This window comes from Eretmochelys imbricata, chromosome 5 (assembly GCF_965152235.1).
Source record: "Eretmochelys imbricata isolate rEreImb1 chromosome 5, rEreImb1.hap1, whole genome shotgun sequence".
Taxonomy (NCBI): Eukaryota; Metazoa; Chordata; order Testudines; family Cheloniidae; genus Eretmochelys; species Eretmochelys imbricata.
In genome coordinates, this window is record NC_135576.1 from 27,342,126 (window position 1) to 27,414,214 (window position 72,089).

The following is a 72,089-nucleotide window of genomic DNA, read 5'->3' on the forward strand; positions in this document are numbered from 1 at the left end:
GTTTGCCTACCGCCATTACCCTCATCTAGACAGTTTGTAAATTGGTTTGGATTTAGTCATTCTGAATATTCATAATAAGAACCAGTTAACAACAGAAGCAGAACCCCTTTCAAAGTAACAAGTTGTATGAGATCATATTGATTTTGAAACACAACTTGAAAGCAGACAGAGTTCTTTGACTAGGATTCCGAGGAGATCCAGCCTCAAAACCCCAATATCTTCGTAGTGTAACAATTGAGTTTCTATAACTTTGGGTTTTTAGCCTGTATTAAAATGGAACATTAACACTTTAACTTAAATGTGGTAACATTCAGCTCATGAAAAAAAATGCTGCCGACTGTCTCCAAGGATAACCCATGCTGTTACGACAACACTAGGAACAAGAACTTCTTGAATGGCAGGTTCAGATGAAATGATGATTACCATGATTGCTAATCATTTGGTTTGTTCTGAAAAAAATTTGTAAAGGCCCACCCTGTGTTATTAGGGGTGGGAGAGTCTTCATAATCCTTTGGGGGGATCAAAAACTGTCGAGAATTAATGGAGCACGGACTTCCAAAAGATCCATTTTCATTGTTGCTTTGAATTGATATAGGAGAGTCTGGAGAGTCTAACTTCCAGACATTAGTGTTTGCTTGAGGTCTGTAGCCCGCAGTTTTATCTAAGTCCTCTTCTGTAGGTGAGTGACACTCCATTTTCGTAGAATTAATTGGCAGTTGCATTTGCGGTTTATAGCCTGCTGTAGTGACAAAGTTAATTTCTGGCTCTTCCTCTGGATTAATCTGAGGCTGATACATTGACTGAATGTCAATATAAATGAGCTGAGAAGATCCCACAGGTTCATCTATTAGTGGACTGGAGATCTCCTCCTCAATGATTGGTGGGCAGTATGACACTACCACGTGGCTTCCTGTTTCTGGGTCAGACCCATCTTCAGGAAGCTCACTATCCGCTACAGGGGATATAATTTCTGTGTCTTCTATCTTAAGGACTGTGGATCGCGTTTCCACCACTTCCACACTATTCGGGGTACAAGGGTTCATTTCCAAGGTTTTAAGAGCTGTGTTCCCCTAAAAATAAGCCACAAGAAAAGCAAGAAAGTGAGGATAATGCAAAAGAGTTTGATATTAAGAAAACTGAATACTATTTTAGTTTATATAGACAGTATATTGTACTGTGGTTTGCTTAGTTAAATTGAGAGAAGTGTCACCATCTGTACACTGCAGCAGAGCAATTGTTTACTGTTTAAAAAACTATTCAACTTATTCAACTATTCAACTCCCCAGCTTCCCCATATATCTATTTGTATATCTGATGTTCAGCTCATTTTAAAATATTTTAGCAAGTTCAAACTATTCCTAAATTTTGCCAAAAAATATTTCTAATATACAACCAACCACTATTTCCCTTTAATGCTGTCAGAGTAGATTACACAAGAAAGATAAGTTTGCCTTTCCATTTACTTCCAATTACAAAGTGTTAGTAGTGGGCATGGAAGGGAGCTGGCGAGAATGCCATACCCTCGCTTCGCACTGCTGCCAATGCAAGGAGGAAGGAAATTAACAGCTGGGGATAAGCCAGATCATATCATCACTTCTACTGACCCTTGGGACATATCTTCTTGATGCAACTGTACATTTTAGATCAGTGGTCCCCAAACTTTCCCTCTCGCACCCCTCCTTACCTGTAATAGAATGTGTTCTCACACCCCAACCCCCACTTCCACCCCCATCCCTCAGGCCGGGAGTGGAGTTACAGCCAGGGGCTGGTGGCTGGGCCAGAGAAGAGCTGGGTGGTGCTCCCTCCCCACCTCCGGGGGCTGGCCCAGGCGCCACAGTTTGGGGACCACTGTTTTAGATGCTTAAAAACTGAATTAAAATGAAGGTTACCTCACATATATTCTTCTGAAACTGCAATGCCTTACTGTTCTCAGGATTTGGAATGTCAGGGTAGAACGTTTCTTTAATCCTTTATAGAGAAAATTTAAGGAATTTTCAAAATTACCAACAAAGGTTCAGCATGTCAAAATAAGAATGCAAGAAAAACAGTCATGATGTTACTATCAGGTCATAATCCTCAACACAGGATTAATAAACTTTAACTGTTCAAATTTTTCACTTTACACAGTTGTGCTTTGGGCTGCATGTAAAAAAATGCACACACACTCTTCTGATGCTTCCACTGGAGTTTCAGGTTTCTGAAAGCTTGAAGATGGACTGCAAATTGATTGTGGGTGGATCACAAATTAAAAGTATGCCTAATTCTACACATTGTAATTAGGATTCTTCTTCATCTGACCTTGAATGCAGCCTCAGGTGGAGGGGAAGAGGCTCCTAAGAGATCTTCTACTGCTCCCTACACACAGGCTAATGGTTAAGACCATTGGACAATGAGCAGAAGATTTGGGTTCTTCTGGCTCTGTCACTGACTCACTGTGGGACCTTGTGGCCAAATCGCTACTTCTCTGGGCCTCCCTTCCTTCCTATCCTTCCCAACTATAAAATGGGAATAATACTTTTCCTCACTCAAAAGTCTTGCGTAAAGCCCACTGAAATCCTCAGGTGTTTTGGGAAGCATGACAGGGGGTACCAGGCCTTTTGAGGCCCCCTGCAGGAGCAGTGAAGGTGGGTCCTCCAGGCCTTCCTAGAATGGTTGCTTCCTTGCAACCTATCAGAGCCCAACAGGCTCAGTTAAAAGCAGCTGAAGGGGCTTAGCAGGTCAGTCAGTGGTTAGGACCAGAAGGGTGAGGAAGGCTGCAAAACTCTTCAGGGAAGGAGGCCTGGGAGAGACCCTGCTCAAGCAGAGATAAGGCAGAGAGAACCCAAGACTGTAACCCTAAGGTAATAGGTGAAGGCAATGAGACCGAGTGTGAAACAGCCCAGGGAATGCAGGAGCAACTATTAAGGAAAGCAGCACGTGGCTGCTGTCTGCAGGGTCCCTGGGTTGGGGCCCAGAGTAGCAGGTGGGCCTCGGCCCCCTCTCCCCCACCAGCCAGTGGAGAAGTGGCCTAAACCCTGAAGAGGGTAAAAGATTCTTTACTAAAAGCCCAAGAAAGGGGGCTAGATTTAAATGTGCCCAACAGGGACTGAAGAGAGAAGGCACCCTCAGGAAGAATGGGCTGAGTCCAGTTTGAGCCAGGGAACTGGAAGACTTGTTTATGTTTGTTTTTTACTTGAGTACCCCAGAAGAGGTTTGTCCATTTTAGATTGTGTGTGACTTGCCTGGAGTGCTGGGCCACTGAAAACCTGCCTTTAGCAAGGTCGGCAGCCTACAGGGGGTGCCAGGAGAAAATAAGATTGCAGCACCACCCCCAGCCAACCAGAGGCACTCAGGAGAGGTGAGGTCCACGTCCCGCCCCAGGAAGGCAATAAATTACTCAACAAAAACAGAATTTAACTGAAAATGAGCGTTTACCATTCCCTCTTTTGGTAGCAAAGGATGCTGGTCACCACTCCAAGCACAACAGCTACTGCCACTGGGATGAGAATGGCAATGATCAACCCCATGGCTAGGAAAAAATAAAGAAAAACAGTAAGAGATATTCAAAGTTATCAGCAAAGTTCGTGGCTCACAACCCTTTTGTAACATTCCCAGATATTATAGGCCACTTTATAGCTCAGTGGAGGCTCATCAAGCCCCATCTGCCTATAACGTGACCTATAGCACATCCTTCATTGCAAAAGACAAACCCTCCCAGTTGGTCAATTGTGAAATAGTGTGTAGAAAAGGAAGAAGTTTCTGTTTGATCCCCTATTGGTACTAAGCCTCAGATGCATGGTGATAGGCCTGATTGCAAAGTTTATCCCAGAGAGCATAACTTCTAGTGTTTATTGTATTTTAGATGGCTATTTAAAATTATCAAACTATTTGTCTATTCTGTGGCAGTGATTTCCACAGGTTAATTACATGTTGCATAAGTGCATTGCCTTTTACTTAGTTTAGTCTTTTAAGATCACTGAGCATCTCCTCCTCTTCTCCCCTAACAAAAGTTGCCTGTTTAGCCTTCTGGGAAGAGTTGTTTCATGCACTTCTTCTTTCCAAACTGCGTAACCCCCTTTCCTCCCTCCCCCCCCCAACCCCATCCTCAGGTGGATTTAGTCATTTTCAATCTTTTGAGCAGTTATGAGTTCAGACCCCATCCATATGTATGAGTAGATGAAGTTTTTAAACATTAAGCATTAATTACTATGAGCTTCATAGTAGCTGTAACAGTTAAACAGCTGTAAGGTTAATTTTTTCCCCCAATCTGCTATTTAAAAATATGGATAACAGGCCTGGGATAGCTCAGCAGGAAAAGATGTCAGATGAGTCCAAGATAAAGATCATGATGCTCTTTGACTTAAGCACTGCCATGCTACAAGTATTAGCGAACAGGAATGTTCAACTTACAATTCTCCTTTGTCACCACATACAGGTCTTTCGATGGGCCTATCCCACCAACGGTATAGGCTCGTAAGTCCAGTCGGTAACTTGTTTTGCCTTGAAGATCAAGTATTCTCAAAGACTTTTTTGTTAGGTCAGTAATATTCTTAACTGTTAGCTCAGGAGACCCTGTTTTGTTTTGTGTTTAAAAATATAGGGAATGTACACATTAGAATATGTTCACAAAACTCAAACTTTCATATTGAACTGGAAAACAATCTCTTTAATGGAGCAAAATCATGCATACAGAATTATGCTGCAGAAAATCCACTACTGTGTCGTGTAACAGGGTGTTAATTAAGCGGCACAAAGGGTATATCTTCAGTGCAGAAGTAACTCTCATTATGTACACTTGCGTTACTCCTCTTAAGTTAGCCCAGCTCGAGTGAGGGCAGCCCTGCTATGAAGTAATACTCAAGCTGCTGTGCAGAAGTGATGCTGCACTAAGACTTCTGATGACATATGTCTGGGTTCTTAGCACTGCAGTAAGCTGAGCCATTCTATGAATTCTTTCCTAATGAACTGTGGGAGAACTTGTTTGCCCTGTCTGGCACATGGGGAGGAACTGTGAGAAGCCCTTGGAAGACTTGCATCCGTACTACAGAGTCATTGTGTTAGCAGATGACTAGTTGTGTTAACTTAAGTTTTAGCCTCTACTTCCTGATGGGCCAGCCAGCTTGAGTTAAAAGCATCACCATACTGGAATTAAAGCCTACTCACAATCCTAACCTTGAGTTGGGAGCAGAACTCGAATTTTAACTCTTTAAGTTTTCAGTGCAGACAAGCCAAAGAGTGAAGAAAAAGGATCCTGGCAGACTAAACATTAATAAACTGCTAGCTGAAAATAAAGATGTCACGCACTGAACTCCATCATTTGCTACAGACTTCATATAATTACATTTCAGAACATCTCTCGTAAGTGCAATTACATTTTATAAGGTTATTTCCTCTATCATTTGCACACTACCACAATTATCAGTTTTGGAATGAACTGAATGAAAAGTATCACACTGACAGGGAAAGAAACTGGCCTTCTCTATCTACAGAACGGAGATTAGCTTGAGCAATGGCAACGGCAACACAACATTATCCCAACCACACTGCCGATGCTCTTAACCCAGTTCTGGAGGGTTCACCATTTTCACACTCTCTTCTCATTCAGTGTTTTCCTCAGAGACTGGATGTTCATTGTCATGGTGACTTGTGTGGTGTGGGTACCCTAGTCAAGTAGAAATTCCACTTAATTCATTTACTCTTGCCCACATGAGCTGTTAGTATTTTAAATGTCTTCACCAGTTCTTAAAGGCCAATTTTAGGTGCTGAACAATGCCAACTGAACTGTAATTAAACAATTGTTTCTAAAGGACGATTCATTAGCGAGTGTAAGGAGTTTACAGGAAAATTGAGGACCATATATTTTATTTACCTTCTTCCATAAAATTAGTCTTTGAAGTACCTTTCTCCCCTTTTGAAAAGTAAAGAATATATCCCTTTAAAAAGCCCTGGCAGTCTTCAACAGGAATGTCTTCCCATTTTACTAATATTGACTCTGAAGAGGTTTCTTCTACAGTAAAATTTGGTGCTACCTTTGGAGCTGTGGAAAGAATTGAAAAAAAAAAAAAGTTACACAACTATCCTTCCATTGTATGCTAAGAGTATGTTAGTATTACAGCATTATTATTAAGACTTACATGTTGATCACTACACTGAAAATGTTCTTAATAAAAAGAAAAGGAGGTGACATTAGCCAAATGTCACTACATCAGCCTCCCTGTTGGTATATTATCACCACTAATTGGTATTGCAAGGGCATCTACTAATCCCAGTCATGGACAAGGACTCTATTGTGCTAGGTGCTATACAAACAGAACAAAAAGATGCTCCTGCTTGCAGTATGAACACACGTTAAAAATAAATCCAACTAGTGCAAACATTTAGAAAGACGCAACTTAATAGAAATTGTCTCGTTTTCAAATGTCTGTAACTTTGCTTTATTTGAAGAAATTGTGTTTAGTAACAACAGAGCCTGCATTCTTCACTGAGAAAAATATTAACGCTGTTTAAAAGCACTGCTGCGTCCCAGCCGGAGTCACAAGTCTCCATTGCAATACATGGGATCTAGTGCAGGGATCATAGCCAGGCAAATTCACACAACAGGCCTTAGCTGGAGGTACAGATACCATCATGAGTGAAATTTTAGAAGCCAACTGTGTTCTTACAAAACAAGAAATTATATATCTATTATATCACAATTTCTGTTTTGAAAAATGACAAACTTAGTCCAAATGTTTTTTTGTTTTTTAAGAGAGGTGTAAATGGTTGAAAACAAGAGTTTAGAGTAAACATTTCATTTCATCTTCCATCATAGCATTAAGCAACAAGCAATGATCCCTACAAAGCATTACCTTGGCTCAGACTACGTGATCAGAGAAAGTTTCCAATAAAATTATTCCAAGCACCTGGCAGAAATGAAATGGGTCCTAGGGTTCCAAAATATGCATTTATCCTTCACTCTCCTAGCTATTAAGTATAAAGAGGAGTTCAGACTTCCAGGAACAGAGCAAAAGGGAGTGCAAGGGTTGTCCTTAAATGTCTAAGGCATTCCAAATCAATATCAGCATATATCAGATATAAATGCAAATAGCAGTAGCTATAGAAACTCTGGAATTTTAATTAATGAGACAATTTGTACATTCATATTTTAAAAATGCAATTTTACTCTAAAAACTGATTTAGATATAAAGAACATTGTAGGTTTCTTTATTCACTGTGTCTCACTGATTTCTATATTAAATATACTCAGACATATTTTTACGTGCAAAGTAACTGAGCCCCACACACTCACTTTGGCTTCAACAGTCAAGATTAGAGTTGTGTGAATGACTGATTTTTTAGTTCACTAGCCAAACAAAAAAAATTGTTTTGCATCGAACCAAAGACAATTTTTAAAAATGTTCTGGTGACTCAAAAAAGTAAAGAAAATGTAGGTTTCAGGTTGAAAAAAATATTTTTATTCAAAAACAAAAAAACCTTTCATTTGTTAAACAAGCAAAATTGCATCATTTGAACCAAAAATGTGTTTTGAATAAAAAGAATCTACGCTTTTTGTTTAGAAAAACATTGATGATGAGATGAAATGTTTTAATTTTTCCAGAATTTTGTTTTGTTTTCCAACCAAAACAATTTGGTGAATTCAACCTGAATTCACAAAATGTTTCAGTCAACCTGAAGCTAATTCTTTGGGGAAAAAAGTTTTGGCCAACATTTTTTGCCCAGCTCTCGTCAAGATGGACTCTTTTCACACCGCAGAAGGCTGGTAAAAATGGTTCCTTGAAGCCCAAATTATACCTCAGCTTTACCTGTACAACTACTATCTTCACCTGTACAACTGTCTTTACCTGTACAACCCCTGTGCAACCATACTGGCTGTAAATGGGACTGCACAGATGTCACACAGCATAGGTGCTGACTCCATGCATGCCCCAGGGCTGGAGCACCCACGAGGAAAAAGTGGTGGGTGCTGAGCAATCACTCACAGCCCCCCTGTTATTCTCCCTCCCCCCAGCGCCTTCCGCCCACCGGCGGGCCCCGTGGATCAGTACCTTCCCCTCCCGCCCCACACCTCCTGCGTGCCACGATCAGCTGCTTTGCAGTGTTCAGGAGGGTCGGGGGTGGGGGGGTGAGGGGAGGAGCGAGGATGCGGTGTGCTCGGGGGACAGGGGCCAAACTGGGCGGGAAGAGACGGGGCGGGGGTGAAGCTGGGGTGGGGCCTTGGGAAAAGGGGTGGAGTGGGTGCGGGGCCTGGTGCAGAGCCGGGGGTTGAGCACGCCCTGGCACTTTGGAAAGTCGGCGCCTGTGTCACACAGCATAATCTGAAGACAATGCAGTTACATGAGCACAACAAAGGGCATATTTGGATGCAGAGTGTGTTGTTGATGATGTGCAATATGGAAGCCAATCACCAGGCTGTCAAAACTCAGGATAACATTGTGGGGGTGACAATGGGAAAAACGTCTTTTGACTTGCAAACTGAGCACATTTGTCACAGAAGTGAGTAAGACGAGGAAGGTGGAATTCATATTGCCATTTATTCAAACATTTTAGGGCTGAATCCCCATTTTAATGTCCGTTTCCCCTCTCGCATTAAATATTACAATAATTTCAATCTGATTTTCAGACAACAGAATAAGAACCAGCTAGGATGCAGAGAGTGGAAGTTCACTGAATTAGTGAATAAGTGATACATTAAAAATCTTTATTAATGAACTCTCAAGGCTGGTGGCACTGAAAGAGAAAAAGGAAATATTCAGCAGTAAGGAGATTCTGCTTTCAGACTTTTTCTAATTTATCTAGCAAAAACTAGTACAGGTTAGTCATATTTATTTGATCTTGTATTTCTAAAGGATCTTAACAATAAAATGCACTTACGCAATTCTTTCATGTATCCCGTTATATTCTGTAATAACTGATATCCATTGTGTTTGCAGCCATATAGTGAAAAATTGTATCTCACACCAGGTTGAAATAGAGCTGCAGAAGAATATCATTGGTAAGCAAAATCTTTTTAGCAAGAATTATATTTTAAGCTTTTACATGCATATTTTCATACAAAAACATTTAAAGTAACACCACCAATAATTAGACCACCAATTCTAAACTGGGGGTTCGTGGCACGCTGGGGGCCACAAACAGGTTTCAGGGAGTCTGCCAAGCCCCGCCACACTGCAGGGGCTAAAGCCCCACTGCCCTGGAGTCCTGCTGCCTGGGGCTGAAGCTGAAGAACACTGAAGCCGCAGGAAACAACTGTTTTTCTGCATATAGAAGCCTGAGCAATTGAGCTTCCTGGGGCCCCAGGCAATTGCCCTGCTTATTACCAGCCCTGGCTTTTATATGCAGAAAAACAGTTGTTGGGACACAAGTGGGCCTGGGAAAGAAAAAGGCTGAGAACCCCTGAATTAGACCATACGGTATTTACAGATAAATATTTCCCCTATTTAATCCCTACTGTATTTATACACAAAAGGTGTGCCGTTACTCGCACAGTTCAGAGTCAGTAAATCATTTTGACCACTCAGAGCAACCTAGACAGTTGAACAAATATAAATTACGAAAACATTGGAAGCAGCACGAATTGTTGCTTTCCATTATGAAAGACACACTTGCAATGTTAACAGAGATGCTATTTTTCCTTCAAGGCTGTCCTGGTGCTTCTTTTCCCTCCCCAGATATAGTGGCTCATCAACTGATTTCTTCTTAGTTATTATAGCCATACCCATTACAGCACTGTTATTCAGGGTGACTATTCTCTTCAATAATGAGCTCCGGGCTTGAATCAAGTCTGTCTAAAACATACATTGTTTTTCCCTCCTGTTTAGAGAGAGAAGATCCCAGGGGAAGAAAGTCTAAGGGACAAAGGTGTTCAAGAGAGCTGGCAGCTTTGCAAGGAGGCAATATTAAAGGCACAACTGCAAACTACCCTAATACAATGGAAAGACAGGAAGAATAATAAAAGGCCTATATGACAGGTTTCAGAGTAACAGCCGTGTTAGTCTGTATTCGTAAAAAGAAAAGGAGTACTTGTGGCACCTTAGAGACTAACCAATTTATTTGCGCATGAGCTTTCGTGAGCTACAGCTCACTCCATCGGGAGCTCTTTATGACCTGAAAATCAAAAAGGTACCCTACAAAAAGTGGGAACATGGACAAAATGCTAACAAGTAGTACCAAAGAATAGCACAAGCATGTAAGAAAAAAACCAGAAAGGCTAAAGCACAAAATGAGTTACACCTGGCAAAGGACATAAAAGGTAATAATAAGAAGAGGTTCTTTAAATACATTAGGAGCAAGAGAAAGATGAAGGAAAGTGTAGGTCCTCTACTTAGCAGGGAAGGAGAGCTAATCACTGATGGCATCAAGAAAGCTGAGGTGTTTAATGCCTATGTTGTGTCAGTCTTCAGTGAAAAGACTCATGGTGACCAGATACTCAACACAATTAATATTAAACAACCCAGGGGAAGGAATGCCAGTCAAACTAGGGAAAGAACAGGTTAAAGAATATTTATATAAGATAAAATATGTCTAAGTGACAAGGCCTAATGAAATTAAGGAACTACCCTGAAATTGTCTCGGAACCATTTACAATTATCTTTGAGAATTCCTGGAGTACCAGTGCGGTCCCACAAGACTGGAGAAGGCAAACATAGCACCTATCTTTAAAAAGGGGAACAAAGAAGACCTGGGGAATTATAGATCAGTTATAGCCTAACTTTATACCTGGAACAAATTATTAAACAATTAATTTGTAAGCACCCGAAGGATAATGGGGGTAATAGACAGCCAGCATGAATTTGTCATGAACAAATCATGCTAAAACAACCTAATTTCCTTCTTTGACAGTGTTACTGGCCTAGTGGATGGGGGGTGAGGGGGAAGCAGTAGATGTGATATATTTTGATTTTTGTAAATCTTTTGAAACAGTCCCATATGACATTCTCATACACAAGGGAAATGTGTTCTAGATGACATTACTATAATGTGGATACAAAACTGGTAAAGAGACCATACTCAAAGACTAATCATCAGTGGTTTGCTCTCAAACTGGAAGGGCGTATCTAGTGGAGTCCGACAGGGGCCAGCCCTGGGTCTGGTACTATTCAATATTTTCATCAAATGTCTTGGATAATGGAGTGGAGAGTATGCTTATAAAATATGAAGGTGACATGAACCTGGGAGCGGTTTCAAGCACTTTGGAATACAAGATTGGAATTCAAAATAATCTTGACATATTGGAGAATTTGTCTGAATTCAACAAGATGAAATTCAATAAAGACAAGTGAAAAGTATCAAAGAAGGAAAAATCAAATGCACAGCTACAAAATGGGGAAGAACTGCCTAGGTGGTACTACTGCTGAAAAGGATCTGGTGTTGTAATGGATCACAAACCGAATATAGTCAAAAATGTGATGCAGCTGTGAAAAAAGGCTAACATCATTCTGGGGTGTATTAACAGGAGTGTCATATGCCAGACACAGGAGACAATTGTCCCGCTCTACTTGGCACTGGGGAAGCCTCAGTTGGAGTAATGTGTTCAATTTGTGGTACCACGTTTTAGGAAAGAAGCAGACAAAGTGGAGAGAGTCCGGAGGAGAACAACAATTTAATCAATGATAACGTATTTAGAAAACCTGACCTATGACGAAGGGTAAAAGAAGAAAACTGGGCATGTTTAATCTTCAGAAAAGATGACTGAATGGGGACCTGATAAGAATCTTCACAATATATTAAAGACTGTTATAAAGAGGATGAGGATCAATAATTCTCCATGTCTCCTGAAGGTAGAATACGACATAATGGCCTTAAGTTGCAGCAAAAGAGATTTAGGTGCGATATTAGGAAAAACTTTCTATCTATAAGGGGAGTTAATCTCTGGAATAGGCTTCTAATGGAGCTTGTGGAATCCCATCACTGGAGGGTTTTAAGAACAGGTTGGACAAACACCTGTCAGGAATGGTCAAGGTTACTTGGTCCTGTCACAGTGCAGGATGCTGGACTTGACTTCTCGAGGTCCCTTCCAGCCCTACATTTCTATTATTCCATCATTCTATAAGATGACAAAAGATTCAGCCCACCAAAGCGCTGCATGCCCTTGACACTCGGTGAAGTTGCAGGAGGTGCTCAGTAGTAGTCTTTGCGCAGTCAAATGCTCAGACCTTGAGCCAACAATCTGATGCATGTGGGTTGATCCCTATGAGTGTTGGGAGCCTCTGTGCTGCCAAATGGGCTCCGGGCAGGTGCAGGGGTCTGACTACAAGAATTTCATTGTAGGGTTGAGGCTCTAGGTGACTGAGTCTTAAATGTTGGCTCTAGTTGGGGCCTTTATATTTAATTTATTAAGTTCTAGTCTTTGTAATGCCCTCTTGGACAGCAGGAAATATGCCTCTTTTCCTGCTTATTTCTTTTCTCCCCACTTTTCTCCCCACTGTTCCCACCACACCTGCCTTTTGTTTATTTCTTAGCCTGTCCACCTGCATCTAGATACCTGGAATGTGCCTTGCTCCAGGAAAAGTCAATTGTCTACTTATTGCAAGCCAACAGAGGAAGCTCACACTTTCTCACACTCAAAAAACCAATGCATTCTTTTCCCCCACCTCTCCCCTTGGTGTCCAGACTGGTACATTTGGAATCTAGAAGATTTGCCTGGGATTTTAACAATTTTACAGAATGCTAAAGTTTGGGCTTCAGCTACATTTCTTTTAGTAACTTCAAAACATTATGGAAAGTGTAAAGAAAATAATAGTTGAATCAAGAACAAAGAGATGGAGACAGCTGAGGAGAGAGAGAAGTTAACAGAAATATTAGCACAAAGAAGGTATTTTAAAACAGTACCTTTTATCCTTCCCCCTGATAATTTTCGGCATTCACTTGCATACCATGCAAGCTTTGTATACCATGCAAGCTTTGAATTGGAAAGCCTAATTTAAACAATGATTTTCTCTTACCAGATTTTATCACAGCATCTGTTGCATTTGAAGGAAATGTTTCCCAGTCCACACTACAGGGTTCAGATCCAGATGAAATACACCATTTTAATGTGTAGCCACAGGTCACGTTGGGGTCAGAATGCCAAGAAATGTAAATTCCATTTCCCATTGCAATTGCCAGCTCTGTTTTGACATTGTCTACAATAAAGACAGTATATAAAAAACATTAGATCTCAGCCCTGTATCTCTAGCTCAAAGGGCTTTCTTGAAGCCTGAACTACAGTTCTTAGAAAACAGGTATCATGAGAACACACATACAATGTGTTCACACTTGGAAAGAGGATCACGCCACTGGTTCTGTGAAATTGTAGTAAATTATACTGTACTTTTTGAAGCACTATAAATCAAGCTTAGACGTCCATAGTGAAGTCTGCAAGAGTAGTGCAGAAAGGAGATAAAAATTTCAGCAAATCCTCAGGTTTGGATACAAATCACCTTCTGGGGATAAGTTTCTGTTGCAGGGGTTCTGGTTTAAGTCAAATTGACAGCAATTTGGTAGAAGACTCCAGCTACTAATTCCTTTCATTCATCCACCCCCCAAACACCAGGCTGTTAACTAGTTCCTACAGAACCTCACCTCCACCTATGGCCACTATTCAGGTGGGGCCCAGTAAGTCTTAAAGATCCCCTCCACGAGCAACCAAAATACTTGAACACCCCATCACATCTTCAGAACCTCCTCAACTTCCCTTGAGTTTCAATGTTCTTAGCCTTGATCCCTGTTTGCTTGGATCATCACATTTTATTAAAGCTGTCCAGTCTAGGCAAGACTGACTTTAAAGGGAAAGGCAAACCTCAGTAATTAAAAAAAAAAAAATGTTGCAAAGAGAAACACCTTAATTCCTCACTGAGGCGTTGTGAATATTAAAGGGCTCTGTAAATGCTGAGTGTTCTATGAGAACGTATGCCATGTGCTAGCAGTACAACTGTTTGGAAGAAAATATCATTGCTGAATTGCCACTTAAAGCCATGTCAATTACACCTCTTTTTGTATTCATTTCTCTCCATTTGATGGGACTATAAGGGTAAATGTATAGACAGGGCAAGTTCTTAAACTGTTAAAAAAACAACCCTGAAACACATAGTTTCTAAAAAGTTGAACATTCAAAGAAATCACAAGTTAGGGTGCTCGTTTTTTATGACACTTGCACAGTATTTTATTTCTAGAATTTTGTTAATATGAAATTAATTTACTGACAGCCGGCTCAATAGCATTCTCTCAGCAAAAAGCAACACTGGATATTGAAGTGCTGTACGTGCATCTCTTTGCTGCAGTCTAGACTAGCAGCACAAATACTGCCACGAAGGAGGCCAGATAAGCACCCACATAGTACATTTGCTTCTCCTCCACTGTATCTTTTTAATTATGTTGAAAGCTCACATTAAGTAGGATATGACATAGGGTTTGCTTCCCTTTCAATTCTTTCATGAAACCTGTCTCGAGCATCAGAAACGTTTCTCTCTTATTGATGTTATAAACATGTACAGGATGCAGCCAGAAGTGACTGTATAGCAGCGTAATCCAGGTCAGTGGTGAGTCATGTTTCAAATAATTCCTATGTCAACTCGGAAGACAATTCAGAATGAGTATATGTTGGGTAACATCAAAGGGAAATTCAGTCTTCCAAATGTTACCTTTCCAGTACTATGCTGTAATAATCACAGAGTTCCGGCTGTCACCCTCGGTCACAGGCTACAGAGCTGAATTATCTAGAGAGCCCTACATTCTGCAGAGTCAGCTGCATTTGTTGCTCATGATGTGGAGTTATTAAAGTGATGCCATTAATTTATCTATCCTGCCCAATTCCTTTTCTTTCACATATGCAGTGATAAATTAATAGGAAGTGTCGCTATACAGGAGCTGAAGGCTATTCAGCCTGAGGACAAAACTCATTCTGGATAATGGGGGATCATGGTTACTGACATCCCAACTATCAATCTCAAACAAAACACATTTCTGCCTCAAGAGATGTGATTTTATTTTCAGAACTTCAGACAGAAAGTGCACAACTGTGATGTCTGTTACATGCCCACATTGGGTGTATGGGTCACATTATGTGCCTTAAGACAGGTCACAGCTGAGGGGCTAGGAAGCACAGCTTCTGCAGAGCTGCTACTCCCCGCTCCAGCAGAGTTGGGCGAGAGCTAGCAGTGCCTTGACTCTGTCTTCCCAATGTGCCAGACGACCCAGATGAATGGGAGTGGATGGGGAAGTAATCTGCACCAGGTATAGAGCTGACAGAGATTACTTTCCCCCTGGAGCAAGAGGGAACTGGGACCATGTTGTGATGTACGTGGTCTGCTCCTATTCTCCCTTCATGTGATCAACTACAGATGCATTTAGTTGATGTTCGAATCCCACAGAGTGGAAAACTGTTAAACAACTATGCAGCATTGAGGAGGTTCCACTGAAGAAAAACCTATTTTGATCCTCTTACATTTAATCATATTCATTTGAGTCAAAAAGATGGCACAAAAATAAATAAAACCTCCTAAAAGTTGAAGATTTGTGCCAAAGATTTAGCCTCTCCCTTGTTATTCCTGGGAAGTGTCCAGAAAACTGCAACACAGCAACCTAGCTTGTAACTGCTGCCTTCCTTCTACACAACGAGCATAATTTACTGGTGAGACGCTGCACTTAAAAAAAAGCAGTGACTGTAGATTGAAAAAAGCACTCATTACTTGCGCAGATCAGCTAAATTTTCTGAAAAACAACCACCCAGCTGTTCCACAAGCTTCGAATGTTTTAAATCCTTGAATCATGTACTCACCACTTGGAAGATCCACACTAGTTATCCTAGAAGGGGGAGATAAGCCAGCACGATTTTTGGCTACAACACTAATTAAACAATCATTTCCCTCAAGTTTTATTTCAGTACTGTTCAAGGGTACAGGGACTTCAAGCATTGTCTCTCGCAGGTAACATGACACTTCATGGGACAGTATTATTCCATTGGCTTCAGAAAGAAGTAATGGCTATGCAACAAAAAAAGCACAAATCACATTAAAACCAAAACTTTTGTTAAAAATCAGGACACAGGATTACATGCATCTAATACTCAAGAGTTGGGATTACCAGGCAAAAAAAGTCAGTAAAGCAAGAATGTTTTTAGGAGTTAACACATGAGCACTGAAGACAACTCTCAAAAGGACAAATTTAAGGAAGTTATTCTGTTTGTGAAATCCTACTTAATTCCATATGCAGCTGTTTTTAGTAATATCTTTTTTTTTTAATCTTTTTTTTTTTTAAAAGCATAGTCCACATTTCTGGAACAATGATGTTTTCGTTTAGGACACTAATTTTCTGAGTAAAGGCACTATAAAATATTTAAGAACAACAATTAGATTTACTGGCTATAAACTTTGCAGACATTAAAAATATGTAAGAAAAGCAATGGACACACATACACACAGGTACATACCTTCCAAAAGACTGTTAGAGTTTCTCTGACAGGACTTCTCTCTCTCCAGATATCCGGTCCTCTTGCAGGAGCTAAGAAAGGAGATTTTACAAAATAAGGCAACTTTGTTAAGCATAATGACAGGTTTCAGAGTAGCAGCCGTGTTAGTCTGTATTCGCAAAAAGAAAAGGAGTACTTGTGGCACCTTAGAGACTAACCAATTTATTTGAGCATAAGCTTTCGTGAGCTACAGTTAGCTCACGAAAGCTTATGCTCAAATAAATTGGTTAGTCTCTAAGGTGCCACAAGTACTCCTTTTCTTTTTGTTAAGCATATGGCTTACAAGTTCAATATTTTGACATAAAAGACAGTTCAATAAACTTACGGGCTTCCAAAGTTGTGAGCTTTTTTGTCTCACTCCATTTACTCCATCTCCAGAAATGCTCAGAAGCTGAACAACGCACTCGGAACGTGTATGTGGCATACGGATGTAATGCGTCCACCCGAGCTCTGTAATTTGAGTTTTCTGCACCGGCCATTGAGACATTCCGCTGTTAAGAATTAATAGAATTCTATATGAAAACCTTTCCCCTGTCCCGTATCATGCTAGTACCATTACCTGGAAAATGTTTTTTAAAAGTCAACTACAGTATTAAAGTTGTACTATCAGGCATCTGTGTGATAATTTAAGAAGAATCTGTTATATAAAGTCTCGTGGGATGTAGTCTCTTTTAACGGGCAATGGGAATGTATGCTAAAAAGCTTCCAAACCAGAATATGTGGGGAAATAAATGTAAATGAAAGAAAATATATAGGGAAAATATTTTACATAAAATCACCGTTCACCAGTGAAAGTTTTTCAGGGGCCTATCATAAGAAGTTACACCTAGTATAGAAATTAAAATACCAATAACTACTTTAAAATGCATGTGGGTATATACTAAATTGTCAACATTAGATGCTGTATCCCATGTGATACTGGGAATTATCCTATACCATAAAGGAGAGTAATCACAATGCTAACAACACTCTCTCTGCTTTCCCAGCCCCCTACCATTTGATTCCCCAAAGTATTGCACTCTCTGAACCACCAGGAAGGACTGGTGGTCCACTGACCATAATTTGAATACCCCTTTCTTTTGAGCCGGTTCCATGAGGCTATATATGACAGCTATTATCACTGAACACTCTTTCTACATATGCATTAAATCCTGGCTCCACTGAAATCAATGGCAAAATCCCCACTGATTTCAATGGGACCAGGATTTTACCCAGGGCGCTCCTATGCTCAAGTGATGGGCATGGTATGAGAACCTGGACAGATAAATAACATTCTTCCTCTGTAAAATGGTGCCTGCACAAAGCACACCCAAGAAAAAACGCTTGACCAACATCCATATCATTCAAATAAAATATATACCAGTAACAGTATTCCTACTAAGTGCTCCTTTTTCCTTCGAAGGAAAGCAAACATAATCAGGTTTTAGTATAAACAGTCAATTGCATAGTATTGAGTTTAAAGCAGTTAAAACAGTGCATAATAGTGACACATATGCATACTACTATAAATGTGTACAGTGACTCAGTGCCAAGGCTGCTGTGAGAAATCCTGACCCTGGGAACATTTCTTACTGAATCTACTTATCAATACACATCTATCGTGGCTGCCAAGAACTGGTCTCCAAAGTGAATTTTAGTCTGAAATTAGTTATAATTTTTCTTCTAATCCAAATGACAAATAGAAAATGTCAAAAAGCCAGCAATTGAGCATATGAGTGGAAAAGCTTCTGCCACCGTCACCAAAACATCTTGCAGTATCGATAACAATTTCACATCTATTCCTTGATTACACTGTACCCTGTTCACTTATATTCTAGCACAGTGTTTCTCAAATGCGGCCACGCATACAGCCACCAGGGGCTTTTCGTGCGGCCACAGCCTCCTGGGTAGTGATGGGGGCAAAGCAGCAGCTCCTCCCGTGGGCCGACCAGCAGCGGTTCATCCCTGCCCCCTTCTGGAGCTATAAACACTTTAGGAGCAGGAGATCAGTGGGAGTTCACTGCCTTCCTGGGCCTTCATCCATGTGGAGCTGGGCTCCTTCCCCCAGCCACAGAGTTTCATGCTCTGGCCCCAGGCTCACCCCCCACCATCGCCCTTGCCTCTGCTGCCTCCTCCAGCCCTCCAATTGCCACTGCACCTCCGCCCCCATCTCCCCACCCAGGGCTTAATTTGTCCCCCATCTTGCCGGGGCTGAGTAAGTCTGCTCTGAAAAGTAATATTAACAAATATACAAATATCGCTTTTCACAGTAGCAGACTTACTAACTAGCAAGTCTTAAAAAAAAACAAAACAAAAAGGCAAAACATGCAAAGCACCTTATTTGTGTTTCTATTCTGTTTAGGTCCAGTAAAGAATAGAGACAACTGTCAATAATTTTGTCTGGAAAAAAAAACTCTACATAAATACATTACAATGATTTGGACATGTATATATCCATTTTTATTTGTTTTTTCCTAAAGTTAATTAAGTATTTTAGGGAAAAAACTGTCAGAACGGCCACCAGCAAGAGTTGGTGGCCACACGCTGAGGCCACCAAAACATGTCTTGTGAGAACCCCTGCTCTAGCGTCTGGAGAACAAGGTAACAAAGCTACATCTTTTGTAAAGTTTTGGCCTGTGTTTCAATAGCAGCCGCCTAGGTCTAAACTTACTCATGTCTAAATGTCATTTCTTTCTGCTCTCCACTCAAACCCTCAAGCAACCTGTATGGTTTTTACTTATGGTACTTAACCTACTAGTACTTTTTAGCACATTTTATAATTTTAATACAAAAGACTCAAAATCTCTCAAACCACAGAATACAAATCAAGATTTTGGAGTGCACAGCTTAGAAAGACCAGGTCAACACAGCTTTGAAACACTAGTCCATGAAGCTATATTTAAACCCAGAGACTTCCCCAGTGTAGTTCATTTAAAAAACAAAAACACAGACATTGCCAAAAAAAATATTTTCTACTGACTACAGCAGGCTTTGGACCAGGCTCCAGGATATGGTAAAAGCTCTTTATCCCTAATACTTTCTGAGTTCTCAGGTGTTACACACTTACAGTAGATTTTTTTTGTAACAGTAGCTTTAAGAGATGAAGGGGGGTAATCTACAACCTTAAAAAGGGGCCAATTAATAAAATGTCTGGTGCTGCCAGCACAATAGAGCAGCTTTGCAAGGGACCTTACGAGTTTTTCTTGAGATTCTAAAATGTTAAATTAGGCTATGCCTGTACGTGGAGCAAAGGGGGTGTGTGATTCTCAGCTAGCGTAGAGATGCTAAATACACTAAAAATAGCAGTGTCGGGGCTAACATGGGTGGCGGCTCAGGCTAGTTTCCAGGGAGTCCAAGCAGGAATGTTCTCAGGACAGCCAGCCTGAGCCATCACATGTGCTATTTTTAGCAGGCTAGCTTGAGCAGGGCTAGTACAGGTATGTATATGTGAGCTCAGAATCGCACCCCCACCTCTAGTGTGGATCTAGCCTGAGAGGGACCTTTTATGATGGCTGCATGGGGGCGGAAAAAAAGTGACAGAACTCATAGTAACTGTACTGTGTGCATGGCCACTGAATCCCAATCAGCATCAAGTTCCAGGAAGTGTACCTCGCCTCTTCAACTTTGACTGAAATTTTGAGAACATCTGACAGGTGCTTTTAGTTTTCTCTAAATGACAGATATAGAGGACTTCAGTCGGGATATCCTACTGACACACGCGGCTCATCTCGCTCAACAGGAAAATTCTTCCCCTCTCATTCTTTATATCATCCACAGATTGCAGTAACGAATTGCTGAAATAGCTGACAAACACGTACACAGCATTTACTGAGATGCCACTTACACCAACTGTAAAAGTGACTTGGAAACTGCAAGACTGGAATCTTAAAACAACTTCAAAGAAAATTTTTCAGAGTACAAGAGTAGTGATAATGTGTGCATGAGTGCTACCTACCTCCCAAAGACACAACCACTATAGTCTATCGCCTAAAAGTGGCAATTTAATAAAGAGACATCTTCAGAAAAGCAATTTTGCAAACTTATGATAGAACTCAAATATTATGGCTAATTTTAATGCTTTGCAACGTCTCAAAACACTACTTAGTTTTAGCCTGTTATGACCTACCACTGCACTGTGAAAAGAACTGGAAGTAAACGTGACTAGAGCTTCTCTGTAAGCTTAGGTTTCAGAGTAGCAGCCATGTTAGTCTGTATTCACAAAAAGAAAAGGAGTACTTGTAGCACCTCAGAGACTAACAAATATATTTTTTATTTGTTAGTCCCTAAGGTGCCACAAGTACTCCTTTTCTTTCTGTAAGCTTAGGAACTAGACTTTTGACATTTAACACAGTTACCTATTGGTATAACCTATCAGTTTCTCTTTTACTGGTACAAAATTGTAAAGAAATGCATTTCAATAAAACCAACATTTCAGCAGAGCAAAATTACATTAAAAATAATACTTACCAGTTGTCGTTCTGAATTACTGTTACTAATTTCAATTTGACACAAAAGTCTGATTTGAATAAAGTTGCCAGGTATATACCAAGACAGATGGGCATTTGTTGAACTATTAGCGCTCACAGTGAATTTATCAGGAGTTTCCAGATTAACTGAAAATTAAATTTATAAAGAAAATCAACTAGGATTTTTTAAAGGTGATAAATAATAGCTTTATTATTATTTTTAATTCTGTAAGAAAAATCTTACTTTTAAAGTAGTCAAAAATAATCAACAGAACAGAACATTCATCAGATTGATAATTATTGTGACAGCTGAGTGTTGTTTTAAAAATCAAACAATATATATTAGTCTCTTGCTATGAAGGCACGCCAGCAAGCAGTTTTTGTCCATACTGAAAATTTGGCTGACACTCGTGGGAATAGTTTTATTTTAGTCAGAAGCAGTAATTGGCATAATGGCCCAAGGAGTTAAAAGTAAAATTACAGCATAACATTATTCCTGTTAACTGCTACTGATTTTACTATAAAATAGCTACACTTTCGAAGATCACAGTGGCTGTTTCACAAGATCATATCAGTATTTGATCAAACAGGAAATTAACCAAAAACATCCATAATTAATAATTGGAAAGTGGGGCAAAAATATAAAACTCATATCCTACCAAACATAGCAGGGCAATGTTACATAACACACCATTTCCCACCCAGCTCTTTTCATTTCTTCACCTCTTTTGTCCTCCTTCGATCTTAGGGTATGTCTATACTACCTGCCGGATCGGTGGGCAGCAATCGATCCAGCGGTGGTCGATTTATCGCGTCTAGTCTAGACTCAATAAATCGACCTCCGAGCACTCTCCCGTCGACTCCTGTACTCCACCGCCATGAGAGGCGCAGGCAGAGTTGATGGGGGAGCAGCAGCAGTCGACGCACCGCAGTGAAGACACCACGGAGAGTAGATCTAAGTACGTTGACTTCAGCTAAGTTATTCACAAAACTGAAGTTGCATAACGTAGATCGATCCCTGCCCCCTAGTGTAGACCAGGGCTTTGAATACTGGCCACAGATCCTCTATGCCTCCTGTTGAGAAGATTCTCAGCCACTGGACTCGATGTTTTTGGGAAATAAGCACACAATGCATATGCAAACCCTGCACTTTGGTCACCTGACAGATACAGGGATGTGTGAACTCTCTGTTTGAGAACTATCTGCACAGTAATAGTACCAATGAAGGATAAAAAGACTGCATGCAGAAGGAAGAGAACTGAAATGGCAGAGGGGAAATGGCAAAGAACAGCATCTGTACAACAACCCTACATTCTAAGTAGTTGAGACAATTCTATTTCAACATTACATGATATTTTGCAACTGCATTGCCAATTCAAATAATAAAGCTGCTGTACATGGAAAAATGTATTAAAAATGCAAGCTCTATAATAAACATTTAAATGCAATTTTCTATTTATTATTTGCCATTAAAGTTTTCAGGAGGAAAATATGAACACTGAAGTTGTTAGGACACAAAATGCATGCATGTGTTATGGAGGCACAGAAGGTAAGTTCCACATTTTATTGCTACTTTGTAAAGACATGATCCTGTTAAGACATATGCATGTGTTTAATAACATCATGTACCATGAGCAGATACATGGAAGCCACAGTGTCACTCTCAGTGCAGAAAGTTAAGGCCACCACGGCCACGCATAAGACTTTGCAGGATTGGGTCCTAATAATGTTGCAAATTTAGTTATTAGAATTGACTGGAATATTATGTGCCACATAAATTACAGATATTTAGCTAGTTACTAGTGCATGCATAAGATTCCTCTCCTAACATGGGGCTAAGCTATATGGTTTCTGTGCAGATCTGTCATCTCACCACATCCTTACCCGCTTGTCGGCACACACAGTAGGGGAAAAAAGGACCTTTAATCCCAAATATTGAGAATCTAAACCAGTGAAGAAAATAAACCAAAACCAATTACAATTGCAACATTCCATATTAGTGCCCAATGAGTTATTATCTATTGCACTAACCCTCTATTTGATAACCCTTTTTGGTTTTGCACACTTGTTAAATGCTCACCTCTTTGATTTACATCAATTAAGAGCGATGATTCTGCTTGACCAAGAGGATTGGAAGCTCCTAGTGTGAAACTGTAGATTTTTTGATTAGCATGCACTGGAAAGTCACAGTGATGTTTCTTATTCAATTCATCTACTTTGCATGTAACATTTTCTCTAGATATTCTGTGAATTGAAAAAAAGATTATTTTTAATTTCTGAGCAACCCATTTAACAGCACTGAATTGAAGTTTCTTAGTACAGACTTCACTGGATGTAGATGCTAAAAGGAATGAATGGCAAGTCACTATGCCATTATTTAGTTAATGCAGTGTCATTATTTGCCTACTCCATTATGCATTGTATAGTACATACAATTTAATGACACAATGTAGCTTGGATTGGCATTAGTCACAAAATCCATGGCTCCCAGCCCAAAGAGAATCCCTTTCCTTCTCCCTAGCACAACCTAATTCATCCTCACTTTAATTTTTACTTCCACCCTACTTCCTCAGAAGCCTGGGAAAATAGATATATTCGGTAGTGAGCCCTGAGGTCAAAACTAGGCTTTAGAGTCCTGATTCAGGAAAATATCCATATTCAGGACAGCACTTAAGCACATGCCTATCGTTAATGGGATTTAAGTATTTGCTTAAGTGCTTTCCAGAATCAGGAACTAGTTGACTCAGCAGAAGGAGTAGGTTCTAGTGTTAAGGTCTTTGCACTGAAGATGACCAATCACCAGCCCCTCCCCATCTAAATCAGAGTCAGGCACTTTGTGTACCTCAGCTGATCTCGGGTATCTCTGGGCCACACAAGGAGAGAAGTTGTCCGTCCCGTAGCCAAGACCCACATTATTTAGGTTTTTATATAATAAAGCCAAAATCTTGAATTGCATCTGAAAACAAACTGAAAGCCAGTGCCGAACAGAGAGCATAAGTGTAATATGATCTCTGTAAGCAACCAGCCATCCTCATCTATACTAGCAGAAATCTGAGTGGTTTTTAGGGGTAGCTCCATGTATTTGGGGCTGCAATAGCCCACTGTGCATTCAGAACAAGGATGAGAAAGCTTGGCTCGAGAGCCCTCAACAAATGTTAGGCAGCCGTGATCACTGGTTTTTGTGTTGACCAGTCCAATCTCATTGTTTTCTTCTGCACCCGCACCTGTTGGTCTTATCCACCTGTTGTCCACAGTCTTACACTTAAGTTGTAAGCTCTTCAGGATAAGGATCTTCTTTTTGTCATGTTTGTACAGTGCCTACCCCAATGGAGCCCTGAACTCAAGGTTCTACCATAATATAAGTAATAAATAATATAACTATCATCATCAAATGTCTTATAAAGAAATGTGCCCCCCAACCTGACTATACTATCACCATACTACTGCAGCACTATATTGCAATCATGTGATTCTGTCTTCAAGTAATTTAAAAATTAGTTCCAACTTCCTGCGTATTTTTATATTTATTTTAAGCTCTAAGCAGCGAAGAGTTTAAATGACTTGAGTGGGCATGCAGCAGTCATTCAGTATCCTGGGAAGCCCATAGTGGACCAATTTGTATTCTAACTTTTTAATCCTTCCTTGCTAAATGGCTTTACCTTTCAAATAAAATATACTTTGTTTGCCGTTGCCTGTACAGTCCCGTGGGTCTGCCTGGGTTCCAGCTACACGTTATAGTAATAAAGGTGCGTGTTTCACAGTTCAGGTTTTGTGGCGTATCAGGGGCATCTGTAGCACAGAAGTAAGACAAAACAATTAGCCTGCATGTTCACAGAATACGTCCTAACATAGAAGGTCAGACAATTGCTTGGAAATCTGTAAGCAATATTTTGTTTCCAGAACATGTAGCATAAATAAACAGTGACAAAAATTATGCCCCAAACCTGCAAACAGTCATGTGTGTGCTTAATTTTAAGCACATTAACAGTGCCCATTGAAGTCAAGCATTAGACAATGGGATTACTCCTGTATTTAAAGTTAACCACATATATAAGTTTTTGCAGGATCAGGGCACTGAACTATAAGCATTACACAATTTTACAAAACATGTTTCAAGATCCCAAACTGCACAATTTTGCCTCCAAGCAATTTAGGAAGGTTATTAGGTTGTGTGCCATGTTTTGGCAAGTGCAGGCCTCACTGTTGCTTAGAATCCATTTAAACAAATTATTCAAACAAGTGAACCCACATGCACTCTATGAAACATGAAATACTTAGTACATGCGCACACTGTATTTTATTTTAAAAGTTTCTGATTTTTTTAAGAAGACCACACATGTCATCCTCCTCCAAGAGGCTTTACAAGTCTCCATCCCCCACTTTCATTTAAGCTTGTCCCTCAATTCTAGACCCCAGGACTGCAATGATCATAATCCCTGGCATAGGATTGATGGCAGCTCTCTCCGTAGAAGAGTCACTGCAGAATGACATGCCATACTCCCCCTAGAAACCAGAAAAGGTAGAGCTGAGTAGCTGTGATGGGGATGAGCCTCTAGGGAGCTCCTTTCTCCAGCTGCTTGTGGGCATCTTTCCTCCCAGAAGCCAGGAAACCAGTTTCTTTCTGGCACCCCGGACGGGACGGGCTTCACACTGTGTTCGTTTGGCGTGAGTGGTAAGGATGTCTCAGTTAGGATTATGAGAGACCAATATTCCCTCTGATATTTGACTGTCCATGTGCGCAAAAAATTTCTTCTGTGCAAATTTTTGACAGGCCGCGTGCGCAAAAAATTTCTTCTGTGCAAATTGTTGTGTTTCTGTTCAAATTGTTGTGTGTGCAGTGTTTCGCCGTGTGCACAGGGTTTAGGATCTGTGTGTGCACGCACACGCGCACAGCTGAGAGGCAACAGTGTGAGTGATGTAAGCGTACACAATGAATACAGGTCTAATGTGCTAGGGGAAGAGCACTTAGCTCACCAGAGCCACAGGTACTCAAACTGACATCTCTGAAGCACATATAAACACCCCGAGATAGAGATGGTGCACTGTCCCTTTCCCCTTTCTATCTGGCTTATTATCTTTTCCCTTTCCCCTGCATCCCATTGTCTTGCTGGATTGGTGCCTCCAAACAAGATGTCTCCGCTCCCCTCATGGAGTAGGCGGCAGAGAGACAGGAGTTTGTAAAACGCTAGGAAGGAAGTGGCTTGAACACACTAGACCTTCAAGGATGGACACATCTGCAACCCCTTTGTGGGCTGCACTGTCACTGACCTACAGCCAATATTTTGTGCATCCCTGACTTATATTTACATGTAGAGTTATCCATTTTAAAAATTCCATACGACTGGATGGTATATTAGAGGGATGTCCCCCCCGAAAAAAGGGTTCTTTTGTTTTTGTTTTTTTTAAATGACCTGTTTAAGATTCAAAATCAGTAACAGAATGTGCAGACTGAAGTACTAAACACACACCTTTAAAAACAGGTTTCAGAGTAACAGCTGTGTTAGTCTGTATTCGCAAAAAGAAAAGGAGTACTTGTGGCACCTTAGAGACTAACCAATTTATTTGAGCATGAGCTTTCGTGAGCTACAGCTCACTTCATCGGGTGCATACCGTGGAAACTGCAGCAGATATTATATACACACAGAGATCATGAAACAATACCTCCTCCCACCCCACTGTCCTGCTGGTAATAGCTTATCTAAAGAGATCATCAAGTTACACTTACGCCTGTTCCTTTTGCAAAGCCCTAGAATTTCTTTATTTGAGTCTGAAAGGGCAAATAGTGGGGCAAGAAAGCTAAGATGTTAAACCTTATGTTACCAGCATTTCCAGCTGAATCTCATTTAGTGTTAAACTACCAAAAATACACATTGTGGTGTTCAAAGTGGCAGGTTGAATGTTGAACTTCCCTATCCGGTGCAGTAGCTTTTGGGTGTCTTTTAATGGTAAAGAATCAAGTTCTAAAATTATTAGTTTCTCATGAAAAATATCTTTTGAATGGAAAAACTTTAATCTGTTTTAGATACCAAATCATTAGCTGCTTGTGTAGGGTCATAAGCCTCAAAAACCTCCTACAAACATAATGACACCTTAAAACAAAATACTGCAAATGTTTAGTTCCTCTTTCCCATAACAGGCAATTTCGGAGTTCTGTGCTTTTCCTGCAGTGGCAGAGGGCACCACTAACACCTTCAACAACACAGTGCAGCTCCTTGCCAGTTTTAGGTGTATATTGTTTGAACAACGGATTGCTTCTCTGCTTACTTGCTAGTCTCCAAGTTTAAGGTGGTGTTTATTTCCCCATTGCCTTTGATGTAATATACACCTAAAACTGGCAAGGAGCTGCACTGTGTTGTTGAAGGTGTTAGTGCCACTGCAGGAAAAGCACAGAACTCCGAAATTGCCTGTTATGGGAAAGAGGAACTAAACATTTGCAGTATTTTGTTTTAAGGTGTCATTATGTTTGTAGGAGGTTTTTGAGGCTTATGACCCTACACAAGCAGCTAATGATTTGGTATCTAAAACAGATTAAAGTTTTTCCATTCAAAGATATTTTCCATGAGAAACTAATAATTTTAGAACTTGATTCTTTACCATTACAAGACACCCAAAAGCTACTGCACCGGATAGGGAAGTTCAACATTCAACCTGCCACTTTGAACACCACAATGTGTATTTTTGGTAGTTTAACACTAAATGAGATTCAGCTGGAAATGCTGGTAACATAAGGTTTAACATCTTAGCTTTCTTGCCCCACTATTTGCCCTTTCAGACTCAATAAAGAAATTCTAGGGCTTTGCAAAAGGAACAGGCGTAAGTGTAACTGGTTAAACAATGGCTCATCTTCAAGCAAAGTGTTCTTGGCCATACAAACGGTGACTCTGGAAATGCAACAGGCAGAAGAAAGAGCTTCTGACAGTCACAAAAACATTCTGCTAGGTGTCAGAGTTTTCGCTGCTAACATTTCACATTTAGGCAGGGTACTGTACATATATGATGGGCAGAAGCCAATAAAATAAGCGTGGGAATGACTTATGTGTGCATGAACAGTCACCACTTCTTGACAGACCAAAAATCAGGAGAGGGTCCTCTTCTATAACATGCCTGCCCCTCTTCAGTGATCAGAGATAATCAAAATGGATATAAAATTGATATTTTGATTTACAAACTTGGCTAGTGGGAAGTTGAGGATGGAGACACTTATCCCCCACCCTGGACACTGGGGGGCTTTCTATACTCCACTCTCAGGTGGGTAAGGATGCTCTCAGCAGCTCTTTACCTCTCCTCCTTGTCTCTCCCCCATCCCACATACGCTCATCACAACTTTGATGGATCTGGGGCATCTCCTGTTGCTCTCCCCCATGATCATGAATAGCAGGGACATGATGGCTTTGAGCTGCCAGGTTATACTGGAGATTACCTATTTCTATTATGTTTACACTACATCTTTATCACTATGGCATCTGAGCACTGGGGGAGTTAACTGGGTCATTACAATAAAACCAAACATCCCCCCCCACCCAACCCCCCAAATGTAACCTATCCTTGGAAACCAGGTAGGCCAAACTAAACCACTGTTTTAAAAGCAAGAGGGCTGGAGTCATAAAACCTTTTAGTTTCCTACTTATATTTTGATTTTATCAAGGTGAATAAACCATAGTGAACCTCATTTCAGTAACAGTATGGTATACTTACATCCTACAAATAATACTGTTCCTGCCGCATTATCTGGCAGCAGCGAGCACCATACATTTGTCCCACTAGAAATTGAAGCACTGACATTCTGCACTTTGATTGCACTGCTCCACTTGCTGAGGTGAAAGAGTGAATAACTTTTTGATCCGTATTTCATGTATTTTATACTTTCCCCTTCGTTGTATAAACAGCAAAATGTGACATTTGAGCCCACTAGTACCACTTTGTCTTGAGGAAAAACCACAGCACTACTGAGCTTAGTATCTTTTCCTAGGAGGAAGAAAAATAATACATGATCAAATGATTTTTATAGCTCAGTAAAGTAATATTACTTTCTTATATATTCAGCTGGTCAGTGCTAATAAAAAGTAGGAGCACTCAGGCTATTCCGTTTTGCATAAAAACTCTCTTGTAAAATGTACAGAAATCTATTTTTAACAAGTTTCACCCACTCAAAACATTTGTTACTGCACTTTACACATCTTTACATATTTAACTGAAACAGTCCCACAAGATCTACAATTGTCTATCAACTTTCAGAATTAAAAGGGAATATTATTCATTTAAAGTTTATTTTTTAATTCAGCACAATTTTAAAAGTAGCTAAATTCTGTGCAACATGCAAGAAAGTAAACGTACCAGGAACTGTTTTAATTGGGCTCCATTCACTCCATTCCGTCCTACCACTAAAATATGGATCATTAATATAACATCTAATTTTCACATGGTGTGAAGTACACTCCAAAGGTATGTCAGATGTCCAATTCCAAGAAAGAATAGAGTCTTTGCCAGTCAATTTTGAATCATAATTCATCTAAAAAGAAAAACAAATAAAGCTTTTTCAAAGATAGACATTACAGGCATTACAACCTAAGTTAGTACTACTTAGAAAATGGGGTTTCCCCCCATGAAAATTTTGACCCCAAAACCCCCTATAATAATGAAAAAAAAACATATATGCTGAAGTTTTCCAAGGAAATTTCAAATTTTTGGCAAAAGTTTCAACTGAAAAATGTCAAATAGGAAATGCTGGCATAGTCCCTCATGCCCCATTCTCCTCTATGTGCCGGGCTCCCTACCTGGACCAATATCCCATGTACCACAGACTCCCCTTGTGCTAAGCCGCCACAGTGCCTCATGGAAGGTGTCATCCAGCTAGGGAACCCAACCCATAGAGGATAATAGTGTCAAGAGACATTTCTGCATACAAAGTTTTCAGGTTTTGGCCAAAGCCAAAGCCAAAACCAAAACCACTTTGGTTTTCAAGTGTTTGTTTAATGAAAAGTTGAAGTCTTTCATAGGAAGCAGACACTTTATGAAACACTTTACTTAGCCCCAACTCCTCCCCAATTTTCCATTAAAAAGCAGTTTTAACAGAAAATTTTCCAACCACTCCTATTAGTTAATCACCAAAGATTTGTAGCGAGAACTAACTGGTAAGCAGGGATACTCTTTCAGTGCTGTTTATTATATTGTAAAGTTGTATTCCAATGCTGGCCACAATTTTGGCCAGTCTGCATTGATCAGCCAACTCTACTAGAAACTGTTTTCAACTGGTTGTTTTTTTTTAAAGCATGAGTAGAAAGCAGTCATCCCAGCCTGGCCTCTTTACCAAGGCCCTACCCTACCTCAAGACTGGAAAACATGCTGGCATCACAGGAAACATATTAAACCTGGATCTTGATAGAATGGTGCTAAGTCAATAGCTAATTACAGAACTAAACTAAATTCTTCTCATTTGGGCTTCTAAATACTGACAAACTACTCAATTGTGCTGAAAACATAATTACATTTTACATATAATAATATCTCTGAACAACATATGGACATTTTAAAAGTTCATTAATTATGGCATAGGATTTAGTCTGAAGCTGCAAAATGAATGCATTTTAAAACAGACAGTTTACTACTAGAGAATAACTTAAATTTACTGTTCCTAGTCCAGTTCTAGCTTAGGAAATTCATTCAACCCCCCATCTACATCCAACTCTGTAAGATATCCTTTATTTCCTGACCTAAATTGTTCGGTGGTTTTGCTGTGCACAATTAACAACTGCTATGTTCCACCCAAGCAGTGACTACATTTCAATGTTGGGTGAACACACAAACACACACACACACACACAGCAAGGTGCTCTGTAAACGTTAAAAAAACTGTTTCCTAGAGTATTCAGATATAAAAAGCTTCATCACAAACATTTTAGCCCTGTACGTTTTTTAGATATTCATTCTAGAATGAAATGTTTCTGTTTTGTGGGTGTCTACTCTGCCTTCAGAGAGCCTTTAGCACATATCACAAAGTGGACACAAAAGTAATACAGGAAGTGTTGTTATTCAGCAGTGTTTTCTTTTAGAGGGAATTGGCACTGTTTAAAATTCGCAATATTGCATTAAGTTTGCTGTGGTGTTTCTACTTCAACAAACTGACTTAAGTTTTTCTAACTTTATACAACTTCATTGACAGATGAAATGTAAATCTGTGATCACTATATCAGAACTTAAATTACCTTTCTTAAAGCCTTGAATTAGCTGTAATTCCTCCACCCGCACAGTACCCCCAGCTCACTTGTATTCTAATACTGAAACAAAGACTCATTTGCAATCACTGATAGTGAAGAGTCCTTGTATGAAAAACTACAAGAAAGTTAATCTTTATTTGTTAGAATAAAATACCTGCCTTACTGTCTCACAGACTTTAAGGCCAGAAGGGACCACTGTGATAATCTAGTCTGACCTTTTGTACATCGCAAGTCACAGAACCTTACCCACCTACTTCTGTAACAGACGCATAACCTATGGCTGAGTTACTGAAGTCCTCAAATCATGATTTAAAGACTTCATGTCTTCCCTGACCAAATAAAAAAAATTATACCGATGTCATCCCCTTATCATCCCCAGCCCTCTCCCTTTAGTTTTGTCACTCCCTTCACTGCATAATATTTGGAATTAGGTTGTGAGCTCTCTGGGTGAAATCCTGTTCCAACTGAAGGCAATGGCAAAACTCCCATTGACTTCAATAGCAGCCAGGATTTCACTCCATGTCATCTTATCTGTGATGTGAAGCACCAACTATACTTCTGGATTATCTGAAAATAATAATATAAAAAGAAATTTAAAATCAGATCACTATGTGAATTAAATTGGTTTGGTTATTTTAAAAGAGCAATTCATGATCTGAGTAAGTCCATGCTTGCAATCTACACTGACACACAAGAGGAGAATACAGGCAAGCATTTCACTCCTATTAATCACATCTAAGGAATCAAAATACAGGACAAGATACTGCAAATACTTACTACTCATGCATTCAGCACTGTTAACAGCAATGGGACTCCCTGTAGGAGGACTACTCATGTGAGCAAGAGTTTGCTGCAGGAGGCCCTTACGCATTAGCCCAAACTAAATATTGTACCAATGTTTTAACAGTTACAGCATCTAGATAGGAAGTCCAGGGAGGTACCTGACAGGGGATGGACCTGGTGATGTAATATGCCTTTTCTTATCTGTAATTGCAACGATCATCTACATACCCTAGTGCACATATTTTCTCAATTATTAAACTTACAGAACAAAGTCATGTGTTGACAAAAATCTGAAGAACTACCATCCTCCAAATGTTTGTTTAGTTTATGACATTACACAATACCTTTATAATACGCACTATATTTACAGAGTACTGCATTAGTTGCCAATGAAAGTAATCAGCCATTTGAAAAACAGAAATCTTTCACAGAATACAATACAATATACTTAATACAGTTTTGAGGAACCTAGGAAACAGCACTGATGAAGAAAGCTTTTTATTACTCTGAAAGGAAAGTACAGGGGCTTTCACTAGATCTGGAATCTCCTTTTTGGAGACTACAAAAGGAGCATTAAAACTTGACTATTTAATAGCACTCTTAAGGCAGTCACCAATCAGGAACAGAAAACAATGAAAGACCAATTTCATAAGGAAAATGTACCTCCACAGCAAAGACCCACAAAAAGTAAGATCTACTGGGAAAATAACATCCACTGGGAGATTATATTTTTCTTTTTTAAAGTAACTCTTTCCCATAATGATGATGAACTAATTTCTTATGGGCACTTTCTAAAAATTCAAAGACTGCAATGGTCATTGTTATGATCCTACCACATTTTATATAAAATATTTTTAAAATGTAAAATTGAACTAAGCAGAATTAACGTTTATGAGATGAAAACTTTACAGCACGTCATGTAAAGTATTTCGATTTGGCTTGTTTATAGAAAATTTTACATTTATCATTTAAAATAGAACTGGCAAGCCATGCCCTGGGTTGTGGAGTAATGTAGGTCATCCTAAAGAAGCTGTTAGGAAGATAAGATTAATCCTTTAAATCAACAGTATGACTGGAAAAGTGGTTTGGGATGGAATCTGAATTGCCTGCTTTTGAGCCTGCTGCGTTGAACCCAAAATCTGGAGTTCAGGCTCAGTGGCTATTCTGATAAAAAGAGTGACTAACCTAGAAAAATCTCCCCTCCCAGTCGTCATCTCCAGTGACAAGAACGTTGGACTCATTCTACTTGCTACCCATCCCACCAGCACTGAGCAACCACAACCTATTGAGTTACTTAAACAGCACTTTTCACCATGCTATCTCACTGGTACAGACCTGGCAGGCTGACACATTCAAAGTTATGCACCTTGGATTTAACTGGCACACCATCCCTGGGCCTAGAGTGAGGGAGGGCTTGTCCATGCAGCCTTGGCTCCAGGAGGTGGTTGGCTTTGCAGTGCTGCAGAACCAGACAAGCAGGGGAGGGGGCAGGTGGAGCCATTAATGGGCATAAGATACCTGCACAACTCTTACAATAACAGGGAAGGGAAACAGTAAAATTCACTTGGTTCTAAATGGCACTGGCACTGCACAACTGAACAAAAACTGCTGAAGCTGCCAGTGCCGTGTGGAGTAAGTGCAATAGCCATGGCATGCCTTTCTCCCTATCACTTTCAGTTGTTTTAGTGCTAGGAGGTTCTCAAACACTAATAAAAATAAATGAACAACACCTATGTATAGCATGAGTCCGTAAGGTCTGTGTCCATGTTTTCCTGAACTCTCCTGCTTGTGTGACCCCTCCAAAATGTATGGGGGGGGAGTGGGGGTAGAGAGGGGAAATGCATTTTCATAAAAAAAGCGAAAAAGAGGACTTACTAGTGTCACTGTCTCCATTGTTTCCTTACGCAGAATCTGAATCTGCCAGCTGGCATCTAATTCATGTTGGAAGACTGAGCCACTATCGTTCCATTTCATATATAATGTGTAAGTTGAAAAGTCGGCATTCAGATTAAGAATTTGGGGGGTGAGTGGAATAAGTGCTTGAAAAGAAACAAGGGAAAAAGCATACATTCAAAATAATTACCAGCAACAGCGCTTACAGGTGTTTAATAGCTGCAGCTCTGAACTGGCCTGCTGCCATACCAATGTGAGGTTTGTTCTCATTAATTAAACTGGGTTGGGATTTGCCATTCCTCATGTAGGAAGCTTCCCAAGAAAGCACAGAAACATCCTCTGAAGTTTTGTTGGTGACTCCGCAGGCAGCATTTCTCCTGCTACATTAGGGGTGCCAAGTGCGATCTCCTCCAAGCTGCTCTAACACGTCTTTCCCACTGCTTTCTGTCAATGATTGGCTGAGAAAATCTTTTCTTCATCCTAGCCCCTCTACCTATTGTATCTATACAAATGAGACTAAGAGTCTCAGGATCGGCACTTGTCTAAATCATAAATTGTTGTGAATGCAAAGTAATGATCCTTCCATGTTTGTTAGGAAGTAGTGTGCTCTTGGAGGGGCTGTTCTTCACTTGAGATAAAATAGAGGCCCTTTTGTCACTAAGGTCTCATGGTGCTTTTTGTGAAGTGTACCTATTCTGCACAATTCCAAGTTGGGAAAAATATATTTTAGTTCCTTCTTCCCTCTGCTTTAACTAGAGCAGAGGTTCTCAAACTTCAATGCATCGTGACCCCCTTTCGACAATTACATGCCCCCATGAGGGGGAACCAAAGCCTGAGCCAGCCCAAGCCCCAGGTGGGGGCGGGGGATGAGGAGAGAGACAAAGCCTTCAGTTCCAGTCAGAGGCCTGTAATCTGAGTCCCAATGCCCAGGACTAAAGCCCTCAGGCTTCAGCCCCAGGCCCCAGCAGTCTAAGTCAGCCCAGGCAACCCCATTAACATCGGGTCGCAGCCTACTTTGGGGTCCCGACCCACAGTTTGAGAACCGCTGAACTAGAAGGTTTTTTCCCATTTCCTCTTCTAAAAATGGTTGTTTATAATACTCATTCCAGAGTGACAGTTCCAACATGGGTACATTTCTAGGGGAGATGACAAGATTATATCTACGTTCTGTACACTGCTATGAAACCCATTAAGGAGGGAGGCAGCCCTGAAGCCAGCGCTGTGCAAGAGAAACAGCATGTCATTCCAGGGTCCCACGTCAGGAAGTTAGCTTCAGTCCTGGGGCTCTGCTCTCCAGCCACACACCAACTCAGCTATTCTCTCCACAGCCAACCCTAATTGTTGTGCTTCCTCCCTTATTAAGTTCTACACCCAGCACAGGTGCAGCAAGGCCGAGCTAATTAAACAAGGCCTTTTAGGGCAGGCCACCCTATTACAGATTGTTTTATTGTGCTTTTTTGGTCCTAGCAGCTGTGAGAGAGACAAAGGAAGATATCATTTCCCCTAAAATGTTGTGAAAAAATGGGCATAAATGGTGCTCAAGCAGTGATGGTTCAAGGAAATATCTTGGAGGTGAGAATTACCACTGATGGTTTTGTTTTTTTTTTAATGTAATTCTCCTACCTCATCCCCAAACAAATTAGCCTGAGGGAATAAGTTGTTTTCTATCATGGCATCAAATACCATACTTGGCTACCAAAATATGCATTTAGCAGAAGTGCCTGTGCATGGTGGAGCACGGGGGTGTTCTGCATCTCAACAAGAGAAGCTCTTTATACAGGGAAATGCTGCCAAAAACAACTATTAAATCATCGTATCCATTTCCAGAATGTTATAGTTAAGTGTTCATATAAAGCCATTATACATAAACTTGATACTTACAAACATTTTCCTCAGGCAATACAAATGTTTCAGTAGCTAAAGGAGTTCCAGAAGCATTTAGTGTGGTTATCTGTATGTTAGTGGAGCCCATTGCCACTGGAATATCTGCCCTTTTCTCCCCAGTTTCAATACACACTGGAGAGAATGGCTCACTGAAACAATAATAAAGAAGAATTAGAAAAGTTCTCCATGTATTAGGAAGTTAGAGAGCTCCCTACTAAATTTAACATTGCAAACCTTTAAAGGTCCAATTTATTCTCAGAACAAAACTGTGAGAGATCAGAGTCAAATTTCAGAAGTAGTAAGACTTGGATAAGCTTTGGCAAAAGAAAGAAAGTTAAAAATTGTGATATTTTATTCAGAACACTATTCCAACCCCTTACTCACTCCAGATAGTATTTTTATCAAATGCCACAAAATAGCTTTGCGTTCTGGCCTTTTTTGCTTTTCTCATAACTTTTTGTGGTGAGGATGTGGGTGCAGAAAGGATGTTCATTCCCATCAGGGGACAGAGCTGGTGCTTCCTTTTGGGCTTTAGCCTACAGGGGAATAATGGGGTTAATAAGAACATAAGCGGTTTGGCGCAGGGGACGGCCTTTTTTGGGGTGGGAGGGCGGTATATGTAGAATGCTTGGCACAATGAGGTCCTGGTCTGTGACTCCTCAGCAATGCACATAATTAAGGCTACGGAGGAGACAGCAGTCACGGATTCTGTGACTTTACCAGACTTCCATGACTTCCAAGGCTTCAGGAGTTGGAGGTGGGACTGTGCGCCTCTGCCCTGCAACTGGAGCTGGCTGGAACCAGGACCCTGAAGCCCCAACCCTGCAGCTTCCATTGGGAGCTGCAGCCAGGGCCATGCACCCCATCCCCGCGGCGTCCTGGGCTTGGCGGGCCCCGCAGCCAGGGCCGTGCGCCCCATCCCTGCGGCGTCCCGGGCTTGGTGGGGGCTGCAGCCAGGGCCACACACCCCAACCCTGCAGCATCCTGGGCTTGGCAGGGGCTGCAGCTGAGGCAGTGCACCCCAACCCCGTGGCTTTCGCCAGGGGCTGCAACTGAGGCTGCGCGCCCATGCCTGGCGGCTGCAGCTGAAACCATGTGCCTCACTCGTGGCTTCCCAGGGCCATATGCCCCCACCCTGGCTGCAGCCAGGGCTTTGTGGGGGCGGGGACACTGCAGCTATGACCAGTGTACCCCTGTGCTGCAGCTGCAGCCAGCTGTGGAGCACAGGCTGTGTGCCCCCCATGGCTGCATCTCCCGCTGCGGCTGCTGACGCTGAGGCTGTGTCCCCCACCATGGCAGGGGGCTCAGCCTGTCAGCCGCCCACTCCCACCCTATGGGACTCCATTCTTCCCCCCCCGCTCCGGCCTAGCCCTGCCCCCTGGTTATTTTTAGTAAAGTCACGGAGAGGTCATGGGCTCCGTGAATTTTTGTGTTTTGTCCCTGACTTTTACTAAAAAATAACTGTGATAAAATCTCAGCCTAACACATAATTAATGATAGATTCGATGGATAGATAGGATGTGGCTTGAGTCCTCACTCTCCTTAACATTTCATATGTAACTGGAGAGGAAAAAGAGATTGGAAAGTGCCCAGATCTTCCTCTCAGGGCTGGGGGGGAAAGGAAAAAGTCATAACAATGCCCAACTTCCTGCTAATTAACTATTACTCACTTAAATGGGACCCTGGAGCTTTCCTCTTTTGAAGTGGTTTAAATAAGAGGACTTGGGGAGGTTTTTGGACTTACCCCCGCAGTCCCTGACTGATAAGGCTAATACACCCTGTTGAGTCTCAAGTGCTGAAGAGGACTAACCCTCCCCCAGTGCAGAGACATTTCCAAAGGGATCTTGGCCACAGAGTATGTGGAGAGCATCAGGTGAAGGTCTGGTGGACAGGATTAGCTGTGGCTGAGCTCCCTTTCTGTGGCTCCCAAGAATGTCTCCTCACCTTATTGCTTTCTGTGCCACCTGCCTACTCCACCATGCTAAGGGAAAGGGAATAAACAGAGGCAGCAGCTCACTGGGTGATCTTGTTCAGGATGCAGTTGCTCCTTCAAACAAGATGGTGGTGAGGGGATTCATTCAGTTCACTACTGACACACACACACACACACACACACACTCTTTGCAAACTGGGATGGCAACTGAAAATTCAGACACACTAAAGTGCCACTCTCTCTGCACCACTGGAGGCAGAGAACCTGGTGTGTGAGGTGGGGAAGGAGTGCAGCCAAGCCCTGGAGCTGCATGAACAAGTCTGAGCTGTCTTCACTATTCACAGGAAGAGAGGCATAGCACAAATATCAGAACCGAGGAAGAAGTCAGGATCCAGAAAAGACTTCAAACCTCATGCCTAGTGCATGACAGAAAATTGGCAGATTTTCATTCTGGTGAGTTACACATGGAATGCACAAAAGTTCTACAGATGTGTCTGAAAATATTACACTTTTTTAGCGTACCTTAAAAATCTAAACTATACTCCATTTCAAATAGGCTATTTCAATTTTGTTTTCTACTCCAAAAGCATTTATCTTCAAAAGGGATTTAATATTTAAATTGGTAAAAAAAAATACAGCCATTAAGGGATTTTACTTAGATGTAATCTAAGTTTCCTAAAGGCATTTTCATGACTGAATCTTAATGCTTAAGGTCCCTGGTATTTCAGCACAGAACATATTTCAGGCATTTCCTTTTGGACTGAACCAAACTATGAAGATAACCTTTTGAGAACTGAAAACAAGGGCCATATGGACACTTTGAGAATTCAGAAGTAGGAGTGTGAGCGCTCCCTACCCAATGTGAGGGGGTAGCAAGGTGTTCTGGCAAGAGAATCTTTGGCATACAGAGGTCCTTTGCTGGGAAGCTTACAATTGCCCAATTTAGAACTGAAAACATTCAGAGCAGAAGACACCATTCTAGATGTAACTGACTGGTGGACAGACATGCTCTGAGAAACACAGGATATTACAAATTTTATGAATATGGATTGAAGAACAATAATACATACATAATTTGATAAGAAGAAACAATTACCTGTTTGTATAACAGATCTTGTAAGTCAGTCCAAGGTTTGCACTGGAGGTGGCATCCCAGGAACAGATCATTCTGTTTAAGTCATGTGTGATACATTTCAAACTCCAGGGTGCTTCTGGAAAACCTGAAATTGCAACATCTACATAGTTACAATGTAACAATTTAATGCTCTCAGACTGATGCTCCATCAGATATACACATTTTACAGATTACCTCACACTCATTTACAATACTTTTAAACTTCCATTACATAGTTGCAGGCCAAGATTTTCAAACATGACCAATAATTTTGGGTACACAACCGGAAACACCTTAAAAAGTACTCATCTTTGGAGGGTGGGTTTTCAACAGTTTCTGAAAAATGAGGCTCCTCTAAGGCTGTCTCAAGTTGGGCGCCCAAAAACTGAGGTGACTTTGGGTTTTGAAAATCTTGGCCCTTGACTGGTTCTGTATATTAGAGTCAATGGTATTACACTAAAGCAATAAGAGTAGCAGAATCTGGCTCCATGTTACGAGCAGACTCCCTCTGGTTGGGTCCGCACCATGGCCTCCATGAAGGGAGTACACAGAAGATTCCTGCACTCAGACACATAAACCTGTTAGTCAATTCTCCCCTTCCACTCCTTTTCACACACAGAGGTGAGGAGTTTGTGCCGTTTTTGTTTAGTTTAATGCCTGGGTCAATTAAATTCCTATTGAACCACAAAAGGACCCAATCCTGAGAGGTGCTGAGTAATGTCAATTCCCCTCCATGCCTGAGGGGTGTCAATGAGAGCGGAGACTGCTCAGCATCTTGCAGGATCAGGTCCTAAGTGGTTCACCCTCAGCATTTTGATTTGACAAGTGAATTCTGCTTGGGAAACCCTACAAAAGTTGTGTATATCCGATACACTTGCTTTGAAATAAAGTTTTAAAATCCCAACTTTCTTTTAATTGTTTGTAGTTATTGATTTTGTTGAGTGCTCAAAGGAAGTTGTCAGGAAAAAAGTAAAAGCTCTAGTTCATAGCTGGCCACATCACTATTGCTTAAAAAAATAAAATAAAATAAAAAAATCCAAGCTACTACTGTGCCTCACTGCAAATTAAACAGCTTTCTACCACTGGGTGTGATATGTGCAGTGCAACTTATCCAGCTTTGACCTGGACAATTCAGCTGCTGTAATTCTGGTGAACTGAACTTGTTTGGCTTCTTGAGTTTTCAGTAATTCGAATACTTCAGACATACCTACACAACTTGAGAGGAACAAGGCACAACAGAATCCCCTTTACTACATTAAAGCTGAATGTAGAATACTTAAACAGCTGGGCCAGGGATTCTGTTACAGCCTCTGGGTGTAGCTGTGGCCTTCTACAATGGATCCCTCCATTATGTGCAGGGTTTGGGCCAGTGAAGTTGCATCTTGCATATATCCTGTGTCCAAACCCCCAAACTCCACTGGTCAACTTACAATACTCTCCTCTACAGTCCAGCCTAGACAGCATTGCTCTACGGTGCGTGGAGCTGTGGAACCTCCGTGTGCAGGCTCTATGCACAGCAGAACTGCAGTGGGCCTGAGTGTCTGTTGCCCTGCACACTGTGGAGTCATTTACACCAGTGAATGTAAATTGCCGCCATTGTGAGGTAGAAGCACCCAGCTTTGCACTGGTGTTAGAGGCTACACAAGATGCAGGAAATTGGAGCATTAGATCCAGCATTTCTACTCTTAAGATCTTTCATTCCTAGAGAGGCAACATTCTTTGACCCTGAGTACATAATAAATGCAGCACATTTATAGAGTAGGCACATATCCTAAGAGCAAGCAATCTAGCAAACAGTATCAAACTACACTTACCTGTCTCCTGACTATATATTAAGCTCAGCAAATGTAAGAAAGCTATTGCTAGGAGACATCGGAGACTTGGATTATCCCACATTCTTTTACCATTTACTATTTAGGATGACAACCTTAAGCAGGAATAAACTTCATCTTCCACACAAATTTGCCAGTTCTGAAACCAAAAACAAAACAAACAGTCTCTTTAAAATCACTGACACCCCCTGCTATGCAGCAAATAATACAAGTTTTCTATAGATGTATGTTTGTACAAGACTGAAATGCTGGACATATTACTTGTACAGATGCAGCAGTTACTTTAAAAGACCCTGACAAAAAGTTAATAAAGAACATAAAATCACTCCAAAAAGAAACCCGGACCTGTAAGTGGACATTCCAAATGGGAAATCACAAAAGTAGAGCTGGTCAGAAAATGTGACTTTTTCTAACCCCATGAAAAAAATTTCAACACAAATGAAAAAAAAATATTTTTTTTTGAAGAGCCAGCTTTTTATTTTAAAAAGTTGAAGTTTTCTGTGGAAAATATACACATTCCATGGAAAATTTAGTTTTGCTGAAAATCCTATTTTCCACTGAAAAGCAGTTTTGGTTAAAAAAATTTAAATTGCACTACACAGAAGTCTTTTGCACAGAAAAAGAACCACCACAAGAGAGAGACCTGACATATCAAGTCATTGACAACTTCCACTATATCTATTTAGAGTATCCTAAAATTGTTGTAGGAAGGAATCTTTCTAATAAAACAGCAAATTCTTACATAGATACCATGAATATTTCTTGAATTGAACCAGACAAGCACTGCTGCAGAACATGCTCACAGAAATCCCAACTCTATCCTGATAAGCAAGCGCAGCCCACATTGAATCATTTAAATACTAGGCCACCAAATTCTTAAATTCTTACCACCAAAAGCACTAATGGTTAGGGTGGGGGGTTGCCTTTTTTTTTTTTTAACCTGAGAGAAGTATGTAACTGGTGAGTTACAAGAAAGCCAATGACAAAATGTGGTTCTCCAATCCATACGCACAAGGTAACAATTCACTTATTTTCTTCATATACCTCCACTTACTTAAATCTTTTTCATCAAGATTCAAGCTCCTCACTCGCTCATGTTAACATCTCTTGCTCAGTATCTCTGCCTAGTATAGCTTTCTCTCTCTCTGCCTATAAACTTCTCCCAAGTCTCTTGCCTAACCACATCTTTTATTTTCTCCACTTGTCTTCCTCAGTACTGCCCTCAGGCCTTTCTTTGCTTGTCAAGCAACCTCCCTCACCTTGCTCATACTCCTTCTTAGTACATATTTCTTTTACAAGGACTTTCAAAGATAATTTCAAGTACTGTGTGCATGTCTAAAATTCAATTCCATGTATACTTGTCCTTCAGTGGATGTTTTATGCTGGAATAGGTTTGTATGCAGATTATGTTAGGACTGTCCTGTGCAATTTAGACTAAGCTGCTGGGAGAGGCAGAAAACATTCCGCTCCATCCACGCCTTTTAAAAAAAACATCCCTATGCATGCTGGCACTCAAATGGTCTCAATTCGCTGGCAGAAGTAAATAAACAGTTGTCATTTCTTAACCAGTGTTTCTTTGCAACTGTATGTCAACCTCCTAACGGTCAAAACTATCTACATTTTGGCTGTATCAGTGGACACAATGTTATTTTAGGACGTGTGAATTGAGGGTTTTACAAAGCGACCTTTTCAGTGTTTTGCAGTTTCTCTGGAACAAACTTTGTTTAACCCGTATTCATGTTTAATAATTAGCTTCTGTGTCAATTTTTGCTCCTAGGGAGGAAGATGGGAAAAGTTTACCCCCCAACACCTACCCCGTCCCTGTGGCACAGACACATTTGTTTTCTCCTTAATGCTGGAAAACTTTGAAAACAGAAGACTGAACACATCTATGAACATCATGGTTGCAGTACAGGATGTGGCCTTATTATACTGAAGAACCATAAAAATTAGATGAGAAAGACCTAACAAGCATATAATCCAACCAGTCCATTTCCCTGCAAATCCAGAATAGTTCCCTATAATCCATTTACTAGTATTTTGTCCAGAATACTTTTAAAAGTCCCTAATGACAGAATTTCAATTCTCATCTTAGGACAGTATTTCCCAAACTATGGGTCCCAGGAAGGTTCTAAATGGGTTGTGGACCCAGGATGGAGGGGAGACCTGGGAAGGTGTGGGGTTGAGGGTGGAGAGTAAGCGCACCCCCCATTCATCCCACAGCAGTGGCTCCTGTCCCCACCGGTATGGGACAGATCCCTGCTCCGGGAATTACAACCGGGCACACAAGATCTCATAGCACAAGTGGACAGGCCAAACCAGAGTAGCACTGGGACACCATGTGCCAGGTTGCAATACCTCTCACTCAAATTTGGCCCAGCCATCCCTCTCTCATGACAGTGGCCAGGCCAAACCTGAGTGGTGTGGTGACTCCATGTGCCAGATCACAATGCCCGGAGCAGAGAGCTAGGCACAACCCCTTGGGACAGGAGCTACCACTGAGGGGTAGGTGGGATCACTCTCCAAATATCCCTTCCCTCCACACCAGGTCAGGATTAGGTTGTGGTGCCAAGGCAGAGGTGCTGCTGCAGGTGGTCAGTGCCTTGTAAGTGGCGAAAGGAGCTGGCAGAGAATGACACTGGCCTATGATTCCTCCCCCCAAGTTTGGACATTGTGTGGGTTTAAAAACATAATGCAGTTGGTGGGTCACCTTTGTAAAAAGTTGGGGAACGCCTCCTTATGATTCTATTCCACAGCCAAGCACAGGTCACCATCAGGGAGGTTTTCAAGACTTTTATTTTTTTCTAATTTCATGTTATTAGATCTAGTAATATCTCTGTACACCAACCAATCTTCTGCTCCACTGGGCATTTACACCATTTGACTATGTATAGCTACGTGTCCCGCTCAACCCTGAAATTTAACCAAGCTATATTTAAGCTCTTTTAAAAACAGACTCACCCTCACAACTCAATCCCATTAGACCCCCAATCAATGTAGTTGTTCTTTTCCTAACACCCTCCAATTTATCAATATCTTTCTTGTAGTGCAGAGACCAGAACTAAATGAAATACAGTACACGCCTGTTTATCCAAACAGCCTCTGGGACATCCAAAACTTTTGGATAACCAGGTGTTCAGATAAACAGAAGTGCTATTAACTAACATAGGGCTATATGGGGGACACACTGGATTCAGATAACTGGGAGTTTTAGATTACTGGAAGAGTGCTGTATAGAAAAGGAATATCAGCTCCTTTCCTAATTTTACAATGCCAAGGCTTAGGGGAAAATATCCAGTGGGGAAAGGAACTAGGGGGATTCCAATGGGGAGATTTTGAGGAGGAAGAGAGAAAGATGTCATCTAAGGATGTTACAATGACACAAAATTAAGCCTCTCCAAACCCACAGGAGGTACATAAACACCACACCCTTTTTATACAATGGTGAACTGTGGTACAGAAACAGTGACATGTCCAAGGTCAGGCAAGTCACTGTTGGTCAGAAACGTAACTGAGTGTCAGAAAGGAGAGGAAGGGAATTGAATGTTTAGGGCATTGAATTCTCTTTCTGTGTGTGGCCTTAGTTAAGTCATTTAGCCTCTCTGTGCCTCAGCTCTCCATCTGTAAAATGGGGATAATAGCACTGCTCTACCTCACAGAGTTGTGAGGATAAATAAAGATTGTGAGGTGCCTGGATACTATGGTGACAGGTCATTAGCTGTAAGGATGAGATAGCTCATATTCATTTACCAGGGTTCATTTTTGGTATAATCAGGCCAAACTAATTTGGGATCACACCCATGTGTGCTCACCTCTAATATTACCATCCGATGAAGTGAGCTGTAGCTCACGAAAGCTTATGCTCAAATAAATTGGTTAGTCTCTAAGGTGCCACAAGTTCTCCTTTTCTATTAGCCTAAGGGTTGCTCTAACACTAGGAACTTACATCAGCATAGCTATGTTTCTCAGGGGTCTGAAAAATCCACACCAAAGACATAGCAGCTGTACCAGCCTAACCCCGATGTAGACAGTACTACATTGATAGAAGAATTCTTCTGTTGTCATAGCTACCGCCTCTCAGGGAGGTGGATTACCCTACACCAATGGGCATCAGTAGTGTCCACACTGAAGCGCTAGAGCAACGCTGCAGCTGTGCTGCTGTAGTGTTTCAAGTGTAGAAAAGCCCTTAGGTAGGCATGCCCAATGCTGAAAACCTGTGTTCAGACAATGACAGCACTTTCCAGTCTACTATAGGCCCAGAACTTCAGCTTCAAAGATCTCGAAGACAAATGGAAAATTTAAGTGGTTCTAGGAGGTCAATGCTGCAACACAGGATTTCATGTTTATTGTCTCTCAGTGCCTTCAGACCAGATTTGTTCATATTATTTTTTAAGTAGAAATATATTTTAACTATTTCTGTGCAAACTCAAGACCGATATTAGCACACAAGACCAATATTTTTTCAAGTATGCATGAAAAAACTGCACATGCACTTTAGGAACAAAATGCCTGATCTGTATTGATATGCATACCCAACTCACAGCTGTGCATATATAAACACTTGAATTATCTGATCATTGGGCGTTTGTTTATTTTGTAAAAAATAAAAAATGCAAAAATAAAAAAAATGCAAACACTTAAGTTTGGCCTTCAAACCAGTTGACAGTTTCCCTTCAGCTAGCACAGTGGTTCTCAATTTTTTTTTTTTTTTTTTTTTTTTTTTTACTGGTGACCCCTTTCACATAGCAAGCCTCTGAGTGCAATATCCCCTCTCTCTCTCCACCCCCAATCAATTAAAAATGCTTTTTTATATATTTAACACCATTATTAATGCTGGAGGCAAAGTGGGGCTTGGGGTGGAGGCTGACAGTTCACAACCCCCCATGCAAGAACCTTGCAACCCCCTGAGAGATACCGACCCCCAGTTTGAGAACCCCCTAAGTTAGCAGCACTGAAGCAGTAAGAAACACAGTATGGCCATATCCAGACCTCACCAGAACGAGTAGGGGTTTTGCCACCAAAGTCAATGGGATCAAGATTTGTTCTTTTATACACCTATATAATATGAACCTATCTGTTTCACTATGGCAATGGCTGGAGTTCTGACATAGCTCAGTACTATGACAACTGCGTGTTTATGCCTTGGAGGAAACAGTCTTGTCCCTTATGTATTGTTGCTACAAGCAGGTGTAACTCATTTACTGAACTGCCCTGCTGTGCAAAGTTACAAACAACATTTTAGCAGAGGCATACTAAAAGTTCAAATAAAACAAGACAATCCTAAATCATTTCTCAAAACAGTTTGCTTCCAAGTCAGTGAGACACTAAAACAATGAACAAAAGAAACATATGCACATATGTGCAGAGTATTAAAAGCATTAAATATAATCTGTTACACAAAAGGAGTAGACTCATTGGCTCTTGCCTATTCTTCGGTGAACTATAAAATGTACTGCTAGAAGAGTCACATACTGTAATTAAATGTTATTAGTCAGGAAAAAATCCCATTTTATAGGTTTCTTTTTCAGCTATAAAGTTACAAAATACATGAAGTAATTTTGAAACAGAAAGTTCTTTTGTCTTTTGATAAAAGCTGCCTCCAGTCTCCTAAAGCAAATTCACATGAGAGTTAAAAGGTCCTTCATTATCAGAGTGGAATACAGTTGTTTTAAATGAACCATGCAGCAACTGTATTCTTAAATCTCAATAGGACAATGCAAGCTTTAGCTTATCAGTTATATGATATACATTCACTAGATCTCAGTATCTTATTAGTTTGTTAAATTAAAGCAAATTTTTGCCTGAGGCTTCTCTGAATGTGTCAGGAGTGACACTGGCTTTAAGTAGAAGTGATATTTACTGGCATACAGTAGACTCATTTTCAAGAGTTTTCAGAAACAGATCTTCTACTTTGAATTAAAAACAAACAAACATGAAAAAAGGCTCTTAAACAACAGTGTAAGTGTGTATACCCAAAGGCATATTCCTGCACTCTCTAAAATGATGCCACTTCTAGGGTAGAAATGTAGCAGCCATTCTTACAGTATACAAATGTCCAAGTTGTGAAAAGAGCTAAGATCTTCTATATTAATGGCTTTTATTCCACCTACCTAGACAGACTCTTACTGTAGCCTTCCCAAAAGCTACATTAATGAAGATATCCTAAAGTTCAGAGATTTTACATGTAGAAGGTTCAGGTATTTGCCTGCATACCATAATTGATAGAAAAGGTAGACTAATTCTGATAAGCAGCATGGGTGACATTACACCTGGATTAGGATCTGATCCTGAACCACTTAAGTCAATGGGAGCTGGTCCATACTAAACAGGAACAATCTTCAAAAGAGCCATTAATAGTTTAACAAACAGTTGACTAGCGAGGACTAACTTGTACAGATGATTTTGATGCATTCAACACAGTCATCTGTAGGGAGTGCTAGGTAATATGTCAGAGAAACAAAGGAGTTGAATACAGTACACCTGGTAAAACATTTATGAGAAATTTATATTACACTTTGTGACTGTGTATCCTGCTATGAGGGAACAGGTTTTTGAATTTCATTTTCTCAGCTCGTCACAAGACCTTTAAACACATGCACTGATTACTTGTCAATGTGACACAAACACACACATCTCGTTCCACTAAAAAGTAACTTTCACATAAAATATTTTGGTTGACTTCTATTCCCCCTACCTTTCTGCTATGTTTTAATATTTGAACTTGTTGACTAATTCCTGCATGTCCCAATGACTCAGCATGTGTACCTAATGATTCACTTTCTGAAACAAAAATATTTATTTGCTTAGGTAATTGAGGCATAAAACTCAAGTTTTGTTCAAATGTAGCAGTTCAATGATGCTCCATTAAGGAGAAGAAAAAAGATCAAATGTAGAGTTCCAAATCTCTCTCTATGACAATTTACTTCAGAGTAAGTGTTTGGAAAAGACTTGGAAAACAAAGGAAACTATATGCAACTCTCTGGCATATGTTCTGCTGGAGGTCAGGCTAGATCAGGGGTCATCAACTTATGGCACGCGTGCCAAAGATGGCACGCGAGCCAATTTTTAATGGCACGCTGCTGCCTGCTGGGTCCCAGCCGCCGGCCCTGCTCAGCCTGCTGTCAAACCCAGGCCGGGACCCCGGCAGGCAGCAGCATGCCATTTAAAATCCTGCCCGCCCTTCTCCGTCTCCTCCCTCCCCCCCTCCCCGGCCCCCCACAGGGGCAGGGTGAAGAAGTTTGGTCCTGCCGGAGGCTGCCACACAGCAGGCAAGGTCCTCCCCTCCCCCGCCTTTTCCCCCAGCGCGCTGGGTGCCTGCCCCTCCTCCGCTCCCTCCCTGCCACCGATCAGCTGATGGCCCTTGTGAGGGAGGGGGAGAAGCGGAGCCACAGCACACTCCCTGATGCGGGGAGGAAGCGGAGTAGAGGTGGGGACGGGGCCTTGGGGAAGCGAGGTGGAATCAGGGCATATTCCTCTCCAGCCCCCTGCTGTGAGTCGCTCAGGGCTGGGAACACCTCCCATGACCCCAGCCCACACCCCCAGCCTCCTGCCCTGACCCCTGCACCCCCCTCTACACCCCTTGCCCTGACTCCTGCACCCCCTCACATGCCCCCAGCCCCCCCACCCCCCCCACCCCATGTCCTGACTCTTGCACCCCCCCACATTCCCACTCCCACCCTGAGCACCAAACAGCAGCTCCTGCACGCCCCCACACACGTTCCCACCTGCACCCCTCGCACCAAATGGGAGCTGCCCAGGTAAGCACTCCATACCCAAACCTCCTGCCCCAACCCTGAGCCCCCTCCCTCATTCTAGCTCCTGGCCAGACCCTACATCCCAACCGCCAGCCTGCTCCTTCACCCCCAGCCCTCTGCTCAGTGCAGAGAGAGAGGAAGAGAATGGGCTAGAACCAGGGAGAAGGTAGGTACCTACTCTATGTGGGCAGGGCCAGGATCCCAGATTGGCAGAGGATAGAGCAGGGCCGGCAGCTGGGACCCTGGCTGGCAGGAGCCGGCAGACGGAACCCCAGACCGGCAGCGGGCTGAGCCACTCAGCCGACTGCCGGTCTGGGGTTCCGGCCGCCAGCCCCGCTCAGCCCGCTGCCGGTCTGGGGTTCTGGCTACCGGCCCCTTGCCAGCCGGGGTCCCAGCCGCTTGCCCCGCTCAGCCTGCTGCTGGCCTAGGTGAACGGAACCCCAGGCTGGCAGCGGGCTGAGAAGGCCGGCAGCATAAGATCAGCATTTTAATTTAATTTTAAATGAAGCTTCTTAAACATTTTGAAAACCTTGTTTACTTTACATACGACAATAGTTTAGTTATATAATATATAGATTTATAGTGAGAGACCTTCTAAAAATGTTAAAATGCATTACCAGCACGCGAAACCTTAAATTAAAGTGAATAAATGAAGACTCGGCTCACCACTTCTGAAAGGTTGCCAAACCTTTGGGCTAGATGATCCTAATGGTCCCCTCTGGCCTTGAAATCTCTAAGTTAGGGTACAAAGCTTATATTTTTTAAAATGTTTAGTTATCTGAACTAACTAAAATTGTGTCTGCCATAAACAGATAATGAGGAACAGTGAAAATATATACAGAAACCTTGGGGACAGCTTTTTCTGATTACAGGAAGATGCTGTGAGGCCGTGAAACTAGTGAAGGATAAGTATCAAATGCTGTATGGGAAATCTGCTCTACAGTGACTTATGAAACCTGTAAAAGTTATTGGAGATTTTCTTTCCCCTAAGGTTTTGGTGTCACCACCAAGACAGCCACCTGAAGGTAGAAAAGATTGTTGGGGGAAGTGATTACATAGGGTGGTAGTGAAAAATCTAAAGGACAATAAATAATTCATATAGTGTTTGAGCCTGAGCAGTACTGAGCAACCATAATTCCCAATTCAGCCAAAGAGAATCGCAGGCACTTTGTAGGGTCAGGCCCTTGATGCCAGTAAAGATAGATTTGAGACCTGGTGATGAGCAGGAGGGAATGAAACAAATGTTCTCTTTTTTATTTAAGTGGAGTTGCATGTTTCTGAAAATAAAGGAATTAATTAGCAGCCAAAGGAAGAGAACACCCGTGGCTCTAGAGAAAAGATGTACATATCATAATACACATCCTAGTATTGCAGGATGCACAGACAAAAGTTCCCCCTAATTACAAATTCATTCCAGAAGTACACATTTCTGGGAAACAAAAACACATTGCCAATACTGCTGACACTAAAGATAATAGGAATAGAAACAGAAGATTAACTTGCTTCCTTTAAGAATAGGCTTTGCTGTGACCTTCCAACATTCTGTCCTTGGCTTTCAAACTAATTGATGTGATACAGAATGAAACTACAATTGAGTGGTCATGCCAACATTTTTCTTGGCTTTTCTTCAATGGACTAAATTCTTTTCCAAAGAAATTCCCAAACTTAAGGCACAAATCTCCCTTTAGTCATCTAAAATGTAGGCTTTCCTTCTGTGTTTCGTATTATGGCAGTATTCCAGAGTACAAAAAAAAAAAAAAGTGGGACAGTTTGTGAAGAAAAATGAATCCCCACTGGGGAATTTGGTTTCCACCAAGTTCCATGGAATCAATTCAGGGACTGGACTGTTAATTTTTTTCTGAAGGCAAACAGAATCAAAGAATGAAACAATTAATGATTGTAACTTATGCATGCACATGTGCCTTAGTAATCTGCAAACGTGGAAAAGGATTTCCTTGTAAAGACAGCAAAGAGTATAGGACAGTTTACTCAAATATTGTACTCAAGTAAGTAGGAGAGTGCTCAGGCAGCTCTTTGAACACTTTGCAGCGAACGCTTCTTGTACGTGCACATGCCAAGCACAAGGAGCTTGGAAGGGATGAGCGAGGTTCCACAGCAGTTTCCTCCAGCTGCGGAGTTGCAGTACAGAGTCTTTCAGTAGTTGGAACTGCAGCATATGTTTTGCTCCTGTGACCAGTGATCTGAGAATGGAGCAGAATTAACTTATGTGAAGGACTGAGACTTTCATAAAACCATTTTGCAAGTGATTTGTCATGAATACTATTTACTGAGGGACACATTTCAAATGAATGACAATATAGTCTTGCCTGTAGAACCATTGTGCAGTAGGGATGCCCTTTATTTTGAGAAGTACATTCTGCCAGGACAAGAATTCTATGACAATTTCACAAGTGTTCATGGTTGGCTTCCATTAAAGTCAACATTTGAACCATTATACACACAGGAAAACTGAAGCCCTGAGGGTGACTTACCCTAAGTCACAAAGTTTGTGAGAGCAAGGAACAGAACTCCAATCTCTAATGATCAAAGTGGAAGCTCCGTGTGTTTTTTCAGTCATGACGTGTTTGATATTTTAGGCCAGTGGTCCCCAAACTGTGGGGCACGCCCCCCCTAGGGGGAGTGGAGGAACATTTGGGGTGTGTGCAGCAGGGCCCGTGCCAGCCCCCATGGGGGGTGGGGAGGGAGTGCCACCCAGCCCAGCTCCACTCTGGCCCCTGCTCAGCTCTTCCCTAAATCCCTCTCTGCCCTCAAGCCAGTGCTGCCTCTAGCCCCAACACCTCCCCCATCCCCAGCTGCACCTTCAGCCCAAGCTCCTTTGCTGAGCCAACTGTACAGCAATGGATGGGGGAGCACAGACAGATTCCATTACTGGTAACGGCGGTGAGGGGGGCGACATGACGTGAGAAGAAAAGTTTGGGCACCACCGTTTCAGACTATATATTCCTCTATTTCCAATTTCCCTTTCCTTCATGCTATTTCCTATGTATTTGGATCAATTAAAACTAAACTGTCAGCTGATTAATATGGGAGATAGTTCTTAAGGGCAATTCTTTTCTTTGTTGTCTGCAGTATTGTTGTAGTTGTGTTGGCGCCAGGATACAAGAGAGAAGGTGGGTGAGGTAATCGGTTTTACTGGACCAACTTCTGTTGGTGAGAGAGAAAAACTCTTGAGCCCCACAGAGCTCTTCTTCAGGTCAAGTCTGACTATCTGGAAAAGGTAATTAAGAGTGTCATAGTTCAATACAAGGTGAAATAGATAGTTAAGCATAAGAAGTTAACAAGTTGTAAGAAACCATTCAAAATGAACTGTGCAATTAATACCTCTTCAGTCATAGGACAAAGGAGAGTTAGTGGGTTACAGATTGTCTCTACTGAGTCCAGGATTTTTAGTGTCTAGCAGAGTTATGACTAAGCTATCTTTTAAAGGTGTTGTGCTGGTTTCCTTTGAGGACGAGGACTGAGAGGTCACACATGGAACAATGCTTTTGTGAAAAGTGTTCACCCATGGGTGATAGGGTGATTGTGTTTATCACTTTTCTTTGAGAGTTCATTCAAGAATGAATAGCACAAAGTGTTTCACATAGGTGAGAGGGTTTTGGGGTCTTGTTGATTCATATAGAAAATCCCTTTTCTTGTTTCCCCTTCCATGCTCTCTACCCATCCATCTGTCCTTAAGGTGCAACCTTCACAAAGCAGGGGAAAGCATTTAATACACTGTGGTCAATAGAGCAAAACAAACGTGGACTAAGACACTTCTATTGTGCCTATTTTTCTCAGAAATAATTCCTGTATGCAGGAAACAGGAACCAAAAGAGCTTAATCAAATTGTTGAATATAGTCCTGAAGGCATTTGGGATGAAAATAATGAGACGATGGCATGAGATTCCCCTAATCCATGTGTGTGCAACAACAGGACAGGAAACTTAGGCCCTGTCTACACCGGCAATTTTCTGCAAGTAAAGCAGCTTTCTGCGCTGAAACTCCCGATGTGTACACACTGCCACGCCCCTTAGTGCGCAGAACCTGCAGTTGTAGCACTGTAAAAAAACCACCTCAGCGAGAGGCGTACAGCTTTCTGCGCTGGGGCTACAGCGCTGCAATGCCAGTGTAGACACTGTGGCTCATTACAGCACTGAGATTGGCCTCCGGGAGTTGGCCCACAATGCCTGTTCTTGCCTCTCTACTCATTGGTTTGAACTCTACTGCCCTGCCCTCAGGTGACCAACTGTCATCCCCATCCCGTAAATTCCTTCGGTATTTTGAAAGTCCCAGACCTGTTTGCTCGGTGATGCATGCAGTGGTCTCAGTGCATCTTTCCAGGTGGCCACGCCTGCTCCACGCATAAGGCAATCCCCCGCTTGGAGGAATGCCAAACTGCTGGTCCTCATCAGCATTTGGGGAGAGGAGGCTGTCCAGTCCCAGCTGCGTTCCAGCCATAGGAATTATGATACCTACAGACAGATTTCACGATGCATGACAGAAAGAGGCCAGGATCGGAACACGCTGCGATGTAGGGTCGAAGTGAAGGAGCTGCGAAATGCCTACCACAAGGCACGGGAGGCAAACTGCTGCTCCTGCGCTGCGCCCACGAGCTGCCAGTTCTACAAAGAGCTGGATGCGATACTCGGTGGCAACCCCACCGCCACGGCAAAGGCCCCCGAGGATACTTCGGTGGCTCACGTGCCAGTTGAGAGTGGACCAAGACAGGAGGAGGAAATCTTGGATGAGGATGTGGAGGGGGAGGGAACCCAGAGGCAGAGGATGATTCGGAGGTCAGAGATGCATGCAGCCAGGAGCTCTTTTCTAACCCGGAGGAGGCTAGCCAGTCACAGCTGTCGGATGTTGACGAAGTGCAAACAGGAGAGGAGGCCCATGGTAAGTGGGTCTGATTTGGGGAATTGCCGAAATGAGTTGTTGGAGGCAGGAGGGTTGCAGAAAGCTGGCTTGTCTCCCACCGCATGCCTAGTCTGAGCGGCGGAACAGGCTGTTGACTGACTTCCTTGCTTCTCGGGAATCTCCCTCAGAGATCTCCAGGAAACTCTCGTGGAGATACTGGGCAATCCCCTGCCACAGGATCTTCAGCAGAGCTGCTTTGTTTCTTGCCCCATTAACGGTAACTTTCCTGCGCCACTGTGCTTTCACGGGGGGGGGGGGGGGGCAGGGGCAGGAGGGGTGACCATTGCTGCACACAGGCAAGCCACATGGGGGCCAGGGCGGAAGCTGCAAGCTTGGAGAAGACCCTCCCTTGATTCCCTGCTCACCCTCAGCAGCGAGATATCTTCCATAATGATCACATCCTGTGGGAAGTGTGGGGACAGGAATGATTATCAGGCCCCCACTAAAGTGCTGGCTCTCCCCAAGAGCCACATACCCAGTGTACAGCAGGGTCAGGGAAGCAGCGAACAGCGGAGAGTCTAACAGAGGGAGTTTGACTGTGATTTCACCTGGGGAGAGCCCACTGAGGCTTTCATCTTGCAGGCTTCTCTAAGTAGTTACTGCAACAGCTAAGGAAGCTCTTAGAAGGAAGGTAATATGGATGGTGAGCGATCAGCTGTTGTGACCTGCACAGGATGTGCTATGTTTGTCTTTCTTTCATAGGACAGAAGTGACTTTGTGTGTACAAAGTGCAAGCTGGTCTCCATATTGGAAGAGGAGGTTCAAGTTCTGGAGAAACAAGCATCAACCCTGCGTTTCATAAGAGAAAATGAAGATTTCCTGCACATACGTCAGGATATGCTTCTACCGGCACAACATTCTGAAGAATCACAGCAGGCTGTGTGGCGGGGACAGAAGGACAGTGAGGAAAATTGGCAGCATGTGACTTCCAGAAGAAGAAAGAGGAGCATCCATGTACCAGCAATGCAGGTACAGATGAGCAACCGTTTTCATGTTCTCTCCACAGGTACTAATGTGGACAGTGGACTAGATGATACATCTGATAGAAGGGAGCAGAAGAAGGCTTCACTGATTGGAAGGCATGAGATGCACTGTCCTAGGGATGGGGGTTCCACGACCACCACTCCCAAGAGAAGGAGGGGGGTGGTGGTGGTCAGGGACTCTCTCCTATGGGGGACTGAGTCATCTATCTGCCATCCAGACCAGGAAAACCGAGAAGTGTGCTAACTGCCAGGAGCTAGGATTCATAATGTGACGGAGAGACTACCAAGACTATTCAAGCCCTCAAATCGCTACCCTTTCCTGCTTCTCCACGTTGGCACCCATGATACTGCCAAGAATGACCTTGAGCAGATCACTGCAGACTACATGGCTCTGGGAAGAAGGATAAAGGAGTTTGAAGCTCAAGTGGTGTTCTCATCCATCCTCCCCATGGAAGGAAAAGGCCCAGGTAGAAACTGTCGAATCATGGAAGTCAACGAATGGCTATGCAGGCGGTGTCAGAGAGAAGGCTTTGGATTCTTTGACCATGGGAAGGTGTTCCAGAAGAAGGATTGCTAGGAAGAGACGGGCTCCACCTAACCAAGAGAGGGAAGAGCATCTTCTCACTACGTTAGCCAGCCTGCTTGCAGAGGGCTTTAAATTAGGTTCACTGGGGGAAGGAGACCAAAGCCCTGAGATAAGTGGGATACCAGGAGGAAGCATCAGCAGGATAGCGCAAGAGGGAAGAACTCCTGCCTCACACTGAGAAAGCAGGACAATCAGCAAGTTATCTTAAATGCCTATACACAAATGCAAGAAGCCTTGGAAACAAGCAGGGAGAACTGGAAGTCCTGGCACAGTCAAGGAACTATGATGTGATTGGAATAACAGAGACTTGGTGGGATAACTCACATGACTGGAGTACTGTCATGGATGGATATAAACTGTTCAGGAAGGACAGGTGCGGCAGAAAAGGTGGGGGAGTTGCATTGTATGTAAGGGAGCAGTATGACTGCTCAGAGCTTCAGTATGAAACTGCAGACTCTCTGGATTAAATTTAGAAATGTGAGCAACAAGGGTGATGTCGTGGTGGGAGTCTACTATAGACCATCAGACCAGGGAGATGAGATGGACAAGACTTTCTTCTGGCAACTAATGGAAGTTACTAGATCGCAAGCCAATGTTCTCATGGGGGACTTCAATCACCCTGATATCTGCTAGGAGAGCAATACAGCAGTGCACAGACAATCCAGGAAGTTTTTGGAAAGTGAAGGGGACAATTTCCTGATGCAAGTACTGGAGGAACCAACTAGGGGCAGAGCTCTTCTTGACCTGCTGCTCACAAACAGGGAAGAATTAGTAGGGGAAGCAAAAGTGGATGGGAAGCTGGGAAGCAGTGACCATGAGATGGTCAAGTTCAGGATCCTGACACAAGGAAGAAAGGAGAGCAGCAGAATACGGACCCTGGACTTCAGAAAAGCAGACTTTGTCTCCCTCAGGGAACTGATGGGCAGGATCCCCTGGGAGAATAACATGAGGGGGGAAGGAGACCAGGAGAGCTGGCCGCATTTTAAAGAATCCTTATTGGGGCTGCAGGAACAAACCATTCCGATGTGTCGAAAGAATAGTAAATATGGCAGGCGACCAGCTTGACTTAACAGTGAAATCTTTGCTGATCTTAAACACAAAAAAGAAGCTTACAAGAAGATTGGACAAATGACCAGGGAGGAGTATAAAAATATTGCTCAGGTATGTAGGAGTGAAATCAGGAAGGACAAATCACATTTGGAGTTGCAGCTAGCAAGGGATGTTAAGAGTAACAAGAAGGGTTTCTTCAGGTATGTTAGCAACAAGAAGAAAGTCAAGGAAAGTGTGGGCCCCTTACTGAATGGGGGAGGCAACCTATTTACAGAGGATGTGGAAAAAGCTAATGTACTCAATGCTTTTTTTGCCTCTGTCTTCACGAACAAGGTCAGCTCCCAGAGTACTCCACTGGGCAGCACAGTATGGGGAGGAGGTGACCAGCCCTCTGTGAAGAAAGAAGTGGTTCAGGACTATTTAGAAAAGCTGGATGAGCACAAGTCCATGGGGCCGGATGCACTGCAACCGAGAGTGCTGAAGGAGTTGGCAGATGTGATTGCAGAACGATTGGCCATTATCTCTGAAAAATGATGGCAGTCCGGGGAGGTCCCGGATGACTGGAAAAAGGCTAATGTAGTGTCCATCTTTAAAAAGGGGAAGGAGGAGGATCTGGGGAACTACAGGCCAGTCAGCCTCACCTCAGTCCCTGCAAAAATCATGGAGCAGGTCCTCAAGGAATCAATTATGAAGCACTTAGAGGAGAGGAAAGTGATCAGGAACAGTCAGCATGGATTCACCAAGGGCAAATCACGCCTGACTAACCTAATTGCCTTCTATGATGAGATAACTGGCTCTGTGGATGAGGGGAAAGCAGTGGATGTGTTATTCCTGGACTTTAGCAAATCTTTTGACACTGTCTCCCACAGTATTCTTGCCAGCAAGTTAAAGAAGTATGGGCTGGATGAATGGACTATAAGGTGGATAGAAAGCAGGCTAGATCATTGGGCTCAACAGGTAGTGATTAATGGCTCCATGTCTAGTCAGCAGCCGGTATCAAGCAGGGTCGGTCCTGGGGCCAGTTTTGTTCAATATCTTCATTAATGTTCTGGAAGACGGCATGGATTGCACCCTCAGCAAGTTTGCAGATGACACTAAACTGGGAGGAGTGGTAGATACACTGGAGGGTAGGAATAGGATACAGAGGGACCTAGACAAATTAGAGGATTGGGCCAAAAGAAATCTGAGGAGGTTCAACAAGGACAAGTGTAGAGTCCTGCACTTAGAACGGAAGAATCCCATGCACTGCTACAGACTAGGGACCAAGTGGCTAGGCAGCAGTTCTGCCGAAAAGGACCTAGGGGTTACAGTGGACGAGAAGCTGGATATGAGTCAACAGTGTGCCCTTGTTGCCAAGAAGGCTAACGGCATTTTGGGCTGTATAAGTTGGAGCATTGCCAGCAGATCGAGGGATGTGATCATTCCCCTCTATTCGGCAATGGCGAGGCCTTATCTGGAGTACTGTGTCCAGTCTTGGGCCCCACACTACAAGAAGGATATGGAAAAATTGGAAAGAATCCAGCAGAGGGCAACAAAAATGATTAGGGGGCTGGAGCACATGACTTATGAGGAGAGGCTGAAGGAACTGGGATTATTTAGTCTGCAGAAGAGAAGAATGAGGGGGGATTTGACAGCTGCTTTCAACTACCTGAAGGGGGTTCCAAAGAGGATGGATCCAGACTGTTCTCAGTGGTACCAGATGCTAGAACAAGGAGTAATGGTCTCAAGTTGCAGTGGGGGAGGTTTAGGTTGGATATTAGGAAAAACTTTGTCACTAGGAGGGTGGTGAAGCACTGGAATGGATTACCTAGGAAGGTGGTGGAATCTCCTTCCTTAGCGATTTTTAAGGTCAGGTTTGACAAAGCCCTGGCTGGGAAGATTTAGTTGGGGATTGATTCTGCTTTGAGCAGGGGGTTGGACTAGATGACTTCCTGAAGTCCCTTCCAACCCTGATATTCTATGATTCTAAGAGTGATTTACCCTGCCCCTGTGGCTACTCACCATTTTGGGGGTCTTGTGGCTCATGTGTACTTGCCTGGGGTCAGCCAGTTAGTGACAGGTGAGAGAATGCTGGCTGCGTTTTAAAGCATTGAATCAGTGTTCTCTGTGTTGCAAACAATACTGCTTCTGTAAAATGTTGCGTTGAAACTTCACAGAGATGACCTTGGGAGCCCAGTCTCCCTCTGTTATTGGCAGCTGAACGGCTGCACAGAATTAGAAAGCGGCCAAGAAGAACTAAGGAGGATTTTCTGCATGATGTTATGATGCACTCCGCCGCCGAGAAACAGGAATTGAAGGCGTGGCAGGACAGCGAGAAGAGGGACCGAAAGGAGAACACAGCATGCCAGAATGAAGCCATGGAGCAGCTCTTAAAGGTTATGGAGTGCCAAGCAGACGTGCTCCAGGCAATACTAGCTCTTCAAACCTACCAACTCCGTACCCGCCCTCCCCTGCAGCTGCTGTCGCAGAGCTCTTTCCCATATGCCCCCCAGACACCGCCAACACACTCTTATCAACCTCCTGGTTCCAGTCTATACATATACTGCAGCATTCCACTCCTCCCCCTCACAGTCCAGCACTGCGGACTCCCACTACCCACTGCACTCAACACCCATCCCTCTGCAGTTTGGCCCTGCTGAAGCACAGCACCCACTGCACTGTACTCCAAAGGAGAAGGAAGGGTATGATCCCTGGACATACACAAATCTTTAGCCACCCTGGGACCCCTCCTCCTCCTGGGACCTTCCCTTCCCCTATCCCCCTCACCACTGATGGGGTTTTTTTTGGTTTGACTCTCTCCTCTGGTTGTTGGTTTTTAATAAAAGAATTGTGTTGGTTTGAAAGCAATCTTTATTCTATTATTTGAAAGCAAAAAGAGCCCTGCAAAGCAACATACAATTACGTTAAACCCACATATTGCATCATCTGCACCAATCACCTCCTAGCATTACAATCACTGCACTCCTGAGCATAGCAACAAATATTAGGGGCTTTCAGCTTCAAATTGCTGCCTCAACACATCCCTGATTCTTACGGCCCTGCGCTGCGCCCCTCTAATAGCCCTGGTCTCTGGCTGTTCAAACTCAGCCTCCAGGCCCTGAGCCTCTGCGATCCAACCCTGAGTGAAGCTTTCACCCTTCCCTTCACAGATATTATGGCATGTTCAGCACGCTGCTATAAGCATAGGAATATTGTCATCGGCCAGGTCCAGCTTCCCATAGAGGCTGTACCAGCGGGCTTTTAAACAGCCAAAGCACACTCAACAGTCATTCTACACTTGCTCAGCCTGTTGTTGAACCGCTCCTTGCTGCTGTCAACGTGCCCCGTGTATGGCTTCATAAGCCACGGCGTTAAGGGGTAGGTGGGGTCTCCCAGGATCACAATGGGCATTTCAACTGCCCCTACTGTGATCTTCTGGCCTGGGAAGAAAGTCCCTGCTTGCAGCTTCCTGAACAGGCCAGTGTTCTGAAAGATGCGTGCGTCATGCACCTTTCCGGACCAGCCTGTGTTAATTTCTGTGAAACGCCCACGGTGATCCACAAGCGCCTGGAGAACCATTGAGAAATACCCTCGTGATTAATGTACATGGTGGCTAGGTGGTCTGGTGCCAGAATTGGAATATGTGTGCCATCTATCACCCCTCCGCAGTTAGGGAAGCCCATTTGTGCAAAGCCATCCACAATGTGACGCACGTTGCCCAGAGTCACGGTCTTTCAGAGCAGGATGTGATTAATGGCCTTGCAGAATTCCATCAACACGAGTCCAATGGTCGACTTTCCCACTTTGAACTGGTTAGTGACCAATCGGTAGCAGTCTGAAGTAGCCAGCTTCCACAGTGCAATCGCCACGTGCTTCTCCAACAGCAGGGCAGCTCTCATTCTCATGTCCTTGCGCCAAAGGGCTCAGGCGAGCTCATCACACAGTCCCATGAATATGTCTTTCCTCATCCAAAAGTTCTGTAGCCACTGCTCATCATCCCAGACGTGCATCACGATGTGATCCTACCACTCGGTGCTTGTTTCTCGAGCCCAAAAGCAGCGTTCCACTGTGATCAGCACCTCTGTGAATGCCACAAGCAATCTTGTGACGTAGCTACTACGCGTGGTGAGATCAGTGTCGCACTCCTCTTGCCTTTGTAGTCTAAGGAATAACTCCACTGCCACTCGCGACGCGTTGGTCAGAGCGAGCAGCGTACTGGTCAGCAGATCATGTTCCATTCCTGCAGCCCGAAGAGGCAGGGTGTGCAATACAGAAACCGTTGAAAGATGGTGCCAAATGAGGACAGAAGCACAGGGACTGCTGGGATGTGAAGCACTGCATCACAGGGCACTGGGTCTGGACCCAGAATGCCCCGCGATTCCCTCCGCCTTCCCACAACTCTTAGCGCCAGAAGAGGAAGAGGTGCTCTGTGGGATAGCTGCCCAGAATGCACCGCTCCGAATAGCATTGCAAATGCTGCAAGCGTGAACATGCTATTGCACAGGCAGCTGACAGTGTGAACACACAACAGCGGTTTCCCTTCAGCGCTCTCTGAGCGGCGCTGTAACTCCCAGCGCTGTAACTCTGCCAGTGTAGACATGCCCTTAGAAGAAATCTGAAAGGTACAACAGTGCTGTAAGAGTCAGACCCAGAGAAAAAGGAGGACACAAGACAAGTGAAATCAAAAGCTATACTTAGCAGGCCAGATGAAAGGGTAAGAAGGGAGAAAGAGGCACCCAAGAAATTAAAGATTTATTTTTAGTCACCGTATCTAAACTTAAGGTGAACCTACCTAGGAGCTTTTGCAGAATTTCAGGCCAGATATAATAACAAACATTATGCAAAATGTAACTGGATAACCACTCTATTCTTAATAAATTTTGTATTACGTTAAAACAGACCCATGACTTGGGTGTTAACCTGAGACTCCTTTCTCATAACGTGTTCCAACGTTGCTATCTACAGTGGGACCATTAGCGTAAACTGACTACTAGCATTTTAACCTCTGAAGGCAAGATTTTACAGAGCATGAAGAGGACTTTCAATGGGAGCTGAATCTTACTCTTGAATTAAAAATCTCAGCCTGCGCTGTCTAGACTTTTTCCATGCAAGTGGCTAAAATACAAGCACATCCATCATTGCTACATTTGCAAGAGCTGCACCAAGAGAAAAAAAAAATCTAGTATAGACTGTTTGGGAATTTCATGCAGACTGTCCCAGAGAGGCGACCAGTCTTCATGCTATCACATGAGACCAGGATCCTTCGACAAAAGAGCACAGATTCCTCTCCCATAGGGCGTATCATTCCCAGAACTGCAGATGGGCAACACCTACTCATCTAGATGAAAACTGAGTTAAAAGGGCCCGAAAGTACTTTATCAGTTAAATCAGAAGTATCGTTTTCATGCCTTAAAGCTCAATATACCACATGATGGAAGCTACTATGATAGTTGAACAAGAAGTCACTAGCATTAGTTCATGATATTTTAACCTGTTTGAGCAAAACATTTTGACACCCACTGTAAAAGGCAAGTCAACAATATCATCTTAAGGTGAAGGACTCTACTATTTTATCTTTGTGAATCTGAAAAAGTTATGCAAGCTTCTTGCTACCCTTGAATTCAGTGAGCTCAAATTCACACTTCCTTGAATTCTTGAATTGTGCAGCTATTAATTGAACAAGTACACTGACCAAGGACACAAGTCCAGGATTACTTCAGGCTATTTGAATACCCACTGCATATTTTCTGCACTTTGTTTCTATGCTATAAAGAAGTATAACCCACGCACAGAACACTGCAAACTTCTTTGGTAAATTTGTTTGAATATATAATTAAAGTATACTAGACATAGATTTTCCCACTGTCAATCGGCATAATAAATCATTACATATATCAAACACTCACAGACATGCCAACATATGGTCTGAAATCTGAGAAATAAATTTTTGCTAATATAAGAACTCAATACAACTGTCATAAGAGCAAAGTTTTCAGAACAGAAAATTATTCACAGCAATACTGTCCACTGTGCTTTACTAAATGTATGCCTCAAAGCCCAATGTCAATGCACCTACTCAATAGTGTGTGTACAGGGTTATAGGAGAGGGAAGAGAAATAAATCTTGCATTTCTATTTTGGTAGATTCTAATACAGCCCCTATCACCACATTATCCAAGTGCCTAGTTTAGTAGATGCCATGTAGAGCCTGCCACGCAGAACCTGCCACTGGATGATCAAGGTATTAAAGGAGCACACAAGGAAGACAAGGCTATTGCAGAGAAGCAAACTGAATTCTTGACGTTAGTTTTCACTGCAAAGGATGAGAGGGACATTCCTACACCTAAGCCATCCTGGCAATTACAAGCCAGTAAGCTTAACTTCAGTACCAGGCAAACTGGTTGAAACTATAGTAAAAAAGATAATTATCAGACACACAGATGAACACAGTATATTGGAGAAGACTCTACATTGATTTTGTAAAGGGTAATCGTGCTTCACCAATCTATCAAAATTCTTTGAAGGTGTCAACAGAGTAATCCAAGTGCACTTTGTCAACTGGACTTTCAGAAAGCCTTTGACAAGGTCCACACCTAAAGCTCTTGAGCAAAGTGAACAGTCATGGGATAAGAGGGAAGGTCCTCTCATGGATCAGGAACTGGTTAAAAGATAGGAAACAAAGGGCTGGAATAAATGGCCAGTTTTCACAATGGAAAGAGGTAAATACAGTGTCCCACCCAGGGATCTGCACTGGGACCTGTGCTGTTCAACATAATCATAAATGATCTGAAAGAAGGGGTGAATAGTGAGGTGGCAAAATTTAAAAATTATACTAAATTACTCAAGATAGGTAAATCCAAAGCTAACTGCAAAGAGTTACAAAGGGATCTCACTAAACTAGGTGATTGGACAATAAAATGGCAGATGAAATTCAATGTTGATAAGTGCAAAGTAATACACATTGTAAAAAATAATCCCAGCTATACATACAAAATGATGGGATCTAAATTAGTTGTTACTGTTCAGGAAAGATCTTGGAATCATTGTGGATAGTTCTCTGAAAATATCTGCTCTGTATGCAGCAGCAGACAAAAAAAGCCAAAAGAATGTTAGGAACCATTAGGAAAGAACATAAGAATGGCCCTACTGGGTCAGACCAAAGGTCCATCTAGCCCAGTATCCTGACTTCCGACAGTGGCCACTGCCAGGTACCCCAGAGGGAATGAACAGAACAGGTAATCATCAACTGACGCATCCCCTGTTGCTCATTCCCAGCCTCTGGCGAACAGAGGCTAGGGACACCATTCCTGCCCATCCTGGCAATAGCCATTGATGGACCTATCCTCCATGAATTTTTCTAGTTCTTTTTTGAACCCTGTAATGGTCTTGGCCTTCACAACATCCTCTGGCAAGGAGTTCCACAGGTTGACTGTGTGTTGTGTGAAGAAATACTTCCTTTTATTTGTTTTAAACCTGCTGCCTATTAATTTCATGACCCCTAGTTCTTGTGTTATGAGAAGTAGTAAACAACACTTCCTTATCTACTTCTTCTACACCAGTCATGATTTTATAGACCTCAATCGTATCTCCCCTTAGCCATGTCTTTTCCAAGCTGAAAAGTTGCAGTTTTATTAATCTCCCCTCATATGGCAGCCATACCCCTAATCATTTTTGTTGCCCTTTTCAGAACCTTTTCCAGTTCCAATATATCTTTTTTGAGATGGGGCGACCACATCTGCACACAGTATTCAAGATGTGGGCGTACCATGGATTTATACAGAGGCAACATGATATTTTCTGTCCCATTATCTATCCCTTTCTTAATTATTCCCAGCATTCCATTCGTTTTTTGACTGCCACTGCACATTGAGTGGATGTTTTCAGAGAACTATCCACAATGACTCCAAGATCTCTTTTTTGAGTGGTAACAGCTAATTTAGACCCCATCATTTTATATGTATAGTTGGGATTATGCTTTCCAATGTGCACCACTTTGCATTTATCAACCTTAAATTTCATCTGCCATTTTGTTGCCCAATCACGCAGTTTTGAGAGATCCTTTTGTAGCTCTTTGCAGTCTGCCTGGGTCTTGACTATATTTAGTAACCTTGCATCATCTGCAAATTTTGCCACCTCACCTGTTTACTCCCTTTTCCAGATCATTTATGAATATGTTGAACAGGACTGGTCCCAGAACAAACCCCTGGTAGACACCACTATTTACCTATCTCCCTTCTGAAAACTGACCATTTATAGCTACCCTTTGTTTCCTATCTTTTAACCAGTTACCAATCCATGAGAGCATCTTTCCTCTTATCCCGTGACAGCTTACTTTGCATAAGAGCCTTTGGTGAGGGACCCTGTCAAAGGCTTTCTGAAAATCTAAGTAATCTACATCCACTGGATCCCCTTGATCTACATGCTTGTTGACCCCCACAAAGAATTCTAGTAGATTGGTGAGGCATGATTTCCCTTTACTAAAACGATGCTGACTCTTCCTCAACGAATTATGTTCATCTAGATGTCTGACAATATTGTTCTTTATTATAGTTTCAACCAATTTGCCTGGTACTGAAGTCAGTCTTTCAGGCCTGTAATTGCCGGGATCACCTCTGGAGCCCTTTTTAAAAATTGGCGTCACATTAGCTATCCTCCAGTCATCTGGTACAGAAGCTGGTTTAAATGACAGGTTACAGAATACAGTTAGTAGTTCTGCAATTTCACATTTGAATTCCTTCAGAACTCTTGGGTGAATACCATCTGGTCCTGGTTACTTGTTGCTGTTTAATTTATTAATTTGTTCTAAAACCTCCTCTAATGAGATATCAGTTTGGGACAGTTCCTCAGATCTGTCACCTAAAAAGAATGGCTCAGGTTTGGGAATCTCCCTCACATCCTCAGCCATGATGAGCGATGCAAAGAATTCATTTAGTTTCTCCGTAATGGCCTTATCGTCCTTGAGTGCTCCTTTAACACTTCGATCGTCCAGTGGCCACACGGGTTGTTTAGCGGGCTTCCTGCTTCGGATGTACTTAAAAAAATATTTGCTATTACTTTTTGAGTCTTTGGCTAACTATCCCTCAAATTCTTTTTTGGCCTTCCTAATTATATTTTTACATGTCATTTGCTAGTGTTTATGCGCCTTTCTATTTTCCTCACTAGAATTTAAACTTCCACTTTTTAAAGGATGCCTTTTTGCCTCTAACTGCTTCTTTTACTTAGTTGTTTAGCCACGGTGGCTCTTTTTTGGTTCTCTTACTATGTTTTTTAATTTGCAGTATACATTTAAGTTGAGCCTCTATTATGGTGTCTTTAAAAAGTTTTCTGTCAGCTTGCAGAGATTTCACTTTTGGCACCGTACGCTTTAACTTCTGTTTAACTAACCTTCTCATTTTTGTGTAGTTCCCCTTTCTGAAATTAAATGCTACAGTGTTGGGCTGCTGTGGTGTTTTTCCTGCCACAGGGGTATTAAATTTAATTATATTATGGTCACTATTACCAAGCAGTCCAGCTATATCACCTCTTGGACCAGATCCTGTGCTCCACTTAGGACTAAATCAAGAATTGCCTCTCCTCTGGTGGGTTCCAGGACCAGCTCCTCCAAGAAGCAGTCATTTAAGGTGTCAAGAAACTTTATCTCTGCATCCCGTCCTGAGGTGACATGTACCCAGTCAATATGGGGATAATTGAAATCCCTTATTATTATTATTGAGTTTTTTATTTTAATAGCCTCTCTAATCAGCCTGAGCATTTCACAATCACTATCACCATCACTGTTCCCTCTAAGCTGTGTGCGTGCGCACGTACACAGATCCTAAACCCAGCGCACACGGCAAAATACCACATGCACAAAATTTTGCACAGAAGCACAACAATTTGCATAGAAGAAATTTTTAGCGCACACAGCCTGTCAAACATTTGCACAGGAGAAATTTTTGGCGCACATGGCCTGACAAAAATTAGAGGGAACACTGATCACCATCCTGGTCAGGTGGTCGGTAATATATCCCTACTGCTATACTCCTATTATTAGAGCACAGAATTTCTAGCCAGAGAGATTCTATGGTACAGTTTGATTCATTTATGATTTTTACTTCATTTGATTGTATGCTTTCTTTCACATATAATGCCACTCCCCCACCAGCATGACCTTCCAATATATTTTGTACTCTTTTATATTTTGTATATTTTGAAAGAGAAAGACAATAAAGATAGAACATATAATAATGCCTCTATATAAATCAACAGTATGCCCACACCTTGACTATGTGCAGTTGTGGTCACCTCCTTCCACAAACAGTACATTAGAATTGGAAAAGACACAGAGAAGGGCAACAAAGTGATTGGGGTATGGAACAGCTTCCATATGAGGAGAGAATAAAAACTGGGGACGTTAATCTTAGGAAAGAGACAACTAATGGGGGATATGATCAAGGTCTATAAAATCACATGGAGGAAATGAATAGGGAATTTACCCCTTCACATAACACAAGAACCAGAGTCACCCAATGAAATTAATTGACAGAAGGTTTAAAAACAAGCATAAGGAAATACTTCATCACAGAACTCTGAGTCAATCTGTGGAGCTCGTTGCCATGGGATATTGGGAAAGCAAAAAGTATAAGCAGGTTAAAAAATCATATATGAGGTTATAGAGAATAGGTCCAACAATGGCTATTAGACACGACGGTAAGGGAAGTAACCCTACGCTCTGAGTGTCCCTAAACATCCAACTGCCAGAATCTGGGAGTGGATGACAGTGGATAGATCACTCAATAATTGCCCTCTTCTGTTCGTTCCCTCTGAAGCAAGTGGCACCAGCCACTGCCAGAATATAGGATACTGGGGTAGAGGGACCATTGGTCTGACCAAGTGTGGCCACTTAAATTAGCCTAGATCAAAAAAGGCTGGTTGAATATAAAAATCTTATTTAATGAAATACTCTCAATTTTTCTTGTAGTGTTTATAAGCAAAAATATCAAACTATTTTGTACTTCATGGCCTTTGCTCTTCTTGCCAAAACAAAACAGCTTATTTAGTTTTATGATGGGATAACAGCAGCATGTTGCAGATCCACTGACAGTTACTGTTGCAATTCCAGCTACTTATCTAATACAAAGGACAATGATCTGAAATTGGAATCATACACTAAAGAACCTACAATTTTTAATACTGTGAAGTTTTTCCAATAAAGCATGTAACTTAACTGCTTAAAAGGAGAACACTTGAATATCAAAAAGCAGCACATTTGCTAAAATAAGCCTTCCGAAATGCAAAGTGAAAAACTGATCAGTGATGCTTCCATAATTAAACATCAGACTATCAGAGAATTTGATTTTCTACGGTGCCATAGACAGAAGTGCCTCACATGGAGATGCACAATCTTTATATTATAGTAATAAAATAATAAATTATCAAGACATAACTTTTCTATACATATTTTCCTTCATTAACTCATCTTTGAATCTGGAGCTTGAGCCTCCCCCAGTGTCCCCAACTACCAGCAGTCATCTGGAATCGTCACACTTCTCTGGTTCCCACAGAATGACTATTTCCAAATCTCTGAACAAGACTAACATTGGCTACTGAGTAATGAAGCAGTAAACAAAGAAATTAAGCATATCAACTATGTCTCATGACTCCCAGACTAATCTCCAATGGAAAAAGGTGCGTCTGTGACGATAATTTTACAGTTCAGTCCAGAGTGGGAGAGGAGTTATCAGAGAACAGAAACTAGCAGGTAAGAAGTCTTTCTCCCTCGTAAATCAGCTGCTAGCCCAGTACTGAGGAAATAGTGTATTAAGTTATGAGAGCTACTAATAAATGACAGGAAAGAATCCCCAAGCTGAACAGACATAGCAAACTTGGAATTATTCCTTTAGAAAAAACAAAAAACAAACCCACAACCTTGGATTTCACACAAAAACCTCCACTTAAGAGAATCCTCCTCCTAAAGGAAGCATTAGAAGAGAAAAGCAAATCCAATTTGCAACTTGTAGTGGACATGTGAAGTAAAGTCCAGCTTGCGCCTATGCAGACTGCTTCTTCCACCAATAATACTAAGGCTCGAGTGCGCCAGGAGAAGGCTGCTGTACCTACAGTGAGCCAGGTCTAGAGCAAATCACCCTTTTCGGTGTAAGGGTCTCAGATTAAATACCATATAGCAACACTAGTCTTATAGGTTTCAGAGTAACAGCCGTGTTAGTCTGTATTCGCAAGAAAAGAAGTACTTGTAGCACCTTAGAGACTAACCAATTTATTTGAGCATAAGCTTTCGTGAGCTACAGCTCACTTCATCGGGTGCATACTGTGGAAAGTGTAGAAGATCTTTTTATACACACAAAGCATGAAAAAATACCTCCCCCCACCCCACCAGCAGGAGAGTGGGGTGGGGGGAGGTATTTTTTCATGCTTTGTGTGTACTAAAAGATCTACACTTTCCACAGTATGCACCCGATGAAGTGAGCTGTAGCTCACGAAAGCTTATGCTCAAATAAATTGGTTAGTCTCTAAGGTGCCACAAGTACTCCTTTTCTTTTTACTAGTCTTATAGTGCTCCCATCTCAAACTTCTTGGGTGAGCTGAGGGCCTATGAATACCCCCTTGTTTTTCTAAGTTTTTTTTCTTTTGACTATTCAAAAAAAGTTTAATTTTAGAACAATAAAGACACCCATACCTAGATTCCAAAAACCATGTCTAGTATTAAAAATTACCAAATCAAATACAGATCTCAGTATGCTCACTACTTCTTCCAAGCACCAGCTTTATGACATAACCATGGCCTGCAATATAGTTTGTTTCTCTTTCCTCCTGCCGGCAATAAAAAATTTTCATATTAGAAAGTCAGGTGTTGGTCACCTTTGAAGACCCTATGGCCAACTAGAGAACTGGCAGGTTTATGACAGACTCCAGAAATTAAACCTGATAAGAGAGGGGATGTGATTATTATTCACAGTGATTTAAGCAATGGTGTTTGTTTAACTTAAATGAGGACTCAGGAAGTTTCCAGTACGCAACTGTGTCACCTGTGAAATGACCCCACAAAACACAAGACAAGAGCCGACATTCTGAATATTTAAATTTAAAGAACAAAACAGAATCTAATTTAAACTTTTCTGGACTTCTTTATTCATTGTATGGCGGCCAAAATAACCCATCAATAAATTACTTGAAATGAAAAAATGTGTTTGACAATTATAAAACAAAACCCACTTTTTTTGCCTCTGATATTGTAATCAATGGGGCTACTCATAGTAGTAAAGTTAAGCAATTGCCTAGTGTTTGCAATACTAGGGTCTTAGCTCTGATGAAGGCTAAGTTCACATTTCTGGAATCATCGTATGTATTTCTGTATTTAACTTGCTCACAGGCAAAACTAGCAGAATTAATATTTATTCTTTGTATTGCAGTGGGGGCCTCATTATGCAGGGTGCTGTACAAAGGGATAGTAAGAAAAAACATGCTCCAAATCACTTAAAACATTCTATTTTTAAATTATACATGATAAATTCCTGTTTTTTTCTTTCACTCTGTTCTTTTAAATTAACAGCAGAGTGGATAAAAATTGATTTTTTAAATAAATCAATTTTTGTATTTAATTTAAATATATTTTTCTTTTAAAAATAAACTACTTGAAATTAAATTTGAAATTAGGACAACCTTTAAAGCCTAAATTTAGTATAATCTAGTAAAAGAATCTGAATTAAAAAGTAATATTCAAACAGTACATGTTTTCTACTGCCATTTTTAAGTCAGACCACTAACCTGGAGGAAGTCACCGGCTGGGCATCTGGAATCAGAATTTGTTGAAGTGCAAGAACAGCTTTTGATCGCAGAAGCCTCCTATGCAGATGCAGAGAGAATATTTTCTTCATTTCCATTTATTCAACTACTTCAGTTCAGTGATTAGTTTATTCAAAGTTGAGAAATTGATTAGCAGTTGAATAAGAAGCAGGAAAACTTGCTGTCCACTTCCCATTCTAAAGATGGGAAGTAGTACAGAGAGGAAGAGAGCTACTAGTTCTAAAAACATAAAGGACACGGTGATTATAAATAATACTTTCTTTCTTTAATAAACCAATTTTAAATGAAAAATATGTTTTGCTAAAACACGAGAAAAAATACACATCTAACACATCAGGCAGTGTTATTTAACTAAATTTTAAAATACTGGTTTTGCGCATTTTAATTTAATTCCAATTTTCATTAAATAATCATTTATATCAAGGTTTCCTGCTTGCCAATTTAAATCATGATTAAGATCAGTGATTTAAGTCAGTTCACCCAGAATAGTAAACCTCATTCCTTGACCAACCCTGCCCTTCCCGCCCCACACACAGAGTGAGTGTCAGTCACTTCGCAATGTTGTGGGAGAAAAAAGTCCACAGTGGGTGATGACAATAGTGTACTGTGAGGTATCCATGTCTAGTTACATAGTCCATAATCACCCGAACAGAATGGTTGTCTAGTTAGATTAATTTACAGATGTTAAAAGAAACTGACACACTGTAGGCAGGTGTCAAGAGCTGAAATACTACATGTCATGCAAGGTTTTAAGACACAGGAAATACTAATACAAAAGTAATTCATCAGAAAGTATGGATCTGTAGTTTCAGGACTATCTTGTTCCTTGGATTACTAAGAAATCAATTTAATTCTCGTGAACTACTGTCATTCCTTAAAAATGTCTTAGACATTCCAAGCTAAATGGATATTGCATAACCACTACCCGCTATTCTGTGTATTATTTATTTAATATAAAACCCCTAGGTCTATTTATACAATATTCATACACAATTGTTTGATTCTTTTAAGATACACTAAACTCAATCCAGACAGCACACATTTATTTTAAACAAAGTATTTATTATAAGTAAGGCTATGATTTAGTCATGGTACTTTTAGTAAAAGTCATGGGCAGGTCACGGACAATAAACAAAAAGTCACGGCCCATGACCTGTCCATGACTTTTACTATATAAATACCCCTGACTTAGGTGCTCTGGGGTGGGGGACATCCTGTGGACACTGCTGCTGCTCGGGGACGGGGAGAGGGGAGGGCGTTCTGGCTGCTGCTCTGCTCGGGAGGGGAGAGGCCACCTGGGGTCCCACTGCTGCTGCTTCTCCCGGACCATTGCTCTGGGGCAGTGCCTGGCACCAGCTGCCTGGGGCCAACCAGTCAGTCGAACCAGCCACTGCAGAAGTCCCAGAGGTCCCGGAATCCATGACTTCCGTGACCACCATGAAAGACTTGCAGCCTTAATTATAAGCCCATCTCTATAGAGATTTTTTTTCTTCATTGTGTATTTCGCAGAATTCAGCCAGAGATATAGTGACACTCCAGTCACAAGGCCAAGGTTTCTCTTATCTCACTTTTCTAAGTTCGGACATACGTAACACAATTAGCTTGAATGTCATGGTGTAACACTTTAACAAGTCACAATTGACTTTGTGTATGAAATGTTCTCATTCAGCAAAAATGTTCTCGATAGCTCACCAGAAAGCAAGAGTCATAAAACCTACTTAACATTTAAAACCCAATAACCCTGAAAGCCTTTAGAGAGTATTTTTTCAGTTCTATAACCTTACATATTGAAGATCTTCCCCTAGGATCCCTGGAGTCATTACACATGCAAAATTTATTTCAATTATTACATGAATACATAAGAGTGCTGATATGTATGTTATATTGCCACCACATGCTGTACATCGGTGGTTCTCAAACTAGGGCCGCCGCTTGTTCAGGGAAAGCCCCTGGTGTGCCGGGCCAGTTTGTTTACCTGTCGCGTCTGCAGGTTCAGCCGATTGTGGCTCTCACTGACTGCGGTTCGCCGCTCCAGGCCAATGGGGGCTGCGGGAAAGGCGGCCAGCACATCCCTCGGCCCGCACTGCTTCCCGCAGCCCCCATTGGCCTGGAGCGGCGAACCGCGGGCAGTGGGAACCGCGACTGGCCGAACCTGCAGACGCGGCAGGTAAACAAACTGGCCCGGCCCACCAGTGGCTTTCCCTGAACAAGCAGCGGCCCTAGTTTGAGAACCACTGCTGTACATCATACTATCAGCAAACCAGGTTCTCAAACCTTCTCACTAGATTCACTGTACAATAAGATGTTTAGAGAACAATGGGGACATAAACATAAATTGTTTTACTTACAAACATTTGCTCTTTGAACTTGAGGGATGTGGATTTCCCAACCCTCAACTTTTCCCCTAGTATCTGACACAGGACATTAAATATACTTTGTTTTCAAGTAACTCTGATTTATTTTTTAAATTTAGCAACCAACAAGAAAAAACCACGAC

General features: G+C 42.0%; 1 protein-coding gene across 1 annotated transcript; it reads right to left on the reverse strand.

Moving 5' to 3' along the window:
• Positions 1-431: 431 nt before the first annotated feature.
• LIFR (LIF receptor subunit alpha) lies at positions 432-40,585 on the reverse strand. Its single transcript, XM_077816256.1, has 19 exons — positions 40,504-40,585; positions 38,672-38,795; positions 35,640-35,791; positions 33,741-33,904; positions 29,203-29,377; positions 28,564-28,833; positions 24,528-24,657; positions 22,949-23,112; positions 20,870-21,015; positions 16,749-16,914; positions 16,385-16,455; positions 15,734-15,938; positions 12,921-13,100; positions 8,851-8,952; positions 5,849-6,016; positions 4,390-4,551; positions 3,415-3,508; positions 1,890-1,968; positions 432-1,070 (listed from the first exon to the last, which is right to left on the reverse strand). The coding sequence occupies exons 1-19, from the start codon at positions 40,583-40,585 to the stop codon at positions 432-434; spliced, it is 3,273 nt and encodes a 1,090-aa protein (XP_077672382.1).
• Positions 40,586-72,089: the final 31,504 nt, after the last annotated feature.

Coding starts and splice junctions, on each gene's coding strand:
- LIFR (XM_077816256.1), bottom strand. CDS start 40,585: ATGTGGGATAATCCAAGTCTCCGATGTCTCCTAGCAATAGCTTTCTTA. Junction 23,113..24,527: donor AAGTATATTTTATTTGAAAG/GTAAAGCCATTT, acceptor TTCAATTCACAG/AATATCTAGAGAAAATGTTA. Junction 16,456..16,748: donor GCTCACAACTTTGGAAGCCC/GTAAGTTTATTG, acceptor CTCCTTTCTTAG/CTCCTGCAAGAGGACCGGAT.